We start from the raw sequence: 71,811 nt of genomic DNA on the forward strand, positions 1-71,811 counted from the left end.
AAGAACAAGCTAAAGTGTGCTACTGAGATAGAAGTTGTGTTGAGGGAGAAGATAGAGAAGAATGAAGTGAAACTGAAATCATTCATAAATGCATCTCAGTTATTTGTTCAGTACCATGAGAAGAACAAGCCATGTGCTAACATAGCTATTGGCTTGGATTATGATGCATTGAACAACAACATGAAAGTTGAAGGTGATAAGGGAAAAGAAAATGTAAGTGAAGATGTCCCAGCTATGCTGAGAAAGGTTGGTTCACCTATGTTCAAAGCATGTGAAGTTAATTTCAGTGAAGAAGAGTTGATCATAAATCAAAAAATTTGTGATGAGGACAATGAAAAGAAATATACAGAAACAACTCCAACTTCTAAAGATGAGAAGAAGCCCATGGTTGATAAAACCCCCAAGAAGCCAATCAAGGAGGTTAGAACTGAGAATGTAGGGAAAGAAGAAGAAAAACAGAAATGGGAAGATTGGGATAAACAAAAGTAATAACTTTGCATTTGTTGCAGATGCTCGTAGAAAACAATGTCAGAAATATGGCTCTACAAATCACCTAATTCACCTTTGTAAAAAGGCTGTTAGTGAGCCAAGATTAGGAGCATACAAATATAATGAAGCAAAGACTGAAGATCCCTATTCCTTCTGTGATAAGTTTGATTGTATTCCTTGCAACATGAAAGTAATGACAAGTTTTCACAAGCTGAGAGTAGATCTCAAAGAAATCTATATTGGATCTACAGCTAAAAGGAACATGCAAATCAAGCAATGAACACCATTCTTTCTGAATCAACTCATTCTAATTCTGCACATTCTATCAACAAGAAGAAAGTACCCAACACTGCTTAGGTAGCTAAAAACACTTAATCCTCATTGTGTGTAGGGCAAAATGAAGAAAGTCATATGGATCATAGACAGTGGATGCTCAAGACATATGACAGGTGATATGGCCCTGCTATCACAATTTGAGGAGATGACTGACCCATTAGTGACTTTTGGAGACAATAGTAAAGGTTTCACAAAGGGATATGGCAAATTGATTTATGAAAATATTGTCATTGAAGATGTAACATTGGTTGCTAGTTTGGAAGTAAATCTCCTAAGTGTTAGTCAATTCAATGATAGAGGATTCAATGTTAAATTTGACAAAGAAGAATGCTTAATCATCAACAAAAAGATTAATGAAGTTGCTCCGAAAGGAGTAAGAAAAGGAAACTTATTTGTTGCAGACTTGGACTCAGCAAATGAGGATGAAATCTGTTGCTTCTACACCAAGACATCTGAAGAACAAAGCAAGTTGTGGCATAAAAAGCTCTCTCACTTGAATTTTAAAGCAACCAATACTCTAGTAAAAAAGGAGTTAGTGAGAGATATACCAAACCTGGAGTTTGCTTAGAATGAGGTATGTGAGGCTTATCAAAAAGGAAAAATGAAGAAATCAAGTCACAAGAGTAAAACTGTGAATTCTATAAGTGCACATTTGGACCAGTTAATGCCTTATCAATTTCTAGAAAGAAATATGCACTTGTAATGGTGGATGACTACTCAAGATACACATGGGTAGAATATATGCATTCTAAAGATGAAACTCCACACATCATAATTGAATACATCAAGAAGACTGAGAAACAGGCTGAAGATCATAATTGTGTGAAAAGGTTGAGGAGTGACAATGGCACATAATTCAGAAATGCAACTTTAACTGAATTCTGCAAAGACAAGGGTATTGTTCAAGAATTCTCAGCAGTTAGGACACCTCAACAAAATGGTGTTGTTGAAAGGAAAAATAGAACATTAGTGGAGGCTGCTAGAACAATGTTGCAAGATGCCAAATTTTCAACTAGTTTTTGGGAAGAAGCTGTCAACACTGCATGTTATACTCAAAACAGATATCTCATTAACAAGAATCTTGGTAAATCACCCTACTCAATCTTATCTAAAAGAAAGCCTACTGTGAAGCATCTTCATGTATTTGGAAGCAAGTGCTATGTTCTGAAAGACAACTCTGAATATGTGGGAAAATTTGACTCTAAAGTTTTTGAAACAATTTTTATGGGATATTTATTGGAGAGAACTGCCTACAAAGTCTATGTGCTTGAACAAAAGAAAATTATGGAAAGCACATATGTAACTTTTGATGATGACAAGTGTCCTGGTTTGGAATGCCTTGATGAAAATGAAGTCGGGACCCTGAAATTGAAGATCTCAATATTGATAGTGATTCTGAGGATGAAACTGAAGTCAACACAAATCAAAGAATGGATGAAGAGACAACTGAAAAAGTGAGTCATGAGAATTGAAGCTCATTTCAAATACCTGAATTTGATAGCACAAACTCAAGGGGAGAAAGAGGAGAAAATTCTGCAAGTCATGCAAATGGTGAAGAAAATGCAGAAAATTCAAGTCAACAAACTCAAACTAGAAAGTGGGATAGAAGTCACACAAGAGAAACAATTATTGGTGATCCAACTGTTGGAGTGGGGATTAGAAGTGCAACTGCAAATGGATGTCTTCATGCATGTTTTCTTTCATAAGTTGAGCCTAAGAAAATTGAGGAAACCCTACTTGATCCTGATTGGATATTCACTATGCAAGAATAGCTAAATCAGTTTGAAAGAAATAAAATTTGGGAATTGGTTCCTGCACCAAAGAACAGAAGTGTAATTGGAACAAAGTGGGTGTTCAGGAATAAAATGGATGAAAATGGAATTGTAAGAAGGAACAAAACAAGGTTGGTTGCAAAAGGCTACTCACGGGAAGAAGAAATTGATTATGATGAAATTTTTGCTCCAGTTGCAAGAATTGAAGTAATAAGGATTTTTCTTGCATTTACAGCATACTCAAATTTCAAGGTGTATCAAATGGATGTAAAAAGTGCATTTCTTAATGGTGATTTGAAAGAAGAAGTTTATGTGCAACATCCACCTGGCTTTGAAGATCCAAAATTTCCAAAATTTGTATACAAATTACTCAAGGCTCTCTATGAACTAAAGCAAGCACCTAGAGCCTGGTATGACACAATGTAAGAATTTTTGATCAAACATGGATTCACTAGAGGCACAATTGACAAGACTCTCTTCTACAAGCAGCATGGAAATGATATGATCCTAGTTCAGATCTATGTGGATGACATCATTTTTGGTTCTACTAATGAAAAGTTATGTCAAAGATTCTCAAAGCTCATGCAGAGTGAATATGAAATGAGTATGATAGGAGAGTTAAGCTACTTCCTTGGACTTCAAGCCAGCCAAAGAAGTGATGGGATTTTCATCAACTAAACTAAGTATATTAAAGATTTATTGAAGAAGTTTGGTATGGTTGATTGTTCACCTGCATCTAAACCTATGTCTACAACTACTAAGTTGGATGAAGATAAGAAATGAAAAGGTGTAGATATTTCATGTTATAGAGGAATAATTAGATCTTTGCTGTACTTTTGGCAAAAAAAAAAAAAAAAAAAAAAAAAAAAAAAAAAAAAAAAAAAAAAAAAAAAAAAAAAAGATCTTTGCTGTACTTAACTGCTAGTAGACCAGACATCATGTTTGCAACATATCTGTGTACAATATTTCAAGCCAATCCAAAAGAATCATATTTAATGGATGTGAAGAGAATTTTTAGATATTTGAAGGGGACTCCAAACTTGGGATTATGGTATCCTAAGGGAACTAGTTTTTGAAGCTGTTAGATACACAAATGCAGATTTTGCTGGATGCAGGATTGACAAAAAGAGTACTAGTGGAAGCTGTCAGTTTCTTGGACAAAGACTTGTATCCTGGTATAGCAAGAAATCAATCTGTGTCAACTTCCACAACTGAGGCTGAATACATAGCTGCTAGAAGTTGATGTGCTCAAGTGCTTTGGATTAGAAATTAGCTAATGGATTATGGTCTAGTGTAACACAAAATTCCAATTATGTGTGACAAGACTAGTGCTATATCTATTATGGCTAATCCAGTTAATCATTCTAGAACAAAGTACATTGATGTAAGGTAACATTTTATTAGAGAAGATGCTGCAAATGGTAATATTGAGCTTTTTTTGTTCCAACAGAAAAAAAATTAGCGGACATTTTTACTAAACCTTTGGATGAAGCAACTTTTCCTAGAGTTGTAGATGAAATTGGAATGTTAAATGCTTCATCCTAAATGCAAGAACTCAGCTAATCTTTTACAATAGATTAATTTCTAGTAAATCAAAATTAATTTGATTTAATTGGAAATTAACTGAAATATCAATTATAAATATTTCAGATTTCTCTGCATATTTATTTTTCATTTTAATTATTGTCAACTTGGAATTTTTCAAATTCTGAGTAAACTGTCTCTTTGTTAATTCATATTGTTAATATATGAAGATAATAAAAAGATAGATCTCAAAAGTAGCAAAAGTATATAGAGAACTGAGTTCTCGATAAGTATAAATGACTTCTCGATAAGTCATTTTGAGACCTCTCGAAGTAGTTCTCGATAAGTCATTTTTGGACTTCTCGAGTAGACATCTCGATAAGTCATTTTGGATTCTCGATAGAGTTCTCGATAAGTCATTTTTATCTTTTACTATAAATACCCAGACATCTCGACATACACCTCTTTACGCTTTTGTGATCTCTAAATGGCCTAATTTTTCCAATTCTCAACCGCTCTCTCTCGTTTCAAACTCTTCCTCCCTAATTTTTCCTACCCACTCAAATTAAAACTATTCCAATGGCCTCAAACAAAGTTACACCTTTCATCCCAGAGGAGGGCACCAATTACCTCGCTTTTACTGATGCTAACCAGGCTCCTGATACTTATAAAGTTTTGTGAAGTTTCTCTCTGAAACTTATTTTGCAGGTGCTTTAACAGCAAATCCAGTCCTGTACTTGGATGTTCTAGGGGATTTCTGGAACACAGCTGTGATAAGGATAATGGTGCATGAGAACCAAACTGCTTCCATGGTGGTTAAGTGCTCCATTAAAGGTCAACTAGTGGAGTTTTCTAAAATTGATGAAAACATGGCCTTGGGGATTCCTACTGAAAATATGATGGAGCTTCCAACTCAAGATGAATTAATTGAGTTCATGGACTTCATCAACTTGGCTAGTCTCAACAAGAAGAATTTGAGGAAGGAATGGTCATTCATGTTTGACTCCATTGTGAGAGCATTCACATGTAGGAAGACGGGGTATGATAACATTTTTAGTGTTGTTCAAAAACTGGTATTTTCCACGGCTCACAATAGACACATCAATGTGGGGATGCTAATTCTGCAGGAACTCAGCACAAGGCTCACTATGCATTTGTCTTCAAGAGGTAAGGAAATATTCTTTCCTAGGTTTATAATATCTACTTTAATTCATAAAGTTGCAGACATTTATTTACTTGATGGCATAGATAGGACAAAAATAGGTCCAAAATTATATTTGGTTCACTTACCACAAAGAACAAGGTAAGTACGAGTCTCAAAATCACTCCATTTATGCTGGAGAGATTTAAGACTTACCCTTACCATATGCCTGACATGAGATCTAATGTTAAACCTAGTACAACAATGGCTCATGTCCCTGTAGAAGTACAAACACAGGACAACCAAAAGGGGTCTTCCCAAGCTGAAACAATTCCTTCTGTACCAATAGAAGCTAGGAAGCCAACCACTTCATCCTCTCAAAAGGGTGAAGTGAGTAAAAAGAAGAGAAAGCAGACACCTTTAACAATAATAAATGACAGTGGTGAGGACCAAACAGAACAAGAGTCACCCTTGGTCAAGAAGACAAAGAAGGTGAAACAAATTGAGATGACCACTCAAGCCACATCTGCATTCTCCCAAAAGGATGTAGTTATTAAACAAGGATTTAAAAAGACTCTAGAGGCATCCTCTCAACAGGGTGTCTCTATCGAACAAAGCATCCACCCGAATGCACCTTGTACATAGTCTGCACCATCACTTGAACAAATTCAAGTGTATGAAAAGGATAAATAAGGAAGGCACACACAAAGAGAGCACATCTCTTGAAGGTCCCTCATTCATTCAGGGGGGCTGCCAAAACTCAACTCTGAAATTCAAACTCTAATTTCTCAATTTTTTTCTTCATATAATAAAGCACTTGAATCTGATTCTCAAGTTTTGAAAACTTTAAGTGACATAGTTCATGAAACTATGCTCACCATTCAGGACCCAAATTTAGTTGGTGAGAGGCTACATGTTGGGATAGACCTTGATGACACAAACACAAACACAGGGTTTCATCAGTTTTCACTGAAGACTCTGTGGTGGCTACAGATGCACCTTCATGTGCAAATCAACCTTCACGGGTTGTAAGGTTTGAGGGTAGTACTCATGAGGGGGAGCTATCTAAATCCTCTTCAATTCAATTGAGGTTCCTCTTGTAGGGACAACTCCCCTCTAAACCCTAACTGAGATTGCACTCACAATTGAGGTTCCTTTTGCAGGGACAACTCCCCTCAAAATACTCTACCACCTCTAACCTCTAAGCCTAAATTTCTCTACAAACACACTACAAACACCATACCGAAAATACCAATCACTTCAAGAAAAACTTCTCTAAATAAAATTTCAAACCTATCTTCATTCAAGCCACCAACCAAAATTCATTTCAAATATGTTGGAAGGAAATTAAAGAAACTGCAAGTTACTGAGAGGGACATCTAGAACTGCTTTAATCAAAAATATTTTCTCCCCTTGAACTGGTGCATCATAGATGGAAACTACTTTCAACAATTAGTTGAAGAAATGGTCAAAGTTTGGGTCGTATCATTGAGGGAAGTAAGAATCTACTATCAAGATGGATCCTACATCTTACTTGGCAGGAATTTAATAGATATATTTTCAACCACAAAGATAAAGTGGGTAATAAGCTTACTGAAGGATAAGGATACTGGATCAATGGCATAGAGGTCTGAATTGGCTGTATGGTTGGTAGTAAGGGAAGAAAGAAGAGGAAAAGAAAAGGCTGAAAGAGAAGAGAGGGAAATGAATATGTTGAAAAGATAGATATCTTTGAGCAAAGATCTGAAGAACTCAAGGCAAAGGGGATGAGCAGAATTTCCAAGGATGGACATATTCTGAACATTAAAGTTGGCAGATTCCCAAGAGTTAGAGTTGGTTACTTGAATAGTTATTCATTAGATGATTGACTCAAACTTTTGGAAGCTCTAAGAGGGACTCAAATCATAGAAGAATTGCAAGTATTTATAGACTTAAAGGACCTCATTAGACAGGAAACGGGCTATGAGAAATTTGTGTGATGGATGTATCTTTCAAACTCATGTAATCACTTAATGTATAAAAGTTGTAATTCTGTCAATTTTGTGTGTAATATTTATTGTTCATTATAACTTGGGATTAGTCTTATTATCATGCATGAATTTGTGATAAGCAATCTTTTCACAAATTGGGGGAGATTGTTGTGCAAGACATGCCTCACTGTAACAACACTAAGTCAAATTGACAACCCTAAGAATTAGTTGTATGATAATTTAAATTTGTATTCAGTACTGTATTATTTGAGTCTATAAAAATGTCAAAAATTAGAGTGGAGTATTTTTATGTAAACATTCTCAAGCCTAAGAATAAACTCTGGAAGAAGATCATGCCTCAGAGAAATTGTGAAGAAGCTTGGAGTTAAATAAATCAGTTTTGGGAAAAACATTTTAAGTCAAGATATCTACAAGTCACAGATTAAGTCATATAGAGAAGTCATTTGAGAACTCCATAATGACTTATCGAGAAGTCCAAATTGGCCTATCGAGAAGTCCCAGAGATATCGACAAGTCAAATGAAGATATGAAGATATCGACAAGTCACTTTGTATATAGAGAACTTAGAGATATCGACAAGTTCAATTGAAGATATGAAGATTGAAGATATCGACAAGTCAAATACTTTATTAGAGATCTCAGAGATATCGATAAGTCAATATGCCTATAGAGATCTCAGAGATGTCGACAAGTCATTTCTACATATAGAGTTTTGGAGACCTCGACAAGTCAAAACACTTATAGAGAACTAAGAGATCTCGATAAGTCATTATACTTATCGAGATATCAGTTCTCTAGAGATCAAACTGGAGATCTCGATATGAAGCTCAGGTACAGAATGCAGATAAGTTAAATATTCAAGATTATCAATCAACAAACGATCTAGTCACTTAGATTGAAAAGTCTTCAAAAGCAACTTAAAGAGTACAAGATAAAAGGTCAAGATTAACTGACAAAGGAAAGTCACAGATTCACGGGATTTGAAAAGATACACTAAGCCAGAAATGGATAGCTTTAGAAATAACTTAAAGTGGGGTTTAGTTAATTATATTACATGTTGTGTAAACCTGTGTTTACTAATCTATAAAGTAAACACGGATTCTTTGCTTTTAATTGTATCAAACAGATCTAGAATTTCTTGTAACTCTCTCAAGAAAGAAGTTGAGTTCTTTACAAAGAACCCAGAATTTGTAGCAAAACATTAGCTTGATTTTAATACAAAATTAAGTGAGTTTGAAATATTGTGTACACTGTTTATTTTCAGTTAACATAATATTGTTACATTTCTAATTTGTTTTGTTCACCAACTAACAAACATTTGAAAAGCTTTAGAATTATACAAAACACATTCACCCCCCCTTCTGTGTTGTATTCATTACCTAATATGAATGAAGTGTTGAAACACAACAAAAGCAGTAAAAGATTAAATCTGAAGCTCTGATACCAATTTATCAGGAACTAGGGTTTCTGACTTTGAGTTGAGTAAATTTTATGTTATTTTTGGTATTTTATGATAGTATAGGACGGTAATCAATTGAAAAATAGAGAATTAACGGCTAAAAATGCGGGTAGAACAAGAGAACATATCAAATATTGGACATAAATATAGATCAGATCTCAGAAATATTGAAAGGAGAGTGAGAGATCAGATAGATGCTTGTAGAGCAAGTTTTAGGTTTTGGAGTGAGAAGAAACCTAGAGAGAGAAAAAGAGGGGTGGAATCATATTCCTTCTTTATATATTCATAATGCTTAATCTGAATTACAAGATCTCACAAGTATGAATTTATAAGCTGACTCTAACAGAAATATAACCCACATAAGAAAATGACTATCTTGCCCTTACTAACAATATTTATAGGCTGGCTCTAACATAAATGTAACCAACATAAGAAAATGACTATCCTGCCCTTACTACTACAAGTACTCTATACTAAGCTATCCTGCCACATGGATATAAAATTTAGGAAACATTGATTAATATTTTCATTAGGTCCTATTTCTTTTTAAAGTTATTATCGTGTGCGTCAATTTAAAATATTACTTCATTTTGTTAGCTCAAGCCAAACCAGAAAAATATATTACTTAATCAAAATTGTTAATTGATCTGGCATTATAGCATTGATTTTTTTTGTTTTTTTTTTGTGGATATGAAAAAGCTTATATTAATTTCTCAAATCAACCTGCACAATAAAAGTAAATGCAGGTGCTAAATCATGAACACCAAAACTACGTCCTGGGAGACAATAGGATGTCCTTGCAAATTGCAATGCAATGAACAACACAATTAGTAGAATTTTTAACATAACCCAAATACACAGTACATAATTCACTAAGCAAATTACAACAGTCTTCCACGATCAATCCAAACAATGATACCATATGATTTGTACCTTTGATGGCTTGAACTGCCACTTGCTAATCAGATTCAATCCGAAATTTACGCCAGTTCTTCTATCTGATACAGTTAAGAGCTTCCCATATTCCAATAATTTCCACAACCTCTGACTCAACCCGACCACCTCTGCAACCAGCAAACACCTCAACGACTCTTCCTTCGTAGTTTCTGGAAACATATACAAAGCGTTTTCCTCTCCTGAAGATAGTTGAATGAACAATTACCTTAGTCTTGTTAGCGTCTTTTTTAATCCACAACCGAGGTGCCTCTATAAGGTCATTAACACCCAATAGAGAATTATATTTGTAAACTTGAGCTTTCTTCCATTGACCAAGGACCAACCTAGCTAATTGAGCTACCTCCATCAAAGTTTTGCTTTTCTTATTGCATAACACATCACTATGTGGGCTCCGTTCCTTTTTTGGCACGCCTGAAAGAAAAATTCATTTTTATGGCATAGCCATTCAAAAATTGACAAATACGACACATAACGCCACTTTTTCTGGGGTTCTGCCACAGACACCCAGAAGAAGTGGCGTTCTGGGGTAAATAATATTTTTTCAGTTTTTCTTCTCTCCTCCCCTTTGTTTGCCTTGTGTTTGTGCAAATTTGTATGGTTAAAAATAATGCGAAAGCTTGTTTTATAAAGCTCATATTTAATTACCAAAAAATATTTCAGTTTAATTTTTTTTGTTGGTTAGTGATGTAAACCTATTTTCAGTATGTATTTTTTTTAAATTTTAAATTTTAAATTTGTATATATATGACTTTTGTAGCTCCAGAAAGGGTGTCATGAGAGTCGATTGCGCATTTTTTGACGAAGACACATTTTCACGGATTTTTCAAATGTGGTTGTAAATTTTATTTTTTTAAAAACTTGTATCCATGTAATAGCACTTTTGTAGTACTTTGCTTACTATTTATTTTAATAAATAAATAAATTGAAAATTTATGAGTTTTGACGGTAGTAGAATGGTACTAGAAATGTGTAAAATAGTACATAAAAATTAGAAAAAGTAAACATGGGAATGAAATTCATGAAGGTGGTCAAAGTAGGTTCATAGTAAAACATAAATGCCTAATTGAAAATAGCTTAATATTACATAAAGACACAACTAATACGGAGCTGGAATGAAAAATACGGAAATAGAAAGGAATGATACAGATTTGAAAAACATGGAAATGGAATGAAAAACAAGGAAATGAAAAACACGGAAATGAGCAACAACAAACTCACGTTGTTAAGTATGGGCGCCCTGCTCCAAGCATTTCTTTCTACGCTTGGTGTGACCTTCTTGGTTGCATACACTACATTTCTTTCCTGACCGCAGTCCATCAATCTCCGCTCGGATCCGCACCGATTGACCCTTATCTTTGCATTTCCTAAACTTTTTCAAGGACTCATCTGACACTAACTTTCCATAGCCCTGCCAAGGTATAGGTAATTCGTAATTCCAATATTCAGTTGGCTGTAATGGATAAATTATTGATCGGTACAAGTTCTTTATTGTTTAGTTCTTATTGTAATTTTCAATGAAGTGCCCCCAACTCAATCCATGTCTTATACAATTCCTGCCATTGCATGAGAGCACATCATGTGATGGGTCATCTATTTTCCACACATGCACGTACGGTCATTCAGGTTGACAACCTGGGTTTCACCTCCATTTACCCTTCCCTTAGCAGTTATGTACTGATGTGTAAATATTTTTAATATCTCGCGCAGATGGTGAAAAGTAATAATCGTATGTCATGTTGCATTTCTTTGAATTTTTGCTAACATGGTGGCTGAACGTGCACATAACTGTTGCCCCTGTTGCAGACCGTCATCCATTATATTTCTATGTGTGTCAACAATTGTGACCGCCTTGTAGAATAGGTACTCCATCATCACTGTTACTGGAAGGAAATGAGCCCTTCTTATGTTACCGTTGAAACCCTCAAGCATGTTTGTGGTTATTTGACCGTAGCGAACACCGGTGTCGTGGGAAAGTGTCCACCTCTCCACGGGTATTCTTGCAAGATAATCTAGGGCTGGAGGGGAAATTTCACCAATCATTGCCATAAATGCGTCGTGCTTTGAGACTTGCATGGTTGTTCCAACTTTCTACATCAATTTTTTAGTTCACCACCAGGGCGATGATGGCAAAAGTTGCTTCTGACATGGAGTAGACAGAACCTATGGATTCCTAATGGCTCAACAAATCCATTTTGTGGGTATCGTAGTGCTAAGATAATATTGGATGCACGGTCAGAAATGATGCACATGTCGGGCTTTTGTTGACAATCATGTCTCCGAAGATGCAGCAAAAATCAAGACCAGTTTTCGTATGTCTCCTCATCAACCAAGCCATAGCAAAGAGGAAAAGGGTGGTTGTTTAAATCTACACTCATAGCAATAAACAACTTGCCCCTATATCTTCCCTTCAAGAAAGTTCCATCTATTAAAATCACAGGACGTGCATGTTTCCACTCGTCCATCATTGTCTTCAAACATCAAAAAATTCGCTTGCATACAGACGTGCCCCGTTCCTCAGTACAACATCGATCTGAGCAATGGTTCCATGATTTGTCTTGATAATGGCTGCTAGAAATATGGGCATAACTTGGTATGTTGTATCCCAACTGCTATAGACTTCCTCAATGGCTATTTGTTTGCCTCTTCACGTTTTCTTGTACCCCACTATATGGTTGTGCTCATTGTTGATAAGAGGGATAATGGTTTTAATGGGAATTTCTGGTATATCTATTACCTGTTTCACATATCACAGTAAATGTTAAAATATTTTCGTATCGAATATGTAAAGAAGTTCAATATTTATGTATGTAAAATTACTTACAAGTGGTTTTACAATCCGCGAAATCATCCTTGCAGATAACTTTTTGTGATCTTGCAACGGCTAATCGACCATACATTTGTGTTGCTCTCTATTCACATTTATCCGCCAGTACCCGAAATTATGCATAAAAACGGCTCGCATCCTCTAGTTACATCCCTCCGCCCGACACTGTACAATGAGCTGTTCTTTGTTACTTTTTGTCATTTTATATATACGGTCAGTGGAAATATGTGCACGCCTCACTGGCACCAAAATGTTGGCTTTCTCACGGTAACACATTCCTTTACTCAGTTCCCCCTGATCGAGGTCTTCATCAGCATACATATCATTAGGATTATCTATTATTGGGGGAGTATATTTCTCTGTGCGAAACCATGAAACCCTTGGAACATGATGCTCTTCCTCAATTACAGGTATTATGCTAAAAATTTCTTAATTCCTCTCTGAATGCCCTTCTTCCTCATCGATGTCTGAAGATTCTTCTTCATCATCATCATGAAGGTGAAAATTCTCCTCGCTTGATGAATTGGCTACCGCTTCATCTGCCACGAGGGCTAAACGCTTACTTGAATCTCTTCCCACCATATTCTTTGGTTGTGAAAATGCCATATCTACATTACCTCCACCACATTCATCATTTTCATAACTAGTCCCCTCATACCATCCACCATATTGACTATTCTCCCCTCCATACATTTCACCATGTTAACTAGTCCGACCTTCATACCCTCCACCATATTGACTACTCTCCCCTCCATACCCTCTAGCATATTGACCGGTCCCCCCTTCATACCCTTCACCATGTTGACTAGTCCCCCTCCATACCCTCCACCATGTTGACTACTCTCTCATTCATACCCTCCACCTTGTTCACTAGTTCCTCCTATGTACTCTCCACCTTGAAAAATTAGATCTGATCACCCTGGGTTTACATTACCCCCGTATGTTGTTTGTGTCGGTTGTGACCCTAAATTAAGTTGGATTGAGGATGGGTCATCAACAACAATTTCCTCTGTTTCGATGAACAATGAAATATCTCCTTGAACGTTTAGCAATATGGCAGGGACATTTAACATGCGTGTAACATCATCATCACATAATATATCCATTTAATAAAAACCTTCAACTAGGTTGTATTGACCATGATATGGATACTTCAAACTTAATTTCAAATTCCAATTATACGAATTAATATTCATTAAATTGTACACAAGACGTTTAAGCTCATCATAACGGGTACCAAACCTGATAAACATCATTTTTTTGGGATCGATAGAATAATTAATATTAGTACATTCTCGAATAACCACTCCGCCCAAAAAAAAATGACATTCACGTGCCCTTCCATTTCCCTACTTTACAGAAAACATTAATAGTTAAGCAACACATATATAACAATGCATAAAGATTATATATATACACACACATACATATAAGGATAACATACCTTTTTCTATGTGGGAGGTTTCTACAAGTATAATCTATTTATTTCGCTAAAGTTTTAGGAAATTAGAACAGAGGTGTGTGTTAAAATTAGAATGTTGTTTGTAAGATAATCAGGACTAGCAGCAAAAGTGAAGCAACTAAATATCTGTAATCTTTTGAACAGAAGTTAAGTAGCAAAAGTGTATGAGGATATATATAAATAGTAACAGAGGTCAGAGGATATAGGAAAGAATACAGGTATTAGAGGATATAGGAAAGAATACAAGTATTATTGTGAATTATTGATGCTGTCAGATTTCCTACAAAGAGAAATATGATACTATCCATTTGAGATATGAATGAATTATTGATACAATCCATTTCAGATTTCCGATAAGATTACTTTGAAAGAGAAATCTACTTTTTCGTCAGATTTTCAAGATATGAAAGTGAAGATAAGGTTCTCAAAAATAATTAATTTTATTTATAAGATTTTATTTATGAAATAATGAAACATATTATTTAAAGAAAAGAGAAGATAATCCAATTCATAAATAATGCTACATATTATTTTAGAAATAATTAATTTTATTTGTGAAATTTTAAAGTTTTATGAGATATAAAAAGAAATTTATGAAATATGCAATTTAGATGATACATTTTCTGAAATTTATTGTAAGTTATGGTAATTTAAAATAGTAGATAAAATTTATATTTATTTTAAATTTTTGTAATATAATATATTATTTCCAAGTAATATGTTATTACTCGGGAAAATATTATTTTTAAGTAGTTTTTGTAATATAATATATTATTATATTTCAAATTTAGGTAATATAATATATTATTATTATTAAGCAATATATTATTATTATGTAAAATATTAAAAAAAGTAATATAATATATTATTGTTAAGGAAAACAAAAAAAAAAGAAAGAGAAAAAGAAAGAAAGAGAAAAAAAGAAAAGAGAAGGGAAGAGAAACAAGAAAGAAAATAAAAGAGAAGAAAGAAAGAGAAAAGAGAGAGAAGGAGAGAAGAAGAACTGAAAAAAAATGCCCGCTATCCGTGGCAGAATCCAAAAAAATGACATTTTTGTGTTATTTTTGTCAAATTTTGAATGATTATATCATAAAAATAAATTATTTGTTGAGATGTATAAAAAAGGGACGGAGCCCATCATTTGCTCTCCAGACAAACCAACAGACCATTAAAGCTTCTTACAAACGAACACTTGAAGAACAAGTGGCTTGTGGTTTCCTCCAACTTCCACAGGAACTTGCCTGCTCTCCAACTGCACAATATTTGGAAGGCACCCTTGAATAAAATCTCCAAGCAAAGTCCTTCACTTTAGCTGTCACTTCTAAGTTCCATAATGTCCTCCAAAAACCCCACCCAACATTCTCCACCCAATCCTCACTGATTGTTTGTTGCAATTTATGAGCTGTTTCATTTTCCTTAACAAAGAACAAACCTTTTGACCAACCAATTAGCTTGATTATTTGAAGCCACAAAAGCATTCATTGAATCCGCGAGCCAAGGATCTTGCAAGATACTAACAGAGAGTCCCGAACCCACATTCTTTACAGCCCCATTAAACTCTGTGGCCTCCATTAAACTTCTCCATATGAAGCCGAAATCGTTTCCTAACCTGGCATTGAGAGAAGTACCAGACCAGAAATACCTAGCCTTGTAGATTCTTCCCCACCAAGTTGTCAGGATTAGTCATCAGACGCCAGCATTAGTTGCCCAATATAGCGAGATTGAAATGATGCAATTCCCAAACCCCATCCTCCTTTGTTACTAATGCACGTATTCTGCCAGCTTTTCCGGTTAATATATTTTTTGTTACCAGATGAAGCCCGTCAGTTATATTCATCAACCCAAGTGGGAGCAAAAACACATACATAGCGTAGCTTGACAATGCTTGAGCTACAGTTTTCAACAAGATTACTTTGCCTGCATGAGTCAGTGTCTTGTTCTCCCAGTTCTGAATCCTCTGTGGAAGCCTTCCTTTGATAAAGCCCAAAATCTCATTCTTATTCCTAACCATTTCGTTTGGTAGACCTAAATACATACTATTTGGATCAGCCTCTTGAATCGCCATATGATCAGTTATATCTCCTTTCATGTCTGCTTTAGTATTTGTACTTGAAAACAATGAAGATTTACCAAAATTCACTTCTTGTCTCAGTGCCCTACCAAACTTTGTCAGTAATGCCATAAGTGCTAAGTTGAACCCTCACATCTTCCACCAAGCTCAAGTCCCCTTGTAGAGCAAAATAATAACCACTTTTTACCGTACAACATCCATCTTCAAATTAGCTCCATATTTGGATCCGATGACCCGATTGGAATTACAAGATTTTCTTTAACATCCATGGAACCAAAATTTGGATGACTTAATTGGGATCTGCTCCCTCTTTCCAACCTTAAAGTCGGCTACACAAACAATATTTGGAACAGAATCATTCGAAAAACACAAAGTCAAAAGATCCGAACAGCAAAGAGGCAGCACTCAAACTTCCCAAACAACCATAAATTCACGCCTAATTCTCCATATGCACCCTTTTTCTTTTACTCACGCTAAACTTCTCTATATGGAAGAAGGTTTAGATTCACTCAATGCTGGAAAAATAATCACCACCCTTTTTCTAATTAAAAAATCAGTACACTTCTCCCAAAGAAAATTACCACGAGGGAACCAAGGACTTCTCTAATCAACAGATATGGAGTGTACATAATCATTCATCCCTGTTAAGCAAGATTAGTTTTACTGTTTTAGTAAAGGATTATAAAAATTCTGAATCCCAAACATCCCATTTCCTAATGGAAAGCTTATTATTTTCGCCAGCATCTTATATAGCCATAACTCATAAGCACATCTAATGACTTTTTGAATCATGACATTCCAACACGATTAATATGAATGATAACAAGTTTTTTATACAAAAACGTTGTTGGAAACTTGTTTTTCATCCAATTCAACATAAATAAGTCTAATGATTCAAACAACCCCTAGTAATCTAGCATAGCCCATGACTTCAGTAAATGAAACTTTGAATCCCAAATATAAGAAAAATCTCAATGAACACGAATTCAAATTGTGAAATGCATCAGAATTTTTAAGGTACTACAAAAAAGATAAACCCATGATTAGAAGCATCGATAGCAGAATGATATGATCTATTATAATCAAGCCTTGAGTCGACCATAGAACTTTTGCTTCTCTTCGGAGGTCTGGAAACGACCATGTCCAAACTTTGAAGATGTGTCGATGAACTTCAGCTTAATCTCCTCGAGTGCCAGACGAGAAGTCTGAGTCAGTAGAGACTGGCGAAGAGTAACAACCCTTTTTTTAGGCCCAACACAGCACCCCTTGATCAGCAAATAGTCATCCTTCACCTCACCATAATGAGGGAATCCTCCCATTGGGGTAATATCTTTTTCAGTCCTGTTTATAGAAGGATACAGTCATACATATAATATTACCAGCATACCTATAATTTGTCCCCCAACCCTCAAAAATGGGGGACGGTGGAAAATTATTATCTAACCAATAACCATTGTACAAACTACAAAGCATGGAAAGTTTTATACCACTGCCACTCAATTCCATAGAAAGGATAAAATATGAAATTTAATCAAATATTTAGCGTACTAACCTGTCAAACTCAGTAATTGCAGTGTGGTTTTCCTGCCCTGTCTTTCCAAGCTTGTATATCTTCTTATTCATTTCTGTTCTGTGGTGATATCCATTCTGACCTGCCCTAGCAACAGTGTATGAAACACGTGCTGGATGCCACGCACCAATACAAGCAACCTTCCTCAGACCCCTGTGAGTTTTGCGTGGAAGACGTGTAACACCCCAACGGGTGACAACGCCTTCATAACCTTTACCCTTTGTCACACCAATGATGTCAATCATTTCATCCTTTTGGAAAACAGCATCAATAGGGACCTGCTTCTCAAAAAAACCATAACCAAAATCAACTTTCTGTGCGATTGTCCCGCCATTGACTTGGATCTCCATCAAGTGTGCTTTCTTCTGTTTCAAGCCCTTCATTTTCCTTATCTGAAAGACAGGTGATAAAACGAATAAATATATACTATTAAAGATAAAGACACTTATGGCTTATAAGTCTGTAACAGCTTATCTACGAGTGTTTGTCGACCCAACTTGTAAGTTGAATTTATAACTTATAAGCTAATAAGTTGAATGTTAGTAACAACGTACTTTTTCTCAACTTATTTTGATTTTTTGCTGATTTATTAACCTCAGTTTTAAAATATATATTTTTAAATGTTAATATAACTTCAAATTCAGAAATTAAGATAATTATATTTAATAATTATTTATTTTAGTTCATTTTAGAAAAAAAATTCTGACTTATAAGTAAAATTATCCAAACACTTATTTAACTTATAAGTATTCTTCTACTTATCACTTATAATTCACTTATTTATTTAAGGTCATAAGTTATTTATTATAAGATTTCTCAAACGGGCACCAAGTATGTCTGCGGATTTTTTGAGCAAATTTGTTGAAAAATGAGAACATGCAAGGCACTGAAGTATAGGACACATTTTCATTTTAAGAAATGCACAAAAAATTGCACTTCAAGGACTGACAAAATAATTGCAATTTTCAGTGACCATTGTTTGCAAAGATGATAGATGACAGATGAAATGGAAGTATCGTGCCATGTATAATGAGGCAAGAGGCAATTAACAAGGAATTCAAACTAAAAATTTTAGGTACCTGAGTGTGAGCCAAAACCCTAATAACTGTTGCATACTTCTTCATTTTCTCCAACTGAGACTGGATATCTTTCTTTCCTTCATCACTCTCATACTTTCGTGAGTACTTGGTAAAAGCCTTCTTCTTTGATTTGCACCAATTCTTGTAGAACCTCCTTTTGATGTCCTCACTCAAATGCTGAGCCCACACTGTGTTCAGTGAACGAAGGCCACGAGGGGTCTTTACATATGCCACCACACCAACAATTACCATTGGAGGAGTCTCAATGATGGTCACAGCCTCGCAAGTTTCCTTCTTGTGAAGCTCTAAATAAAAAGATACATTTATTTAAGCATCTACGTTTATACTTAAAACACATACATTATGTGGCATAGTAACCAAATTTACTACTCCCTTCTTAATTAAATTTCAATATACAAAAAATTCATGTAATCCCCTGTTAACAGACTTAATCAAATGATTCATGCATCAGAGGAAGTATCAAAGATTTAAATCTTAAATGATCAAATAGTGTCTACAAGACTTAACCCAATTACCTATTCTAGATTAAAAAAACCACTGTAATAGAAGATAGTCAGTATACGTCAACAGATGCTACAGAAGAATTGGCTCAGTTAGAGACTGAATTTTGCGACTACACAACTATGAAAGTAATAAGTTTGAGCAAAATTACAAATTAAAAAAACAATGCTTAATCTACTATACACTGTTTTTGCTTGTTTATTTCAATCAATTCAGAAATATCTTGCTAGATTAATTTTAAATGTAAGAAACATGGGTAATTTAACAAGTATCTACTCACTTGATCCTGGTTTCTCGACCTCTCTGACAATGTGGGTCATCCCAGCCTTGTAACCCAAAAATGCAGTAAGCTTGCATGGCTTGGTAGGGTCATCCTTTGGGAACGCCTTCACTGCACATTTTAATTTTAAACACCATAATTATAAACTCGAACACATACTATATGACATTCAATAACACAATAATATAACATAAAACCGCAGCAACCTATACAACAAAAACATTGTTTAACCTCACACACATAACAAGTTCCGGAAACCAAAAAACACTGATATAATCACAAAACACTACAGCAATTTGAAGAATTAGGCATAAAAAGCTAATTACACTCCTCATAAACGTTCGAGATTTATACCTTTGCCTCTGTGGCGAGCAGCACGCTTCCTCGGAAGAAATCCAAGGGAACCGTGCCTCGGGTGCTCAAACTTCCTATGAGACATTCTTCTTAACCTTCACCAATTACAAACAAATTCAATTTCAACACAAACAAAACCATTACACAGTACTAATCAAATTCCTTACATATACACACATTTTAATCAATTTCATTATACATAAACTACACACAAACAAAATGTTAAATGATATTACAAACATCTATCTTAGATAAGAACACCAATACATCATTAAGAAATTTAAGATCTAATAAAACAGGTTAAAGAAACTTAAAATTAAAAAGATTGTAGATTAATCAACCATAGATAAATGAATTATATATTGAAATGTTGATGATATAAAATTTAGATATGATATAGAAGATTAGAACCTGTTGAGTGAAGCTGTGCGTGCGGCGAGATAGCAGCAGAAGCTTAAACCCTTACCCTAGTTCACAATATGTACTTCAAAAGATTATTGTTTTGACACTTTAGCCCTTGGTGTTTTACTATTTTACAAATAAATTCCCCGGTTATGAATATTCATTTGGGCCTGTGGGTTATATTGGTTTGGGATATTTGGGCCTATGGGTTATATCGGTTCTGCAGCTTGTAGTTCTTGTGCGGGCCGTGGTGCCCATTTTTTTCATTTTTTACTGCTGTAGATGCTCCAAACCGCTAAAAACCATTAAAATCCGAACCGCAAAAATTCGATCAGAAAACGTAAAATTAAAAACCGAACCCGAAACCGATTATCCGGGTTCGGTTATAGGTGAAAACCGAACTGAGAAAATCCGATCCGAACAGATAATTAAAAATAAATAAATAAAATATATTTAATATATATATATATATATGTTTTAAAAATTAATAAATACAAATAATTTTTAATAGAAGTTAAAAATAGTTATAAATTAGGGGATTGGGCTGGTGTTAGAATGGGGATTGGGTTTTTCTGAACACGAGCTTCATCTCAATCGATCATTTTTTTTCTCTTATTAGTCTCTTTTAGTTTTACGACCTTCAGACTAGTTCTCAACCTAAATTTTTATCACCAATTTATTGAGATTCAGTTTCAAACTGTCAAGACCTAATTGCTAATTGCTAAGAGTTTCAGAGTAAGAAGATTCACTTTCAATTGAATTTGTTGAGCTCTGATAAAACCATCTGAGATAAATCTAACTCAGCCGCAAGAAGAAATAGCTCGGTCTGGGGCTGTTCAAGGGTCTGTTCAGGCTCAACACCAACACCAAACAAATGATGTGGTATGTATTCCAAACTACAATTCATAATATTCTTTGTACTTGCTAGTTCTCTAAATTTTAGATATATATTTCTTTGTTTGTAGATACACGAAAAACTTACTCTTTAGTAATTATTATTCTCTTTGCAGTTAGTTTGTCAAGACTATTTACTTTTACGATGAAAGCTGTTGGAGCAAGTAAAAAGAATTTTCATCTTTTGGATCGAATTTTATACATGCCGAAATCAGAAAATAAGTATCCGCTTGGGTTAATTTTTGTAGAGTGTTAGCTCTTGTTTTTGAACTAATATAAATACATTGTAGCAAATTTGAAATATATTAGAAATTGAAAATACTTTCGTGGACTTGTATTCTTATTTGCAAACAAACGTATTTTTTACTTTGTATTTTATTTGTTAGTTTGTAGTAGTTCGTATTTAATTTGTCAATTTTATTGGAGGCGGTTTTATAACCGAAACCGATCTGGTAAAATTCGAACCGACGTTTTTAAAACCGAAACCGAACCGGTGATTTTGGTTGCGGTTGCGGTTTTAAATTTTAAAAACCGAGGGTGTGCGATTTCGATTTCGATTTTGGTTTTATCTAAATTTCGCCCCGATCCGACTCGTGCTCCCCTAATTTGGGCGATTCTAAGAGTCCAAATTGTCTGTTTTCTTAAATGTCAATACGAAATGGAACAGTTAACCAAATCAAACCTTTTTGGTTCGGTTCAGTTTAGGTTTAAACTTTTTTTTTAATTAGTACAACAAATTTAACAACCAAATTATACACAACTATTAAGATATATTTTCAAGTCTATCTGCAAACATGAAAATATTTACAAGTTAAAGTTACGGTGACTTTGGTCGAAACAGTCATGTCTTCCTCCTGATTACAAGAGCTTGTGGTATGCTGTGTCAGTGTATTTCGCTCTCCAACAATTATATTATAAAAAGAAATATGGTGTCTTTTATAACTTTAACTTTGCAAGTCGATGTTTCTCCGATTAAACTTTCGTTATAACCGAACACCGATCATGATGGTGCTCTCATGACCTTGCAAGCATGATTGTACAAACAAGGGAATCTTCCTTTTATAGTTGCTTTTTCAACATAAACAAGAATGCTTAAATTGTAAATTTGATAGCACTGACTATGATAACTTGAAACTAAATCAGCAAGAGTTCCTAAACATCGAGGATTTCAGCGATTCCTACCTGTAAACGGTCTGAGGTATATTACTCTACCTTGTCAGACATCTGGCAGGAAAAAAAGAGAAGACCGACATGAAAATGCTAGAAATACATTATCACAAAGCCACAAGGATAATCATTCAAATACCAGAAACAAAAACATCCCAAGTTTAACTTGTACCACATCAGGATACTTGTCCAGAAAACACCAAGACAAAATAGAACTACAGAATAGCCAGGAGTCTGATAATTTGATAGAACCCTATAGTTCCATAGGTTGTCTTGCAACTTAATGAATAAAAACATGCTTCAAGTTCAAACACAAACGAAATCTGAATTATTATAGCAATCACCGAAGGCCTAGCGCCCTAGCCCTCTCCTGTGAACTGGCCGACTAGTGAACTAGATACTTCGATTAGGAGGGGGCAAACATCTTTGCTGGGCCACCTCTTCCATGGGGTAACAGTAGAGAGTGAAGTGTCGTTTTGCGTTCTCTATCACCAGCCTGAGCAAGTTTTCCAATTTGCTGACATTTTGATCCTAGAGGTCTTCCTCCATCCAGTCAATAATTCGCTGAAAAAAGCGAAAGACCGCTCGAGATATCCCCGCAAACAAGGAAAGCATGGATCTGGTCTCTCCCATCCAGATGATGCATCCACCTGGTTCATGAAAATTGCAAAATAAGTTTCCGTCTCATATCTAGCTTCTAAAGTACTATAACTAATGAAGGTACTAAAATAAATGTTAGTAGAAGAAAACATAAGTATCACCTTATTAACAACTTTGTACTTTTTGAGATATAATGGAGCAGCAGCAGGTCTTGAGCACGATAGCTCGCGCCCCACCGATGCAGTCATTTTGCTCCCTCCCCCTGCACCGGCATTACAATAGGTAATTGATTGCTATTCAGAATCTTCATTGGCTTCCTCATCAGAGTACTCATCAAAAGTTCGCATATCAAGCTGGTAGCGAAGGATTCCACCAATTCCACCAAAACCTCTGCAAAACTGGGATCCCTCTTGTGATTTGTTGGTGACAAACTCTAGAGTGCAACCAAATTTTTTGTACTCATTAGCAAACCACTCAAGAAGTGACATCTTCTCCTGAACCTCCAGTTCAGCATTGGTGGATGCATCTCTAAAGTTACTCTGAACACCATCTTGGTCTTTGTTCAAGTGCTTTATAATAATTTCACCAGTTGTATTATTTTTAAGGACATACCTACTCATGTCCAAATTTTCCCACACAATAAGTATCTCAACAGCACCCATTTCCAGAGCTTTCAAAGTATCGTCTACACCAAAGACATATTTTCCAGTATCCTGACTGAGCTCCTCAAAGTACTTTCCAATCAGACGCTTTTCCTGTATGAACTTGACATTGGAAAGGATTTCTGCAGACAGCTCAATTGCCTGATTGAATCCATTTTCTCCACCATACGAAACATCTACAACGTTCAGAATTTTTGCCTGCAGGCGAGGATCAAACATGTCTGACTGACTGAGCTCAGTCTTAAAATCAGCAGATCCAGCAAGTATAAGTCCGGAAACATTCGGCTGGCTGGTGGTAGGATTAATGTAGAATTGTGTGGCGAGCTCTGCTGTCTTTCTAACATAATTATGACGCTTCTCCATACGAAGACGAGCAAATCGCAGAGCTGACTGCCCTCCTCTCCCATGTTTCTTTGGGAGATCAACACTGAACTTGTGAAGTACCTCCCTGGTATTGCCACTCAATGTACCAAAAAGGGTCCCATTTCCATCCATGACAATAAAACCAAACTTGTCATCAGATTCTAAAAGTTCATTCAGAGCTTCTGTGTGGAACTTGTTATCACAGAGATAAAGAGAAGCGTTTATGGGTCTGAAGGGCTCAAAGTCGATAGTAACTTTCTTTTCCTTACCGTCCTCAGTTACAATTGTTCCAGTGTAAAGGACAAGCCCGTTTGGAGGAACTTTATTGTAAAGCTTAAGTCTCTGCTGAGCAGAAGTAATTGCACCAAGAACTGACTGGCGATTCACTCTGCTTTTGATGTTTGAAGCGGTACCATATTCATCGCCTAACATCTTTGTGACACGTGATACCTGATCACGAGGAGGCATAATAAGCGAGATCATGCTGGTCCCATTTCCTCGTGCAGCTTCCAGAGCCTTTATAAGTTTCTTAATCTTCCATATCTCAATGTTCTTGTCAGTTTCATGACCATCTGCCATTGTAAGCTTTTAAGGACTGAGAAATCGTTGATCAGGTTACCTGCAAATCCAGCATCAGTCAAATTAGCAAAACAATGATATACATACCTAGAGAATATTGCAAAACATTACTGGAAATAATTGCTATATATGTGAAATTGACATGGAGTATACAAGAAACATAATACTACTAATGCCATTAGGCAGAAACCAAATCAGACAACAACCGGAAGTTTGTAAAAGGTCTGTTCACTTTTACCTGATTGACAATAACAATAAGCAGCAGAACTGGAATATCGAAACAAGTTACAAATTTAATTATGACCTGCTATGTATCTCTTCCGTCTCCCGCCTAGCATAAAAATAAACCTCTAGATATCTAGATGACAAATAATCAGGTGTATCAACGATGAGAGGTGAGACTGTTCTCGTAAGTGGTTTTGAAGCAATGATATCATCTAAAGATTGTCAGCTTTGCATCAAAAATAGTATTAATAAATTGCGATAAGCGACAACTGCTGGCAGTTCCAAACGTCATCATAAAACCAAAATTCACTTAACTAAATGTTTAATATGCATATACATGACATGGACACCATCAACAATAAATTTTTATTAGAATCTCCTATATGGAAATCGGTGACATAACCAAATAAGAACATCATCATCCACTCCAAGCAAACTTGACCAGTTAACTCTAGTTTGTTTGGTCCCATAAAACGTGCAGACAACACAATGCACAAAGCGCGACTTTCACCACAAAAAAGAACAAAATTGAAAAATCTGAGACAACGAGAAACAAAACACACACGTCCACATCACATATCGACAAACAAAATAATTCACGTATAGGCATAAAATTAAACATACAACTCCAAATTTTAGTAATACGCAATAAGTAATACATATTAGCAGATTATCTTATCTTATCCGAATCTTCTATAAAAATTTATGACAAATACTTCGCGGAAAAAACAAATCCATGACAAGAAATCAGTGACAAAAACCCAAACTGATCTAGTGTATGACAAAACCCCAAACTGACCTAGTGTGTGTTAAATTCTCGCAACTAGCAAATAAAAAACAAGAGATTTCAATACACGAAAGCACTCGTCGAAACAACAATACAATTATAATCGTACACGAAAAACAGTAACAAAATTCTTCATGCCTGATTGCCTGTATTAGAACTCAGATAATTCAATGCAAAGACACACACAAACGAATTTAATTAATCACAAAAACCTTAAGATTTAATCACGCAAGATGCATAAAATGCAAAAAATGTAACAAAGGAGCAAGTAAAAGCATTCGATTCATTCATGTAACATATTTAATTACGACAGGAGATAAAAACATCAGATCAGCACATAAACAAATCGATAAAAATGAAAAATCAATATGTAAAGGAGCGATCGATTATGCATAATTAAAACAATATTAGAGAGAGATTGAATTAGAATTAGGGTAAGAAGGAGAGAGAGAAACCTGAGAATTGTGCAGAACGGTGCCGACTCTCTCAATCTCTATCTGGTGAGTAGTATGAGTATGGAATATGTGTATTTATACTCCTCATTTTTCCCTACGTGTCCCCTCCCTACAATTTTTTATTTGCACGTAACTTATTTTCCTAATATGATATTATTTCCGTTTTTTCGACCTTAAATCATTTAGTAACTTTTCAATTAATTTTTAAAAATTTCTGTCAATTTTAAAAGTAAATATAAAAATTCTGTTTTTTTTTAATTTCATTTTAAGACATACGATCTTATTGCAATCTGAAATGCAATTTGTTTTTCCAATTTCTTTATAAAAAGTGTAAATAATGCTGAAATTTCAACTATATTCTTATTACTCATCAGTTCATTGTATTTGTACTACAGAGTGTTTGGCTAGTAATTTATAGGAAAATACTAATTGAAACAACAAATAGGAGATTAACAAAAATTGGATTTACAATCATTCAAAAACATTTCAATTATCATTTAACGTCTCTGGGTTCGATTCTCGCTCATGCGGAGAATTTATGAGAACAGATGCTAATTTGTAAGATTACAAGCAATATTTATAAAAAAAACATTTCGATTATGAACGGTGTAGCCGTGGAGGATCATCAGTTCAAGACTTTCTGCCCGGTTTTATTATCAGTACACATCTATGTTCACATTTCATTCACATCAATCGTGTCAATATATTCTTTCAGTTTAACAGCTGCGTCAATATATTTCCTTACCAAAACTTGTTACAAGCTTTTCGGCTGCAAACAAAGCTAACTTGGTATACTTTTCACCTTGGTCACAACTCACAACCCAAACTTCTTATATATAATGCCACCTCTGTCCAGAAACGGGTTCACTCATACCCAGAGTAATGGAAAGTTGTAGCCAAAAGAACTCACCACAGAAGAATAATGGTGGGAACCCCGGATTGCTTCCCTGCCATTCCTGAGGATGGAGTACAGATGTACAATCACCCATATAGCTATGAACAGCCTGCCAAACATTTCCACCATCATTCATAACTATTTGTGATGGCACTGAAATCCTACCAGGACTACGATTATGTTGTACTGAAAAAAAGAGACCACCGTTGTCCACTTAAAAAGGCCCAACCTGGAGAGCTCCCAATGGTTTTCTCCTTCAGAAGTAACTGTGAAACTTGTGTTTACACCTGCAAAACCTTATGAAAGACCTCCAGATTATTGTGCGTACGTCAATATACTAATTTTGTGTCTGCTGTTTTACTCACATTGAGAATCCAGTCCCACATGCACATGGTGAAGCATACCAGACTTGAGCGTAATGGAGATTCTTTTTTTATAATGAACTCCTTATATTTGTTCAGACGGGTTCTGGACATTCAAATTTTGAGTGCAGCACACATTTAGAAATGCAACAGTACGTATAGTCGTTTACTCATCTTGCAGTGAACAGGTGTTTTGATCAAATACATTATGACAAATTAGCTAGTTGAGGATCTTTGCCACAGCAGACCTTCAATACTAGCTCTCCATAGAGTAAACAATGGGCACCAAGCTGAAAGATTTTGTTCCTTTGGTTGTCATACCACTTCTCCTGTTCACATCTTGATAAACTTCTCACAACATTATTGCTGCCCAAATTAGCTCCAGAATCGGAAACTTCGGAATCTTGTCTTCTCCCAAGCCATGAAAAATCAATGGGGCTTTTTATTCTATTCAGATAATGAGAACCCTGAATTAGAAACATCCAGACTTCAGGTACTACATCTGTGATGCAGTTAATAAAATCTCTAGAGAAATGCTCAGATTCTAAATTCTGAGTATGTCTTCTAAAAAAACTGGCTTCGCATTTATCCTTCAAAGCACAGTTATCACATCTAAGGTTTAAAGGTGGGAGATTTAGTATAGGGTAACATCGGTCCATAGATATATCATGTAATGCACCAGTAGCAAGACATAATAAGCTCTCCCCTGCAGCTGTCCAATAATTCGCAACAGATATGATGAGAGAAGATTCAGAGAGAAATAGATAATGTGTTGCACCAGCCAGTAGCAAGGAATATGCTGCACTGATTCTACTATTATTAAAAGCATTTAGCTGATGTTCTAATAAATTGGTACTTGAATCCAACAAATTACTTCCAAGAGTTTTATAGGCAGAGGACAATGCTGTGTAGGCGTTCAAAGAAAGATGGTGCAGAGGCTGCAGCATAATTTTTTCCTGCAGTTTTCCTTCTCTCGGTGACCGGTCATTAGTAAAGCCAAAAGAAAGCACATGCTCAAGCTTTTCACAGCAAGATTCAGCATTATCAAACTTTACATACTCACTTATAGCACCATTCATATATTCAGTCAATATTTCAACTACCTCATTTGTGTGCACGTTGCAAGCTGAATACAAATTCGTGGAAGTGAGACCGGTGACATGTATATCCTAGACGAGAAGCATAAATAAGGGGGTAAATGGATCATCTAGGTATTCAACCATAAAAAATTCTTATACAACAGAATATGGACAATTATTTAGTACTACTATAAAGTTTGATGATGAAAGAAATTAAAGGTCGGCAAAACTACCTCTATCTCCAGAAATAATCATTTTACACTTTCAATGCTCTCTTTAACAAGCGCATGCACGAATAAATGATCAAGGCACACATAAAATACAACACATTCTGAAATGCCCCTAAAATAAATTACCAGAACAAAAAAACCCTGTTACCATAGTGAAAGTGTTTGAAACTAAAATTTGGGAGCCCTGGGTTAAAACTGAGAAGGTAACACATACTTTTCATTTATGTGATGACGCGTCTCTTACTAACTAGTTTTTTAAGAAGGTTTCTTAATATATAGTGCCACATGAGCTGGTATCATTTTGTCAATCTCATAGGTCCACTGCGACTAAGTTATGTAGAGCACATGTCGCGACTAAAGCTACAAAAAAAGGTATTGAAAGCCAGAGGAATCAGGAGTGTAATTTCTAAGTTCAAACTACAAGTATAATATAAATCCTGGGGCAACACCCCAGCCCTTCCAAATTAGAAGATACAAATAAATGAACTGATCCATTTTATCTTACTTGTAGCGCGTGATCGACAAACGCAAGAGGAAATGTGCTACATCGCCTACAATGACAAAAAAACCGGTACTTGGACCAAAGTTCTGACTGCCTGGATTCCTGGAATAATAAGAGAGGGCGTCAAAAGCAGAGATGATAGACAATTTAATTGGACAGACAAGCATAAAAACCATCAGAAAATTTACTTTAAAGAATGAGGTTAAAATAATCCAAACAACTTAGTTCCCTGCAAACTTTCTCTTGTAACTTACATCTATAATAAGAAGTGGAGCATTACTTAAATTAACAGCTCTGGAGATTTTAATGAAACAAGAATTTAATTATTTAACAATGATAAAAGTCATGTTAATTCTTTGACTGACACCAGGTAATTTACTTCTCTTTACATTTTCCTAATCACTTGGTTGGCTCTGTGTTGGTAAAATACAAGGACAACGATACATCTTATTCAGATTGAGCATTAGATTGAATACAAATATCGTTGCACAAGCACATGAAACTAAAGACAATAAACCCTTTGTAGGAGAATACCAATCAAGTAATATTATAAGATTATGATGTAAAGGAACATGCACAACTGTGACCTGAGCAATGTCCAAGGGAGAATAAAGTTATCAACAACACACAAAAATAAACTTCAGTTAAGTCAATATAATATCCCTTATGTGAAGTTCAAGGGAGTGAAACCTCCGGTTGTGAATTTAAACAAAAGCAAGCATTCACAATCTACTACACAATGGTTTATACATCAATTAGCACTTAGAAAGCACACAAATACATGGTAAGGACTACAGATTCAGTTATGGGCATGTAGTAATCTCAGAAAATAATTAGTGTTACTAGCACTACAATTCTACTGGTGGTTAAAATATATATCACAAATCTAGACAATACAAGTTAAAAAACAGAAGTAGAGTAAAATTATGACGAAAATATACCCTGGTCTGTAACAAATCAGTGTAAGCAATGGTTATCTCCTCACCCTTGCTAATTGGCTTCATACTCCTAACACCTATTCTCGGACCATATCTTTCCCAGCCTGCATTGCATAAAACATAGACACAGTCATTACTCTTCAATAACAACAAAAAATTCCAAAGATTCAAAAATATTCAAATTCTAAATAAATCACCACCATCATTTTCAAGTACATTGTCACCAGAGCCTCCTCCATCCATAGGAGCAGCAGCAATCAGCATTCCAGATTCATCATCAAATCCCGAAAACCGATAACAAGCATTAGGACAACAGCTATGATTAATCCACGAAAAGGGAGTATCATAAACAGCAATTCCAACCGCAACTCCACTCACATCCTGCACCTCAACCGCATTCGTAATCACAACACACAACGCCGTCTCTTCCACCACACAATTATCATCATCATCACCATTGCCTCTTATCATTCTTCTAGCCTTCGCCATCGCCTTGGCGCCTTCTTTAATCTCAACAAAAACTTCATCACTCGGATCATCAATTAGACAACTACGATTACTCAATAGGCCTCCAATACGGTCTCCGACAAGGCGGTCATGGTAGCGGTGGAGGAGGCGGAGGGAAGCACGGAGGTCGGAGGAGTCGGAGAGAGAGTGGGAGAGAAGGAGAGAGTGCTCTCCGGAGAGAGAGTGGAGAGGTTGATCGGAGGAAGCGCAGAGAGAGGAACAGTAGAGAGGAGGAGAGAGAGAGGGAGGGATTGAGGAAGGTTTGGGAGAGAGATGGAGAGGAGAGAAACAAGCGGAGCAGTGAGAGAGGAGATAAGTGTTGTAGAGAGAGTGTGATATGGGGTAGAGAGGTGGTGTTATGTCTTGCCCTATGCTTTTTATGTCTGAAATGCTTCGAATCTCCATTTCTGCTTCAACTGAAAATGTTATACATGAAGTTAAGAACTCTGTGTTCTGTTAGGTTGATCAATTTCTTATATTTAAAGTATTTCTTCTAATTCAAAAAATATTCAAGCTTAAGAAATCAAAATTTCACTAATTGTTCATGTAATGTAAATGGATACATGTACGATTCAAAACCAGAATGGCAACTTTTTGTTCAATTATCTCGCACATTTGTAAAATTGAGTATATATTATAACAAATCTCCGCAATAACAAACATGTTTGACTTTGGTTGCCCGGTTAGATCCAACTAATAGCTAATAGTATCGGTAACTTCATGGGGGTGTTTGGTTGCCCGGTTAGCTGGAATCGTAACCTTAAACCCAGTTAATAATGTTTGAATTACCAATTTATTGATAGGGAATGGGAACTCCATTCCCTCTTGGTGGGTAAATTAAACCCACCATATCCTTTGAATTTTCATTTCATTCTCATTCTCATTAACCCCTATTCCCATACCCTCCATTCTCATTCTCATTCTCGATTCTCATTATCATCTCAAATAATTTATCGGGGGCGATAGTGTTTGCTCCCTATCAATTAACTGATCGCGCTGGCTGCTGCATTTTTGTATTAGTTGGTTCACTAAACAGGTATAATTTATGAATGTGTGTTTAGTTCTACTGTTTTTTTTGTCAGATTTCAAAGAATATTCCCATATTACATCAAAGTGTATCAACGTTTAAATTAAACTATCCAGTATCCAGGTATCCTTTAACATAACAAAAAGTATACATATGTGATTTGAGTCTGATGATCATCATGAAATTGATTACAGCAATGGAAAGTAGACAGGGAATTCACTCAACAATTACTGCTTTACTTTCAGTGTGGTCTCAATCCGCTGAATGAGCTGGCTTGCAGTCAATGCACCCTCCTGAACATGAACAAGTAATACTAGTTAATACTAACCAGCAAAATTTAGAACTAAACAACCAAGCAAAGAGAGTGATACTGCAGTGAACATTTGGAGGGGTGAATTATGCAGGTCCAGAAACACGGGAGGGCAACCACACTGACTAGCGACTAGCGAGTAGTGAAAGATGAAACCACACTAATGAATCAATTATCATTATGCGGTCGTAAGAGATTTTGCTGGTGATAACTGATAAGCTAATATGCCTAATAATTGACTCCAAAAGGCAGTTCGTAAATCTCTCAATTAAAATTTATTAACTTTTTCATCATTCCACGAACATCTCCATGTTTCTGGAAGATCCATGTTCAGTAAAGCAAAATTGGCAATAACTTGACAAATGAATGAGTCTTTCAGCTCACTTTACTAAATTATTGTAACAAGGTTCTGCTATGTCTTTTATCTCTAGGAAGACAACCAGACAGGTATTTGAAACACCTCTAAATGATAGGTTGTATAGCAGCCTATGTTTCTTGGTTTCATTAGGATCACTTTAACTTCATTATCTACATTTCCCTACCACGGAGAAACATTCAAAACTTTAGATTAAGAACCTCAGAAATTCATAGCCTTCATTGATCTCTAAATTTACTCATATGCATGGCCTTCATCTTAGGCAGGAACAAACATTATATTTTCCGGTACTCAAACCAATACAACAAAACCGCCAAATTAGAAGCCAAAACAATAGACAGGATGTGTTTCACTTACAACGCGATCACAGGGTTTCCCGTCCTTAAATATGATCATAGTTGGCAAGGCCTGGATGCTGTACTTATCTGCAATGCTCGGGTACTTCTCAGTGTCGATTTTTACAATCATAATTTTGTCTTCTAAAGAAGCACTAACTTCATTGAGGATGGGGACCATCATTTGACAAGGACCACACCTGCAAACCACAGTTGAAGACTTAAATTTATTTCATTCATTCTACATAACAGCAAGTTTACCTGTGATGATCCATCTCTTAAATTAGACCGGCTAACTAGTAAAACTTGAATAAATTATGTGTGTGTATGTGTCAAATATGTATCTAAGAAAGTCTCTTCATAAAAAACAAGAGGAAATAATTTTGTATAACACGTAAATATCAACCAAAACAAGAGGAAATGATTTTGTACAACACGAAGAGTTTAACCATTTTAGTTCCAAAACAAATAGAGAATTAGAAGGAAACTTACCAAGTTGCATAAAAGTCCACCAATACAGGTTTTTCAGAAGTTGCAAGCATGTCATCAAAATTTGAAAATGACTGCTTCTTTGCTTTAACCTATGTAATAAACAACATATATGGCCATTATTTCCCGGGAGAGGTTTAAAATTTGAAATTTTCCACAACTGATCAAAATGAGAGTTCTAAACACATTCTACATATATTTGTTAACAGGAATTCCCTTGGCTGGGTTAAAACTAACCAATCTAAGTTCATATCATTTTCAAAAAATCCCCATCATCTAAATTGGAATTATATATATTTCGTAGACCTGGGTATGGCATTCTCCATGTCATCAACGCTATAGAAAGAAGGTAGTGTGCTTATGAATCTACAGAATGAAGAAAAGATACATGCTATGGCTGTATGTCTAATTTCAAAATTTTGTTGTTAAAGAAAAACCATACTAGATACATATGGGGCATGTGGATTGTACATAGGAATGGGAATGGGATATGGTTTGGAGGAACTAGAAATCGCATTGGACTTGGATTCACATGGGGTATGTGGGGAATACATAACCCATTTAATTGGAATAAGTTTCCCATTCCAACCAATCGAACTCATCAACCAAACACTAACATGTTTTGCATGTATAAACAATTAGCTACAAATTATATTGCACATACATCAGAAAAACGGGAAAAATGGTCCAAGAATATATGAGGAATACACAAATCATTGGCATAGAAGTAAATGTATTTAGTTAGTCTTCCGCCAATTAAGTGCACGTGCAAACTGCAAAAAAAGAATTCATTACCAGATGATTATTAAAGCTCGATCTCCTAAACAATTTAAACGATTCGTTGTTATCCAAACTCTTCTGCTTCCCAGGCTCTATACTTTACCTCCGCAGTTTAACTAGACTAATGGACACAGGAATGGATACTTGAGACTTCACGTTAGGCCAAAAACGCGGAATTTTGCACTCAGATATGTATCCATCTCTGTCACTTTTAGCAAAGCCGACCCTGGGTAATGAAGCCAGACTCCCTTTCAAGTAAAACTAACAAAAAGAAATTATGTAATAGTATAACCTTCTCGCAACTTTCAACTCATCACTCCAGGAATAATTAGTTTACAGCTTCAATATAAGTGCTCTATTTGAGTGATACGTTAATTAGTAGGGCCTAACTACAATCATAAGTCAGGCATAATACGTGGTCTATTTGAGTAATATGTTTGTTGGAAGGGCTAACTACAATAATAATTCAGGCATAATACGTGTTCTCCTCCTTAAAAATAGAAAGGAGAGTTGAGGCCCGTAGTCAAATTGTCAATCATCTTGAACCAAAGTCAGAATCTATAATTCTTAAAGACATGGGGCACAAGGGAAAAAAACTAGTCCAACCAGATATTCAGCACAAACGTTACATTCACTAAATCGTCCCTCATTATCTAACAATATCAAATTTCTTAAATTATAATGTTTACAGGAAACACACTAAGACACTGTTAGACTAGCTCTACTGCCTCTACATAATGTAGCCATTTTCCTTCTCTGCTATCTCGTGTAACAGTTATATTCTATATTCGTGCAGCAATAGTGTCAAGTTCTTTCGCTTACAAATTTAACAAACAATCCAGGCATTAAACAAGTAATTCAATCGAATTGTATATCGAAAAATGATAAAAACACACATTCTATTCACATTCAGTTCAGACACATATAAGAATTATAAAAAAGAATACATCCTAACAAATTAATAATACTAAATAGAAATAAATAATAAAAAAGGAAAATAAAGTACCAGAGTAGAATAGGAAGGGCGTGAAGGGGAAGAAAGAGGTCGATTAAGGAAGCGAAGTTGAGGAGAGAATCGAAGAGATGAAAATGAGGAGGAGAAAGGTGCGAAGGCTTTTACGCCGCCGATATTAAAACACTGAACGCTTGTTGCTGTTCCTGGTGTGGTGCTTAGAATCGCCATTTTTCAAGTGTTTATTATCCTGTATCTATCTATTGTATATGGGCTGAGTGAGTTTGACAAGGAGGACGCCCCCAAATTGTTGGAAATGCCGCTCGACTGCCTAAAACTTATTCTCTTTTTTCTATTTTTTTTAAATAAGGGTGTGCATTCATTTCAGATTTTAAAGGATCGTTAATAATTTATGGATTTTAAAATATTTTCGTTGATTTTAATTCTTCGTGGATTGTGATGGAGTTGATCCAAAATCTTGTAGAGTCTTGCTGATTTTGTGGAGTTTATTAAAAATCTATCAAAATCTCATGTATTTTGAAGATATTTCAAGATATTAAAAATGTACTGGCAAATCCATCAAAATCCACAATTTTTTTAAATAAAAAAAAATCCATGGACTTTTGAATACCATCAGATTTTGATGGATTTTTTAAAATCCAAATTGAATACCACCAAATTTTGATTGATTTTTTTAAATCTAAATTGAATACACTCATATTTTAAAAGACTTTTTTCAATCCTTGTTGAATACCTTCAGATTTTAAAGGATAATTTCAAATCCAAATTGAATACCCCGTGATTTCTAAAATCCATAAAAATCCCTCAAAACCCCAATTGAATATACCCCCTAAAGTATAAATATAAAAATTTAGTTGATATATTTGCAATTGAATAGAGCAGTCTATTAAGAAGTCAAATGTAAGATTCAAAATAGGTATAGCTATTGCTATAATTTGGCACCAAAAAGTGTCTTTTGATTCTAAAATAAAACTTCAACTCCAATACTAGATGCATTATGAAACCAAATATTTCCTAATTTACCTAAATTTTGTCAACTTCCCCTAAGTTTCATTGAAAGCACAACAATATTCATCTTATTTATATTTATAGTAGTTTGATGATGTTGCTAGATGCATAAATGTATCCTTGGTTTCAAATTTAGAACCAAGGATGCATATTTGCATCCAAGTATAGAACTCCTCTGGAGTTGAAATTTTTGACATTTGGTTTCAAATTATAGAAATGACATCACTTATAGCATTGCATTGGACTTGCTCTTACAAATCTGTGGCGTTTAAGTGAATTCGGTTTGATAGGGTATAACCAACCTGGTTAGGGCCCAACCTGGATCTATGGGGCATCAGGCTCAATTGGTGAACCAAAACCCCCCTTACCCAACGCAATCGAGTGGAGAGACCAGGTTGTAATATACGTGAAATTTAATAATAATAATAATAATAAGATATGGGTTAAATTTAAATAAGTGATTTATTATATTTGCTAATTAGAAAAGAAATAGAATTTGTAATTGATTATTAAATTCTAATTCTAAAAATAATAAAATACTTAGAGCAAGCACATATCTAGCCAATCTGGGGACAAATAATAACGCAACCCTAGAGCAGGACTAGGAAGAGGAATTCGAAGAAAAAGGAGAAAACAGAGTCGTCAATTTGATAAGGTAATACACGAGTTAGGCTTCCAAGTGTTCGACCAGGTAATTGCATACATGTGTTATTAGTTAACTATTATAGTTGCTTGAATCTCAAATTTATTGTTTACTATTTAATTATTTGTTAGCAAGCCATCAAGTAATTATATGGTAATTTCATGTTAGTTAATTATGGTATGTCAAGATATTGAAATTACATAGGATCATATCATATTAGTACACGTCATATTATAATCTTATTAATCTAGTAAGTAGAATGTGTTTACGCAGAGATGTCAAAATAATTGTTTTCTAATGGTTGAGGCTAATATCTTAAGTTTAATTAGTTGTTAATCTGCTGTTAATAATATTAATAGTATATATATTTCTTAGTTTTATAATTAATTATTTTATTTGTAATGATTAAAGTGGTGAATTATATTAATTGATTGTTGCATGACTAGGTGCCAACATCATGTTAGTTTAATTGATTAATCAGTAGGCCCAATTGATAGTTTGGTGCATCTGTTGTGTTTTTATACGAGAGGATATGGTTCTGATGTGTGTGGTTGTAGTGTCTTGTAGTGCCAGAATCAGTAGTACAATCGATCATTAGAGTCGTATAATTTTAGATTAATATAAATATTGTTTTTGAATAAATTACTAACTAATTTAAGAATCAACAAAATATTAATTATAAATTATAATTTTGTATTTAGATCGCGGGCCGGGAATTTAGCGACTCAACTACATATTTCGTTATTATTTTAGTTACGACATTCGAGGTACGAATTATGTCCCCTTTTATTCTGCGTTACTTCTCTTAGATATTATATATATATGATTCGTTTTGTTCTACCTTCTATTTGTTCCGTTAAAAATTCTTTTAACCTCCTTGACTTCCGAAAATTGTTTTAAAATGGATTTGCAAAATTATAAATATTTGTTTACTTCTGTTTTGAAATATTATTTATGACACCCTCTATTTTGGAAATCTGAATTACTCGTATCAGGTGATGTTAAATTTGCGAGAATATTTTATTTTGAACACTTAGTGATTTAGGGTATACCGAGTTAACCAACTGTAGGGGTACTACAGCCATGTCATTGCGGCACCAGTGACATGACACTTCCGTGACAGTGTGATTGGTCACGGCATATCCTTCTGTTAGCTCTTGGGAGGAGCTTTTGCGCATTTGATATTTGTTCAGGATACGTGGGTGCACCCAGAGTTTGATTTGTGATTTGATTTATGGTGACGTTGTATATACCGAGAGTTTGATTTATGATTTGATTTATGGTGACGTTGTATATATCGTACACGTAATCCATTCTGTTGCACATATTAGATACCCTATGATGTTTGTATTTGTATTTGTTCTGATCTCGGTATGAAATATCCTAACCCCTCGTTGTTTCAGCCTTACTTATTTTTAAAATTGTCGTTTTATTATAAATTGCTGATTATTTATTTCTGATCTCTTGATTTATAAACTGTAATCCAAATCCGTACTGGGCATTTGGCTCATGCCGTATTCTTTTTCTGGCAGGTGTTTAGGGGGATCTGGGACTGTGTGATGGAGAGTTACCCCATTTATTGATTAGGATTTCGGACTTTATCAGTATCTAGACTTAATTATTTATTTATAGATTTCAACATTTATATTATTGGTTTAGACTGTTTGGAGATATAATATTATTTTAGAGATTTCGGACTGTTTAATTATTGTTTAGAAATATATTAGTGCTCTGTTTGCAGGTTTTTGGATTTTAAGTAATATCTCTCTTCTATTTAAAGAAGGGCGTGTTACAGAGATGACATCAGAGCTTAGGTTCTTTCTTGTAGTAAACCTACTTAGGTTGACCTGTGAGTTTGGGTAGACGATAGTAGGGGTGAGCAAATAAAACCGAAAAACTGAAACCGGACCGAAAAACTGAGAAACCAAACCGAAAAAAATCGAAACCGACAAAAACCGAAAAAAACCGTAACCGAACCGAACCGATGGAACGGTTTGGTAACGGTTACGGTTTTACCCCTATAACCGAACCGAAAAACAGAACCGCTTATATTATTTTTTAAATATTTAATATATATTTATATTTGCATTTTATAAATAAAAGAGTGTATCACACTTATACCATAACCATGTTATATTAGAATTTGATAAAAGTTCCGGACATGGCATGGTAGTCCCTAGTGTACAGAGCATCTTTGATTTCAAATGCTAATTCTGTAGAGGCACTTGCAGAGCAGTAGTACTAAAATCTCACAAACATCACGTACGTGGTTTATTAATTGAAAGTTTTATTTTAGTTACTTAAAATTTGTAAAATCATCACATTGGAGCAGATGAGCCTATCAATGTGAATCCTTGGGATGAACAATGCTAACTGTTTATATAATACAGTAGCACTTATAAACTTGCATGGTTAACTAGTTATACAATAATTAATAGTATTTATTTTTGTTTTGCAACTGCAAAGATAAAATGGCACCTATAAAATTTTCTTAGAATTATATTACATAATTAAAAAAATGAGTTAAAAACCGAAAAAACCCGAAACCGGCAAACGGTTAACCGAACCGAAAATAACCGTTCCAAGCGGTTTGGTTACGGTTAATAGCTAGAAACCGAACCGAACCGACATACACGGTTTGGTAACGATTTTCTGTAAAAACCGAGCTGAACCGAACCGTGCACACCCCTAGACGATAGGATGGGTGTTCCATTTAATTTCGTTTCATTCTGCTCCTTATCATTTAATTCTGCTTCATCATTTTGAAATCTGTTTATAACTGCTTCATCATATTTATTCTCGTAATCTTCATTCGCTCGCTATCTTATATTGTAGATGCCTCTTAGACGTGATCCTTTTTATATTGACCCCGCTCAGCTTACTGAGATGATAGGGCAAGCAGTGGCTCAGGTTGTACAACAGGCTTTGGCAAACCAAGGAAATCAGAATGGCGAGGAAAATCAGAATGGACAAGGAAATCAAAATGGCGATGGAAACCAGAATGGACAAGGAAATCAGAATGGCAATGGGAATCAGAATCAGAATGGTCAGGGCCATCAGCTGGAGCCGTTTGTATGGTTAGAGAGGTTTGTGAAGCAGAAACCAGACTCTTTTAGTGTAGCACCGACTCCTATTGATGCTAAAAATTAGATTGTTCATCTCGAAAGGATTTTTGATGCACTGGGTTGTGATGAGATTCAGAAGGTCAGGTTAGCTGTGTATAAGTTGGAGGGTGATGCTCAGAGATGGTGGAGAGGAGTGAAAGCTACTAGAGGGGAACAGTATGCAGAGGCTTTGGAATGGCAGGGATTTAAGGAGGTGTTCTATGAGCGGTACTTCTCTAATGCTGATAGGGAGGCTTATTTGAGGGAGTTTCATTATATTGCGCAGCACCATGATGAGAGCATTACTGATTATATGGAGAGGTTTATAAGGTTGGCTGGATTTGCTGGAACAGTTACAGGGACTGCTGCGCAGCAGGCTGATAAATTTAAATGGGGGTTGAAGTCTTATATGAGGGGTTCCATAATTTCTTTTAAATTTGATAATGTGGCAGAGGCGGCTGATGCAGCAAAGGATGTTGAGAAGGAGCGCATAGATTTCAGGACTTCCAGGTCTAACAGTGGTAGTAAGAGGACTAGGGATGATCAGGGTTTTGCACAGGGTAGACAGTGGTATGGAGGTCAGAGTGGTCAGCAGGGACAGTGGCGCGGACAAAATCAGGATAGGGTTGATCAGTCATTTCACGGCCGGAATCAGTATGTTGGTCAGAATCAGAATCAGCAGTTTCAGGGACAGAAGCAGCCTAGGCAGTGGCAGAATCGTCAACAGGGGCAGAGTCGTTACTTAGTGTATGGGGGAAGCCCCAATATGATTCCAGTGGCTCCTTGTGCTACATGTGGTGGACATCATCCGGGTAGAACTTGTTACAGACAGACTGGGGCTTGTTTCCTGTGTGGTAGCATATCTCATAGGGCAAAGGATTGCACAGTGTCACACAACCCTGGTGGAGGAGGAGCAGGTGGTGGTAGTGGCAGTGGAAGTTAGCAGAATCCTACAGCCAGAGTGTTTGCATTGACGGTAAATCAGGCAGCAGCTAATTCAGGTACCGTTTCAGGAACACTTCTTGTTGGTAGACGTGATGCTTATGTGTTATTTGATACTGGTTCGACCCATTCTGTTGTGTCTTTATCGTTTGTTCGTCATCTTGGTGTTGCACCTTCATTATTATATCCTCATATGTCTATTGTTACCCTGATGGGGACATCTGTTATTATATCTGATATATATTCAGAGTGTCCGATAGTTGTTGGAGATAGAAAATATAAGGTTAACTTGCTTCCGATGGAGATGCATGACTTTGATGTTATCTTGGGTATGGATTGGTTGAGTGAACATCGTGCCACAATTGATTGTCAAGGAAAAAGGGTGATCTTTGGGATGCAGATAAACCAGAATTTGTATACCAAGGGTCTTAGGCGAAGGGGGATGTTAAGTTAATTTCTGCTCTAAAGGCGAGTACATTGTTGTCTAAGGGCTGTGATGGCTACCTTGCTTTCGTGAAAGATACATCGAAGGATGAACCTCGCATCGAGGATTATCGTTCATCCAGTTGTGAGGGAGTATGAAGATGTGTTCCCCGATAAACTACCAGGTTTGCCACCACATAGAGAGGTGGAGTTTACTATTGAACTAGTTCTAGGTGTTGAGCCTATTTCTAAGGCGCCTTACCGGATGGCGCCACTTGAGTTGCTAGAATTGAAGGTGCAGTTGCAAGAGTTGTTGGATAGGGGATTTATCAGGCCAAATGTATCTCCGTGGGGCGCTCCTGTATTGTTTATGAAGAAGAAGGATGGTTCCACGAGATTGTGCATTGATTATAGGGAGTTGAATAAGGTGACTGTCAGAAACAGGTATCCTTTGCCACGCATTGATGACTTGTTTGATCAGTTACAAAGGGCGAAGTACTTTTCAAAGATAGATTTGAGATCTGATTACCATCAGTTACGAGTTAGGGAGGAACGCCTTCGGCATCCAGGGGTCGCGGATCGACCATAGAACTTTCACACTCGTTATAGTCATTATGAGTTTCTCGTGATGTCCTTTGGGTTGACGAATGCACCAGCGGTATTTATGGATTTGATGAATCGGGTCTTTCATGATTATCTGGATAAATTCGTGGTGGTCTTCATCGATGATATCTTGATATACTCAAGGAGCATAGAGGGGCATGAGGAGCATTTACGTATTGTACTTGAAATTTTGAGGGAGAAGAAGTTGTTTGCAAAATTTTCCAAGTGTGAATTCTGGTTGGAGGAAGTGGCATTCTTGGGGCATATTGTGTCTGGTAGGGGCATTGAGTTAGATCCTGTGAAAGTCGAGGCTATTACTAATTGGCCCAGACCTAGCAATATGACAGAGGTGAGGAGTTTCTTGGGTTTGGCAGGTTACTATAGGCATTTTGTGGAAGGTTTCTCTTCCATAGCTTTGCCATTGACTCAGCTAATGAGGAAGGGAATTAAGTTTGAGTGAAATGATGATCGTGAGAAGAGCTTTCAAGAGTTAAAGAAGAGGTTGGTGTCAGCTCCAATACTCGTGTTGCCATCAGGGAGTGGAGGTTGGTGTCCGCAGACCGATGGACAGTCAGAGAGGACGGTTCAGATATTGGAGGATATGTTGAGGGCTTGCGCGTTAGAGTGGACAGGTGATTGGGACAAGTACCTGTATCTGGTTGAGTTTGCGTACAATAATAGTTGGCACGCGAATATTGGTATGCCACCATTTGAAGCTTTGTATGGTAGGAGGTGTAGGGCACCATCTTGTTGGGATGAGGTTGGTGAGAGAGTTATTGAAGGGCCAGAGTTGGTTAGAATCACTAATGAGAAAGTGGAGAAAGTTAACGAAAGTTTGAAGGAAGCTCGATCTCGTCAAAAGAGTTATGCAGATCAACATCGGAAGTTTGGTGGATTTGAGCCAGGTGATCATGTGTTCTTGAAGATATCTCCTTGTAAGGGTGTTAAACGTTTTGGTATGAAGGGAAAGCTTAGTCCGAGATATGTTGGACCTTTTGATGTTATGGAGAAAGTGGGGGAAGTGTCTTATAGAGTTGCGTTGCCGCCACAACTATCTCATGTACATAATGTGTTTCATGTGTCAGTTTTGAGGGGCTACAAATATCATCCATTACACGTTGTTCAGTATCCGTTAAATAAGATTAGAGAGGATCTTTCTTGTGAGGAAGAAGCCAAAGCTATCTTAGCTCGAGAGGAGCAGGTTTTGAGGAAATATACCATTCCATTTGTGAAAGTTTTGTGGAAAAGTCATTTTGAGAGAGAGGTTACTTGGGAATTAGAAGAATCCATTCATGAGAAATATCCACATTTATTTGATTAAGGTATGAGTATTTAGTTCCGTTTGATTCCAGGGACGGAATCCTTTTTAAGGGGGTATATATGTAATATACGTGAAATTTAATAATAATAATAATAATAATAATAATAATAATAATAATAAGATATGGGTTAAATTTAAATAAGTGATTTATTATATTTGCTAATTAGAAAAGAAATAGAATTTGTAATTGATTATTAAATTCTAATTCTAAAAATAATAAAATACTTAGAGCATCTATATAAGCACATTTCTAGCCAATCTGGGGACAAATAATAACGAAACCCTAGAGCAGGACTAGGAAGAGGAATTTAAAGAAAAAGGAGAAAACAGAGTCGTCAATTTGATAAGGTAATACAAGAGTTAGGCTTCCAAGTGTTCGAACAGGTAATTGCATACATGTGTTATTAGCAAACTATTATAGTTGCTTGAATCTCAAATTTATTGTTTACTATTTAATTATTTGTTATCAAGCCATCAAGTAATTATGTGGTAAGTTCATGTTATTTAATTATGGTATGTCAAGATATTGAAATTACATAGGATCATATCATATTAGTGCAAGTCATATTATAATCTTATTAATCTAGCAAGTAGAATGTGTTTACGCAGAGATGTCAAAATAATTGTTTTCTAATGGTTGAGGCTAATATCTTAAGTTTAATTAGTTGTTAATCTGCTGCTAATAATATTAATAGTATATATATTTCTTAGTTTTATAATTAATTATTATATTTGTAATGATTAAAGTGGTGAATTATATTAATTGATTGTTGCATGACTAGGTGCCAACATCATGTTAGTTTAATTGATTAATCAGTAGGCCCACTTGATAGTTTGGTGCATCTGTTGTGTTTTTATACGAGAGGATATGGTTCTGATGTGTGTGGTTGTAGTGTCTTGTAGTGCCAGAATCAGTAGTACAGTCGATCCTTAGAGTCGTATAATTTTAGATTAATATAAATTTTGTTTTTGAATAAATTACTAACTAATTTAAGAATCAACAAAATATTAATTATAATTTATAATTTTTTACTTAGATCGCAAGCCGGGAATTTAGCAACTCAACTACAGATTTCGTTATTATTTTAGTTACGATATTCGAGGTACGAATTATGTCCCCTTTTATTCTGCGCTACTTCTCTTAGATATTATATATATTTGATTTATTTTGTTCTACCTTCTGTTTGTTCCGTTAAAAATTCTTTTAACCTCCTTGACTTTCGAATTTTTTTTTAAATGGATTTGCAAAATTATAAATATTTGTTTACTTCTATTTTGAAATATTATTTATGACACCCTCTATTTTGGAAATCTGAATTACTCGTATCAGGTGATGTTAAATTTGCGAGAATATTTTATTTTGAACACTTAGTGATTTAGGGTATACCGAGTTAACCAGCTGTAGGGGTACTACAGCCATGTCATTGCGGCACCAGTGACATGACACTTCCGTGATAGTGTGATTGGTCACGGCGTATCCTTCTGTTAGCTCTTGGGAGGAGCTTTTGCGCATTTGATATTTGTTCAGGATACGTGTGTGCACCCAGAGTTTGATTTGTGATTTGATTTATGGTGACATTGTATATGCCGTACACGTTATCCATTCTGTTGCACACATTAGGTACCCTATAATGTGTGTATTTGTATCTGTTCTGATCTCGGTATGAAATATCCTAACCCCTCGTTGTTTCAGCCTTACTTATTTTTAAAATTGTCGTTTTATTATAAATTGCTGATTATTTATTTCTGATCTCTTGATTTATAAACTGTAATCCAAATCCGTAGTGGGCATTTGGCTCATGCCGTATTCTTTTTCTGGCAGGTGCTTAGGGGGATCTGGGACTGTGTGATGGAGAGCTACCCCATTTATCGATTAGGATTTCGGACTTTATCAGTATCTAGACTTAATTATTTATTTATAGATTTCAACATTTATATTATTGGTTTAGACTGTTTGGAGATTTAATATTATTTTGGAGATTTCAGACTGTTTAATTATTGTTTAGAAATATATTAGTGCTTTGTTTGCAGGTTTTTTAATTTTAAGTAATATCTCCCTTCTATTTAAAAAAGGGGGTGTTACATAGGCTCAGGGCCAACCTAAGACCTGGATCATCTCCGAGCCAGGATCCGACCCAAGACCTGGATCATCTTTTAGCCAGGGTCCAACCCATGACCTGGATCATTTGCCTACCAGGGTCCAGCCCATGACCTGGATCACCTGTCTACCCGGATCCAGCCCAGAACCTGGATCACCTGCCTACCTGGATCCAGCCCATGACCTGGATCACCCTGAGGGGGGGGTCCCAGAAAGCACATGCACACTCCACAACCCGCCAAGAAAGGGTACATGGGCACGTGACGATGACAGCTATCAACAACCAACATATCAGACAAATACGGCGCGTGTCAGAAGGCCGTTAGGATGCCCTGAAGGTGGTCCTCCCCTGGACACGTGTGCGCAATCCACCCAAGACAGCCGTCCTCCGCCTCCAAGGACCAACGGCCCAGATCAAGAGGTACCAACCCCTAAACCCTACCTTTGGGCTATATATACCCCCAAAGATAAAGGGTTTAGAGGTTAGAAAAACACTTTCATTACACACACACTCTCATACACTCAGCCTATACACACACAACAACCTTAGCTTCTCTATCTTTATCTTCCCCAACCAGCTACTTATTCTTACACCGGAGGCGCCGCGGGGACAAAACCCCCCTCCGGTGTTATTTTGCAGGCTCCCAAACAGCAGCTACACCTCATTAACACCCAGAAGGTCCAGGAACGGCATCGTAAGGACCCGCCCCGCTCACCGGAGTTATCATTGGCGCTCGAAGGAGGGGCTCTCCATCCTTGGGTCTCGGTGCCCCTGGATTCACCTTCATCAGTAAACTCTCAAAGAGTCCAAATCTTAAACTTGTAAGAACAAAAGCAACCATACCCTCTCTTGAATATGAATGTTCATTTTAGCCACGTTTGTGTGAGCTCATTACTTTAGGCCACGTTTGTGTGAGCCCGCTCTCGTTTGTTAATTTTGGTTGTTTAGGGTTTGATAATCTTGATAGTCTTGAAGTTTGGGGTTTGATAGTCTTGATAGGTTTAAAACCCAGATCTGCTTTAGTTTGCATATTGTCTTTGTGTTCTAGAGCCTGCTGTTCTTGTTTAGTGTTATTGTTAGCAAAACCCAGAAAGTCTTTTTTTGGTGTTATTCTGAATTTTTTTTGTAATCTTCGAAAAAGAAACCTTAGACCCATATTTTCAGCCTCAAATCTTGGTCAGTTATTTGTACAATTGTGGCAATGGCAAGAGCAGGAAAAAGTACGGTTGGTAGGCCCTCCGCCAGTACCCAGGTCCAGGATCAGGACCACTCTCAGGCTCATGAACCTGGGGGAGACCGAGAGACCCTCCAGGAGCAACCATTGACGCAACATACCCCGGTCTTGGAAAGGCTGGTAATACCCCGGGATGCCAGAAATGTCATAGATCTCAATCAGTATAAGTATACGAATGTTCTATTGGTAGAGGAGCATATGACCAACTTAACAAGCCATGAACTAGCTGAAGCAATCAGGCTCTACAGAGATGAACAAACCCGGGCTCAGATAGAATATAAGCAAGATGATGAGCAAGAAAAGTCCGGAGATTCTCAGCAATCCAGGAGATCTGTCTTCGACCGAATCAGAACTAAGGCAAAAAAGAATCAAAAAGAGCCTAGTAAGAAGGAGACAGAAGCAACCAGGAAGAAAAAGTTAGAAGAAATGAGAGAGCAAATAAGAAGGGAAGAAGAAGCAAAACTTGAGCTAAAGATCCAGAAAAGGATGCAGCTAGAAGAGGAGAGGCTCCTAGCTAAGACAAAAGGCAAGAGGACCCGGAGGGACCCTACCCCGAGGTCATTTATGATGATGAAGAGGAGGGGCAGAAAGACCTGAAAGACATGATCTATGAGCTCCAAAGGAAGATGGAAAAGGACTCCGGAATGGAAGTTGGGGAAACTCTAACACCCTTCAGCCATTCTCTGGAAGCAATCCCTCGACAGAAAAATCTCAAGCACTACAACTTCGATCTTTTAATGGATGGGGGATCCAGAAGAACACCTGAATTATTTTGAACAGATTGCCCAGATATACTATTACAATGACTTGACAAAGTCTAGATTCTTCGCTTTGACCCTTAAAGGGGGGGCTCAAAGGTGGTTCAGCAGGATCCCATCACGAAGCATCCACTCCTGGAAAGAGTTTAGAGGAGCCTTTCTCAGAAGATTCAGAGCCAATAAGACACACGAAATGCACATGTGTCACCTGGAAACCATCCGCCAATACGACAATGAATCACTCTCAGCCTACATGCGGAGTTTCCAGGAAGCAATCAACAAAATCTCGAATCTTGATGAGCGGGAGGCACTGAGTATATTCCGAAGGAACCTAGATCTGGAACACAATGAAAGGTATATTATAGAGCTGATCGACAAGGAACCTCATAGCCTCGCTGCTGCTTACTCTATGGCAGCCAGATTCATCAAGGAGACAGATGTGCTCCAGGCCATGAGGATGACCCGAAACGGGGGATCCAGGAGCAAGAACTCTGATGACCGACCGAAAGGGGGTTACCATCAGGAGAAAAAGTTCAAGCAAAGCCAACAAGCCAAGCAGACAAACTTAGTGCAAAATATTCCAATATTTCAGAGGCTTGGTCCTAAGACAGAACCTAAAAGCAACCCTGGTCCCACTAGGCAAGCCAGAGAGCCTAGACAAGAACCGGATTGGATACCGCTAAACCGGACTTGGGAAGAGATACTAAAGGAAATCAAGGGAAAACCATTCTATTACCCACCAAAGCCTATGCAGACTCCCCAGAGAGCAGGCCTTACAATCGGCAATGTGACTATCATGAGATCCATGGGCACAAAACTGAAAATTGTCTCTCTCTCAAATATTTCATAGAAGACCAAGTCAAAAAGGACAACCTGAATCAGTACATCTCCCGGGATACAAACTAGAAAGATGAAAGACAAAGAAAAGGAAAGAATGTAGTGAATGTGGTCCTAGGAGGGTCACACTCCCCCCATAGGAGCCCGGGCTCAGGAGATGAAGTATTCTCCATCCAATCCTACCCGGAGATGGTGATCTCATTCAGTAGCAAGGATTATGAAGGGGTCAACCCGAACCACAATAAAGCTTTGGTAGTAACACTTGATATCTTTGATAATGAGGTCAGGAGAATACTGATAGACAATGACTCCCCAGTAAACATACTCTTCAAGCACACTGTGGACCGGATGAAACTAGGGAGCGTCCGCTCAAATGAATATCGAGAGGACCCTCTCTACGGGTTTGGGAATAACTTGGTCCCGATCCAGGGAACCTTATACTTGCCAGTGATATTTGGACCAGTCCCGAACCAGGTCACCCATGTGATAAAGTTCTACGTGATCAACACTCCCTCATCCTACAACGGCATAATCGGGCGCTCAGCCCTAACCAGGATCCAAGCAATCACCTCCATATCACATTTGAAAATCAAATTCCCAACACCAACCGGGGTAGGAGAAGTTAAGGGAGATTATGAAGTCGCTGAAAGATGCTATAGCCAAGCTCTGGTCATGGCTGAAACTCATCAAGACAACAAGAGGAAGACCGTAGTACTTCGAAAATAACAAAGTATTAAGAAACATCGCCCCCACTCAAGGGATGATGCGAGAAAAGAAGTCCAAATCAGAGAATCCCTCCCAGATCCAAAAACAACCAAGACAAGCTCGAAAGAGTAAAAAAACAACCAAGTCACAGCAGAGATTGAATTGAGCCCAGGCCTCTACCAAGGGAATCCTACTACAAGCAACGAACCCGGAAACAAGTCAAGTAAAAAAAGCAACCAAGATGAAATGACAGCCCAGGGTCAGGTCTATATGAAGAAGAATGCAGATGCCCGGATCCAGCAGTTAGCGTCAAGCATGGATCATTCCAAAATTGAGGCTATTGTAGAAACGGAAACAATTCCGATCAATAAAAGTGATCCTTCCAAGAAGGTAAAGATAGGATCTGGACTCGAGGCTACCTTCAGAGAAGAACTGGTATCATTACTCCGAGGGTACTCTAATATATTTTGGGTGTTACAGAGCAATGCATAGTTTGGACGTCAACCCCGAGAGGAAGCCAGTTAAGCAGAAGAGAAGGAATTTTGCTCCAGAAAGGCAGAAAGCAATAGATGAAGAAATTGAGAAACTACTCAAAGCTGGGATCATATGCGAAGTCAAGTACCCGGAATGGTTGACAAATGTTGTTATGGTAAAAAAGGCAAATGGGAAGTGGAGAATGTGTATTGACTACACCGATTTAAACAGTGCATGCCCCAAAGATCCTTACCCCTTGCCAAATATTGACCAATTGATTGACGCAACATCCGGGCACGTCATGCTGAGTTTCATGGACGCCTACTCGGGGTACAACCAGATCAAGATGGATCCTAAGGATATCCTAAAGATAGCCTTTATTACCCACAGGGTGGTATATGCCTATGTAATGCTTCCTTTCGGATTGACTAATGCGGGAACAACCTACCAGAGAATAATAAATAAAATCTTCAAAGACCAGATTGGAAGGAACCTGGAATCCTATGTTGACGATATGATTGCAAAGTCCACAAGCATCCCCGGTCACATAGGAGACCTAAGATAATGTTTTGACAACTTGAGAAAATACTCACGCAGGCTCAATCCAAAAAAGTGCACATTCGGAGTAGGGGCGGGAAAATTTCTTGGATTCATGATAAGCTATCGGGGAATTGAAGCCAACCCAGAAAAGATAAAGGCAATCCAGGAGATGAAGCCTCCCAGAACACAAAAGGATATGCAGAAGCTAGCAGGGTCACCGGCAGCACTTAGAAGATTCATCTCAAAGCTAACCGAGAGATGTCTACCATTCTTTGAACTGTTAAAAGGAGCAACCAACAAGAAAGAAGTTAATTGGAGCCCAAAATTCCAAAGCGCATTTGAAGAAATCAAAAAGTACCTTTCTCAACCCCCGTGTTAACAAAAGCCCAACCCGGGGAGCCCCTATCCCTTTACCTATCAGCAAGGGCCCTGGTAGTTGGAGCAGCCTTGATCAGGGAAGAAAATGACAAACATCAACCAGTTTATTATGTGAGCCAAGTGCTAAAAGATGCGGAGACCCGATACCCAAGGCTAGAAAAGTTTGCTTTTGTCTTGGTTACAGCACCCAGGAAGGTCAGGCACTACTTCCAGGGAAGGGAGATACGGGTGGTAACTAACCAACCCTTAAGGAAGATAATACACAAGTCAGATATCTCAGGAAGGTTGGTAAATTGGGCAGTTGAGCTCAGTCAATTCAATTTGAGTTTCATTCCAAGAACAACAATCAAAGCCCGGGTTCTAGCCGATTTCATCATAGAATGCAATTTCCCGGAAGGAGAGCCTGTGCCCATGAGCATTGACCCTGAGAGAAATATTGATCAAGACATAGGAGCCCGAGCTCTCAAAGTTGATCGTTCTTCAACAAATGAAAGATCAGGAGTCGGGCTCATCCTAAAGAGCCCCGAAGGATTCACAATTCAAACAACAATCTCATTTGGCTTCTCAGCAACAAACAACCAGGCAGAGTACGAGGCCCTAATAGCAGGATTGAAGCTAGCCAAGGCACTCAGGATCCAGAACCTCAAAATCTACAATGACTCTCAGATCGTAGTAAAGCAAACAAACATCGAGTACATAGCCAAGGATCCATTTCTAGCCAAGTACCAGGCTCTAGTCCAAAGCTATCTGGCCTCAATACCAAGAACATAAATACTTCAAATCTGTAGAGAGGAGAATTCAGAAGCTGACACACTATCTAAACTAGTCCAAAATTCATCAGACCTGGATTGTTCCGTCTACTTCGAAGAGTTACAGAGACCAAGCATAAAATCTGAGGAGGTCATGGAAATAGATAACAGCCCGAATTGGATGACTCCATTTATCAACTACTTGGAGAAGGGAGAGCTCTCGGAAGACAAAGGGAAGGCTCAAAGATTAAAATCCAAGGCAACAAATTTCTTCATTGAAGAGGGGATACTCTATCGCCAGACCTTCTCATCTCCAATCTTAAAGTGCATTGGCCCAGGGGAGGCACAGTACTGTCTGATGGAAGTTCACGAAGGGATATGCGGGGATCATATGTCCGCAAAGGCCCTAGCCCACAAGATCATAATACAAGGGTACTATTGGCCAACAATTCACCAAGATGCAATAGATTTTGTGAAAAAATGCAAGGAATTCCAGATCTTCAGCAATGTGACCCGGATGAGCCCAGTCCTACCCTCCTCAGTCTTGTCGCCAATTTCTTTTGTTGTATGGGGCAGTGATATCATGGGACCCTTCCCCAGGGCCAAAGGAGACCTCAGGTACTTGCTAGTCTCAATTAATTATATGACAAAATGGGTAGAAGCAAAGGCCATGAGAATAATAAACCAGCAAGATTGCATCAAATTCATGGATAACATCTTGATGAGGTTCGGGATCCCGAGGGTATTGGTCTCGGATATTGGGCCACAGTTCGTTGGATCAGAATTTGAATCATACCTTCAAGATCGGGGTATCCAGCACAAGAAATCTTCTGTAGCCTACCCTCAAGGGGTTGGCCAAGTAGAAGTAAACAACAGGATCCTTCTTCGGGGGATCGAAAAGAGGCTCAGGGAAAGTAAAACCAAATGGCCAGAAGAGTTGCCTAATGTACTATGGGCATACAGAACAAGCCCCTGAACAAGCATAGGAGAAACACCCTTCAAGTTGGCTTATGGAACTGAAGCTATGTTACCAATCAAAGTAGGATCCCCCTCCTATCGAGCAATCAATTTTTATGAAATAGCAAATGAGTAGGGGCTCAGAACAAATATTGAGCTAATTGAAAAAGTTCCAAGTTGGAGACCTGGTACTTCGAGACACGGAAGCTTCAGATCCTACCAACACTGGGAAGCTAATGCCAAGGTGGGAAGGCCCTTATAAAATCAAGGAAGTGTTAAGGCTAGGAACATACAAGCTCATGAACATGGATGAATCTAAGATCCCGAATACTTGGAATGGACTCAGGCTCAGAAAATTCTACCAGTAGAAAAAGCAACCAAAAACTTGTAGCCTATGGTAAGCAACCAATCCATGATCCTATATTTTGTATGAAGAAAGTTTCAAGTCAATAAAAAGAATTTTCCTTTCCCAGAAAGTTATTATTTCTTTTATTACTAGTAAAGAAAGCACAAAACAATCGGATATAATCTCACAGCCGAAGTGAAAGCAGAAAATAAAAGCAACCACTATTTACTTAGAAAATTTCTAAGTAATTAGAGGCTGGATTGGTAGCATACCCGGATCAAAAGCAATATTACACTGAGATTGTTTTCTAAGTACATAAAGCAAAATAAGCAAACATCAATCCGGATTGGTAGCATACCCGGATTGAAAGCAATATTAAAAGCAAAACATAACCCGGATAGGCATCCAGATCCGGGTTGAAAACAACCATTATGTACTCAGATTATTTTCTAAGTACATAGAGCAAAATAAGCAAACATCAATTCGGATTGGTAGCATAACCGGATTGAAAGCAATATTACAAGAAAAAAAACAACTCGGACATGAATCCATATCCGGGTTGAAAACAACCATTATGTACTCAGATTATTTTCAAAATACATAAAGCAAAATAAGCAATCATCAATTCGGATTGGTAGAATACCCGGATTGATCATAAGCAAAAACAACCCGAATAAGCTTCCAGATCCGGGTTGGACACAACCATTACGTACTCAGATTGTTTTCTAAGTATATAAAGAAAAATAACCAATCATCAATCCGGAACGGTAGCATACCCGGATTGAAACTAAGTACAAAAAGAAGAAAAAACAACTATCAATCCAGTTTTGGTATCATACCCGGATTGATATGAAATACGAAAAGCAAAATCAACCCTGATAAGGCTTCATACCCGGAACAACCCGGCTATAAACCCAATCCGGGTTGGGGGACATGTCCACAACCAGGATTAAAAGTCAGGATCCGGATTGCTCATGAAAGCAAAAACTACCGGATGGAGTATCCTACCTGGACCAGAAGAAAAGCAAACATTTTTCTAAAATGGAAGTACAAGGCAATGTAAGTGAAATTTAAAGCAGAATCCGGATTACCATCAATCCGGAACAAATCCAAATATTACAAATGGTTCAAATTCGAATACGGAAACCAGAAATCCTAAGAAACGAGAATTACATGGGCAAGGCCCGAAAAGCTCGACAAAGCTGAAACAGATCTAAAGGAAACTGGGGTTGGGACCGTCATAGGGTTCCAGTTCACCCTGACCCTGCTCGACAGCCGATTTCGCTGTAAGGAACTCCCGGATGAAGCTGTCCCAGTTCGCCAATGGATCAGTCTTGATGTGCCGTTCTGCAACGATCCAGGATCTGCGGACCTCGGGCACCCCGACTTGGGCAACCTCAGAGTCATACACATCATTGGCCTTGAACTCAGCAATTATGGCTTCATTATTCAAATCTTCCTTGGCAGCAAGTTCGGCCTTCAGCTTCTCCAACTCCTTAGCAAGACCATCAGCCCAATCCTGCTCTTTCTTCAACTTCTCCTTCAATCCGGATTCAATAATCTGGAAGCTCTCCCGGGCCTTCTCCAGCTCACCCTTCAAACAATCAGCCTGTAACTTCTAAGAAGTAGTCCGGTTGTTGGCCTCCCGGATCTCTGTAAAAGCAACGTCCGAACAGATGGATATGGCACTCCCAAGCTGAGAAAAAAAAAGAAAAAAAAGAGGAAAAGAAACTAAGTACATATTAAATTGGGATGCACAACCCGGAACAAAATCCATAGAAATTTAATTACCTGCCCCCACTGCCCGGTTACCCTCTTCAGAGAAGAAGCCATATTGTATCCCTCAACTTCCTCCCAGCCTTTCTCAGAGGGGATGCTAGACATGAACCCGGCTAGGTCAACCAAAGTCTTGGTCCCTATCTTCACAGCACCCCCGTCCGGACCTTTTCCCTCCGAGTCGCAGATGACCCGGTCGGCGACAACAGCTTTGCCCCGGGGAGGCCTACCCGGGACCGACTTCCTCTTCTTAGAACGAGGGACCTCTTCTTCAGAAATCTCTTGAATATCCGGATCCTCTGGTAATGGCGCGTTGACCGGACCAAACACATTCTGGGGGGTAGAAGATTCGGCTCCCCCCTCAGCATCTGCAGACCCGGATCTAGATCCGGGGGCTCCCTTAGAAGTCTTATAAACCAAGCCCAAGGAGTTGAAAGCAGTAATATAAGCGGAAGAAGACATTATTGCCCTAAAGGAAGGGTTATAATGTGGCAGACCTGCACAAGAGGGAAAAATAACAGTCAAAACAAGAATACTAAATGACCCGGATTAAGCAAGCAAAACAAAAGGGCAAGCAGAACAGTAAACCTGGAACAAGGGCCAGCAAATAAGGCCATGATCCGGATCAACAGGAAAAGCAAGGGACTCGGATCAGAGGTAATCACTCTATCTAAACAAATCACAAGGCATATAAGGCCAAGATCCGGATCAACAAGCAAAACAGTAAACCCGAATCAAGGGCCAGCAAATAAGGCCATGATCCGGATCAACAAGCAATGCGGCAGACCTGGGTCTGAGGCCAGCAAATAAAACCAAGATCCGGATCAACATGCAATGCGGTAGACCCGGACCAAAAGCAAATATTTTATCTAAACCAAATCCGGATCGACATGAAAGGAAAAAACCTGGATCAGTGTGCAACTTACATCAGAGTTGGAACAACAACTTATGATTCATAAACGTATCCAGGGTCGGCTGAAACCCAAGGCAGTCGTAAAATCTCTTAATCTGGGTGACGGCCTCCCCTCCCAGGATCGCGGGATTGAACTTGGTATGGACGCGCCCCAGGGTGAAGTAAGGCAGGAATGCTAAGTCAAAACCCTTCAGCATTATTAATTCGCCATTCCAGTGCTTCAGGGAACTCTGATGCATAACAGGCTTGGCTATACCCGGGCCGTAACCGCACTCCGCAGCCCGAAAACTGAGTTCATAAAAGGGTTTTTGGCTGGATTTCGAGAGGTACAAGATTTGGTGGAAAAGTTTAAAGGTGGGCAGGAGTCCAGATTTATTGCAGCATGCTATAAACTAAGTCATCGATTTTATACCATTCGGGGTGATTTGCATTGGAGAAATTTTATATATGTGTTTGCATAAGTGTTTGATGAACATATGGCAATGGGGGCTCCACCCGAATCTCAGATGCTCCAGCCAAACCGGGACGAAGCCATCGGACGAGCGGTGGTAAATCCTCTCATGAGGAGTGTTAGGAATATGTGTATTAGTTTGATGATAAGTTAAACAAAACACTTAAGTAAAAATCTAGTGTTTGTAGCCTCAACGGATAAGACCACTTTGGCTATCCGTTGATGGAGTAGCTTTACTTAGAAATAAGTTTAGTATTGTAGCACATTTCAGTTTCTGTATTTAAGCTATAATTCTTAGATGTTGTAAGAAATTATAAATCATGTTGACTACTAGTGGATATGCAAATAGGAGGGCTAATTGTAAATATTTCATGCCTTGTAATTTTGTATAAATGAAGTAGTATCAACTGATAGATTAAAGGCCTTCAACGGATGAGAAACAAAGCTTCAACGGATGTCTCTAAAGCTTCAACTGATAACATCCTTCAACGGATGAGTGCATCAACGGATAAAGCTTCAACTGCTAATGCATCAACGAATAAAGCCATCAACGGATGAAAGCTTCAATGGATGCTAAGTTCAATAGCAGTTGACAGTGATAATTCATAAGCTGACAGAGGCATATGGGTTGACATAGATAATTAGAATGTGGTAGCCTCTTGGAGGAATCAAGAAAATGCATCATTTCCATTCTGGTGTAAACAAGGAAGTTTTCAAAGATTCACAGTTTATCCTAGATTGCATTGGATAGAGAAACGAAGAAGAAACATGTGAAGAACCTTTTTAATTATATTTGTACTTTTATCTTCACTTGTAAAATTTGGTGATATATAAACCAAGTTGTAGCTAGTAACTAGAGTGTGAATTTTCCAGAGCTGTTTAGAAAAACATAGAGAGAAAATCATCTAGTTTGTACTAGGACGCAGCTGTGATCAATTCTTTTGAATCACAGATTTTCTGAAATACACATCTCTGGTGGAACAATAAATCCACCAGAAAAGTTTTTTAAAGCCTTTGTGTTCTTTACATTTGTGTCTTTAATATATATCTGGCTGTACCTGCTCAAAGCAATTCACACACAACTGTTCATCAAAACACCTACCTTTGAAACTGCACAAAACTTGAAAAAGTTTTGAGATTTACATTCAACCCCCCTTCTGTAAATCTCATTGTTAGTTCCTTGGGAATAACAATTGGTATCTGAGCAAGCTCTTAACTTACAAAGAGTTTAAAGATCTATTCTACGAATATCATGAGTAAGAAGGATATTGGTGTAAAGATTCCAATCTTGGAAAGAGATAATTATCATCACTGGAAAGTGAAGATGCATCTATATCTTCTCTCTCAAGATGAAAGCTACATCAACTGCATTGAAAATGGTCCTCACATCCCTCACAAGGTGGCCACAGCTGTAACTGCCACAGTTGCTGTTGGACAGTCTATTCCCAAGCCAAAAGCAGAATGGACTGATGAAGATATTGAAGAGGTTCACAAGGACAAGAAGGCCATGAACATTCTGTTTAATGGCCTAGATCAAGATATGTTTGATAATGTCATTAACAGCCAAACTACTAAGGAAATTTGGGATACTGTGCAACTTATCTGTGAAGGAAGGTACTGAACAAGTTAGAGAAAACAAAATGCAGCTTCTCATTCAACAGTATGAATATTTTCATTTTGAAGAAGGAGAATCACTGAATGATACCTTCAATAGATTTCAGAAACTGTTGAATGGATTGAAGCTGTATGGCAGAGTGTACCAAGTCAAGGATTCCAACTTAAAATTCATGAGGTCTCTACCAAAGGAATGGAAGCCTATGACTGTTTCACTAAGGAATTCTCAAGATTATAAGGACTTCACACTTGAAAGATTATGTGGAATTTTGAAGACCTATGAACTTAAGATGAAGCAAGATGAGATGTTGGAAAAGGGAAAGAGAAAAGGTGGATCAGTTGCAATTGTAGTTGACAATGAGAAGACTGAAGCCAGGAATGAAGAAAAGACAATGCCAAGTCTCAAAATTGGCACAAGCAAATTAGAATCAAGCAAGGGAAATGAGCAAGTAGCTGAGGTTGAAGATAGTTCCAGTCAAGATGACTCTGATGATGTTGATGAACATCTGGCTTTTCTGTCCAGGAGGGTTGCAAAGATGAAATTCAAGAAAAATGCCAGATTCACTAAGTCAAACAAGAACATGGTGGACAAATCTAAGTTCAAATGTTATAACTGTGGCATAAGTGGACACTTTGCAAATGAGTGTAGAAAGCCAACCTCTGATAAGAAGAAATTTGAGCAAGTGGATTACAAAAAGAAATATTTCAATTTGCTCAAACAAAAGGAAAGAGCTTTTCTGACTCAGGATGACTGGGCAGCGGATGGAGCCAATGAAGATGATGATATGGAATATGTCAACCTAGCCCTGATGGCTAATTCTGATGAAAATGAAACTAGTTCATCAAGCAACCAGGTAATTACTACTGACCTCTCTCAGCTTTCTAAAATTGAATGCAATGAAGCTATAAATGATATGTCCAATGAATTATATCATTTGCGTGTTTCCCTTAAATCGCTAGCTAAAGAAAACACAAGAATTAAAGAGAATAATTTGTTTTTAAGTGATAAGAATGTTGTGTTAGAGGGTAAGGTAATTGAGCTTGAAAAGATTAAAATCAAATGCTAATCTGTTGAGAGTGAACTAGAAGAATCGGTCACGAAAGTAAAAATTCTTTCTAAACAATTAGAACGTGAACAAGATGTAACCAAGGCCTGGAAAACATCTAGGGATGTTAGTGCTCAGATTGTCAAGGTTCAGGAAATTGAATCACTCTGTGAGAATGCCTGAAAGAAAAACAAAAAGGAAGTAGAATTAATTGATGGATTATCAACGGATGTGGAATCAACGGATGATAAAAGTTATCCGTTGAAGGGAGAAAAGGAGCATCGGTTGAAGGCTCATCAATTAAAACAGGCAAGTGATTCTAAAAAGAACAATTTGAAAAATATCAATAAGAAGTTTGGTTCAACTTCCAAGAACTTTGTCAAAGAAGAAGCTAGCACATCCAAAGATGCCAGTAAGGTGAATATAGGACACATGACTTTAGATCAGTTGAAAAATAGGCTTAAGATGGTTGAGGATAAAAAGGAAACTAAAAGGAAATCTAATAGAAATGGGAAGGTAGGGATTAACAAACACAACAATTACACACCTGATAAGTATGCTCCTAGAAAAAGTTGTGTGCATTGTAAAAGTGTTAATCATCTATCTGCTAACTGCAAGTCTGTTAAGAATGCTCCCATGCCTTTAACTCATTCCATGCCTAACATGTCCATGTCACCTCTGCATGTTATGCCTGTTATGTCTCAACAGAATCCTTATGCACATTTTGCAAACATGCCATATGTTAATAATCCTTATTTTGCAGCATTCAGTATGCCTCAAATGCCATACAACATGCCTATGTGGAATAATATATTTGCACAATCTATGCCTTATCAAATTCAACCAAATGTGCTAAATGATTCTGTGACTAATCCTACACTTCAACCAACTACATCTGAGACCAAGGTTGACCCAAAGTTACCTAAGTCAAAAGATGCAGGAGGTATGAAGTCTAGGAAAAAGACTAACAAGGCTGGACCCGAGGAAACTTGGGTACCAAAATCAACTTGATTCGATTTTGTTGTGTGCAGGGAAAAAGAAGGAATCTATGGTAATTGGACAGTGGTTGTTCAAGGCACATGACAGGAGATTTCACCCTGCTCACAGAGTTCAAGGAGAGAGCTGGCCCTATCATAACCTTTGGAGATGACAGCAAAGGGTTCACTATGGGATATGGCTTGATTTCAAAAGAAAATGTCATCATTGATGAAGTTGCATTGGTTGATGGTCTCAAACACAATCTATTGAGCATCAGTCAACTATGTGACAGAGGGAATACTGTTTCCTTCAATTCTGAAGCATGTGTTGTCACAAGTAAGAAGGACAACAAAGTGGTTCTAACTGGAGTTACAAAAGGGAATGTGTACTTGGCTGACTTCAACTCTACAGATGCAGAATCAATTACTTGTCTTTTCAGCAAAGCAAGTCCAGATGAAAGTTGGCTATGGCACAAGAAGCTGTCCCATTTGAATTTCAAGACAATGAATGATCTAGTCAAAAAGGACTTAGTTAGAGGAATGCCTATAGTGGAATTCTCAAGGGATGGACTGTGTGATGCTTGTCATAAAGGAAAGGAAAAGAGAGCATCATTCAGTAAGAAGCTTGAATCAGCAATTGATGAACCATTACAACTGCTACACATGGATCCTTTTGGACCAGTCAATGTATTATCAATTTCAAGGAAAAGATATTGCCTAGTGATTGTAGATGATTTCTCAAAGTTTTCATGGACCTACTTTCTTGGATCAAAGGATGAAGCTAGTGAAATCATTATCAATCATATCAAGCAAGTCAACAATCATCCAGATTTTAAAGTAAGGAATATCAGGAGTGACAATGAAACTGAGTTCAGGAATTCTACCATGAGGTTGTTCTGTGAAGAAAATGGGATCATGCATGAGTTCTCAGCTCCAAGGACTCCACAACAGAATGGTGAGGTAGAAAGGAAGAACAGATCACTAATTGAAGCTGCAAGAACAATGCTTGAAGAGTCAAAACTCCCAACATACTTTTGGCCTGAGGCTGTTAACTGTGCATGTTACACTCAGAATATTTCTCTAATCAATCAGGCAAAAGGCATGACTCCCTATCAATTATTCAAGAGAAGAAAACCAACCTTAAACTTTCTTCATGTCTTTGGTTGCAAATGCTACATTCTAAGGAATCAACCTGATCACAAAGGGAAGTTTGATGCAAAGGCTGATGAAGGGATATTTGTTGGTTATTGTGCTGGAAAATCATATAGGGTCTACAATCTAAGAACCAACATTGTTATGGAATCTGTGCATGTTGTGTTTGATGATAAAAAGATTGATGGACTAACAGATGAGGGACATCATGAAGGACTCAAATTTGACAACATTGAGATATATTATGATGATAGTGAAGATGAGAATGATGGAGAAGGCACCTCGAAAAGGATTCAAAATCTGCCTTTGGATAATGCACAAAATGATGCATCAGTTGAAAGTCATAATTCAGAATCCGTTGATAGAAGTAATGCAACATCCGTGGAAAGACAAAGTGCATCATCCGTTGAAGTACATAATGAAGCATCCGTTGATCATAGTCAATCAACGGATAATCAATTTACTTCATCGGTTGATAGAACTCCCAGTTCCTTTCAAAGGATTAGTAACTCAGGGGGAGTTTCAACCAATCAACACTCTATCTCACATCATGACAATACTGAGGCAACCTCATCTAGAGCTAATCTACCACCTCAAAGGAAATGGACCAAGAATCATACTTTTGAATTGATCATTGGTGATGCAAAATCTAAGGTGCAGACTAGAAGGGCTACTCAAGATGAATGTCTATACAGTAGTTTTCTATCACATGAGGAACCTAAGAGAGTGGAAGAAGCTCTACTGGATCCAGATTGGATTTTAGCAATGCAAGAGGAGCTAAACCAATTTGAGAGGAACAAGGTATGGAAGCTGGTACCCAAGCCAAAGAACAAGAGCTCTATTGACACAAAATGGGTATTCAGAAACAAGATGGATGAAAATGGCATTGTCATAAGGAATAAAGCTAGATTGGTTGCCAAGGGCTATTCTCAACAAGAGGGAATAGATTTTGATGAGACATTTGCTCCAGTTGTAAGACTTGAAGCCATCAGGATCTTTCTAGCCTATGCAGCCCATGCCAATTTCAAAGTCTATCAAATGGATGTCAAGAGTGCATTTCTGAATGGAAAATTGGAGAAAGAAGTTTATGTAAGCCAACCTCCAGGATTTGAAGATCCAAACTTTCCAGACTATATGTATTATCTGTTGAAAGCACTCTATGGACTAAAGCAAACACCTAGAGCCTGGTATGTGACTTTGTCAAAATTTCTTCTAGATAATTACTTCACAAGAGGTACCATTGACAAAACTCTTTTCTTTAGAAATGTTAATGGCTCTACAATACTTGTTCAAATCTATGTAGATGATATTATATTTGGTTCTACAGATGATAAGCTTTGCAAAAAGCTTGCTAAGTTAATGCAAAGTAAATATGAAATGAACATGATGGAAGAGTTAACTTATTTTCTTGGTTTACAAGTTTAACAAGTTAGTGGTGGAATTTTCATTAGTCAAACAAAATATATTTATGATCTTTTAAAGAAGTTTGACTTAATGGATTGTTCATCTGCAAAAACTCCCATGGCCACTGCCACCAAGTTTGAATTAAACAAGGCTGAAAAGTCTGTGGACATTACAAGTTATAGAGGCATGGTTGGCTCACTTCTATATTTAACTGTTAGTAGACCTGATTTAATGTTTTCCACATGTCTCTGTGCTAGATTTCAAGCTGACCCTAAAGAATCTCACTTAGTGGCTATTAAAAGAATTTTCAGATATCTCAAAGGAACTCCAAATCTAGGAATTTGGTACCCTAGAGAGTCTGGTTTTGATCTATTTGGCTACTCAGATGCAGATTATGCAGGTTGCAAAATAGATAGGAAAAGTACAACTGCCACCTGTCAATTTCTAGGGAATAAGCTTGTGTCATGGTTCAGGAAGAAGCAAAATTTTGTTTCTACATCAACAGCTGAAGTTGAGTACATTGCTGCTGGTAGTTGTTGTGCACAGATACTGTGGATGAGGAATCAACTATTTGACTATGGGATAAATGTTGACAAAATTCCAATATTCTGTGACAACACAAGTGCCATTGCCATTACTGAAAATCCAGTACATCACTCAAGAACCAAGCACATTGACATCAAGTACCACTTCATAAGGGAACATGTGATGAATGGTACAGTGGAACTTCATTTTGTTCCAAGTGAAAAGCAGATTGCAGACATATTTACCAAGTCACTTGATGAATCAACATTCACAAGATTGGTAAGTGAGCTAGGTATGCTTAATTATTCATAAATTCATGTCCTTGTTGTAATTTGTTTTGTAGCCTGAAATGAATTTGTTGCAAGAACAAAGTTGGCTTTAAGTAAAGATTATTCTATCAATGGATATTCCCTATCCGTTGAAAGCCAAAATTGTTCTATCAACGGGTGTTCATTATTCGTTGAAAGACAAATACATTTCTGGTAATTTTATCCTTCAACGGATAAAACTGTATTAATATTCAACGGATAACTATTTACCTCATCCGTTGAAGTGTCACATCAGTTATTTTAAGTAAGTCACAGCCGTTGATTCTTTTACTTAACCGTTGATACATATATATATACACAGTTGTATGTATTTGTATTAAAGGCAGTTTTTAGAATTCATACAGTTTTCTTTATTCTCAAACGGCTGTAATTTACTTAAAAATATTGTTTAATCATTATCCTTACGTTTTAATTTGAGAAAGTATAAAATCCCTTTGAATTCTTATTTTCACTTTACGCTTTCTTGCAATTTTTCAAAAGCTTTTACTCTCTTTCTCTCCCAAAACTCTCAACTTTTCTCTGCAACCTCTACCCACTATAATGGCACCAGTAGTAAAGATAACGTCCCAATCTGGATTTGTCTATGAGAAAAACAATTTTGTAGCTTTGGTGGAAAAGAATGAAGCCCACTCAGATTATCACAAGATGATGGACTTCATCAAAAACTGCAAACTAAGCTATGCAATGCTGGAAGCCCCAACTATTTACTGTGAGGTAATTGAGGAGATTTGGACAACTGCAGAGTTCAACCCCACTGATATGACCATCACTTTCTCTCTCAAAGCTAAAGATTATTGTATTAACTGTGATGATATACAGTCCTGTTTTAAACTACCTGAGAACAATGCCATGACACCACACACTGATAATGATGTATCTAACATGTTAAATTTCATAGGCTATTCTTTTGATTCTGCTAGTTTAGGGAGTATTAGAAGAAAAGGCCTTAGGAAAGAATGGAGTTTTCTTGGTGATGCCTTTATCAAGGTTTTCTCTGGGAAAATTAGTAATTTTGATGCAATAACTTCATCTCTTGTTAACATGCTCTATATGCTAGTTTCTGATAGATATTTTAATTTTAGCAACTATGTTATGCTAGAATTGTGTACCAGGTTAGGTAACAAAACTAATAGACCTCATAACATCTACTATGTTAGATTCTTTATGTTATTGGCTAACCATGTTGCTGAAGGTTTGGTCATAATCAATGAGAGTAATAAACTCAAATGCTGGGCACAAGAGAAAAGGGTCCTTGCAGACCTTTTGAGAATTAACCTCAACAATCAGGTGCCATTGGTATATTTACCAATAATGAATGCACCTCAGGTAAGTGAGGTAAATACTTCTTCAACTCCCACTACTTCCAACCCCATTATTTCTTTGCCTTCAAGTGTGGCCATGAAATATGTGTCCTTGTCCCAACAGATTCCTACCAAGGCCACCAAACCTAAAGTTTCAAAACTAAAGTCAAAGAAAGCCACCTCTGTTGTTTCTCAAAAGACAACAGTTGTAACAACTACCATAAATCCTGAGGGGAATGAACAGGGTGTGAGTGGTGAGGGGAGGGGTGAACATCAAGAAACCCCCTGGATAAGGTAGGAGAGGTGAGTGGTACCCCAGCTAGCCAAGCCACAGTTTCTCAAAAGACTGTGGTGGTTGAAAAGGATTCAAACTCATCCCTAGTTGCATCCTCCCAAAAGGGTGCATATATTGAAAATAGTCCCCAACCAGGGACACAGAACAAAAGAGGGAGGGACACTGAAGCCACACACTCACCTGTAAAAGCCTTTACAAGAAGAAAGAGGGTCAAAATCTTAGTTTCCATACAGGGTGCACACACTGCACAGATACACCCACCTGTATCTATGCCTTCTCAAATTCAGCTTGATGTGACTCCAACAAATGTGGAGTCACACCCCCATTCTCTCAAAATTGACACACATCAATCACCAAATTCTTCATCACCATCTCTGGATGTGGACATGATATTCACATCAATTCCTGATTCTCCCTCTTTACAACTCAGGGAGGAGCCCCACTCAAATACTGGTGATCATCATCTTTTAGATGATTTGTTGGATCATCAGCCAATTCTTTCAGACTTGGTTGAAGAATTTGTGTCACCTAAATTAAAATCAATCCACACAGATTCAACAATTATGTCACTTTCAATTTCTACTTTTTTTCCTTCTTCAACGGATATTTCTCATCCGTTGACAAGTGGTTGTTCTTCGATGGATAAGCTTAACAGCAGTTATCCGTTGATACCATCAGTTCCTACTTCAACGGATACTCCCTATCCGTTGATAGTCTCTACACAAATAACCGAATAAATTCCAAGTGTAGAAGACATGGTTACTGTACAATCACTTCTAGGATTGAGGGAATGGAGTGAAAATTTGAGTGAGAGGCTGGGTTGCTCCCAGGCAAAAGGAGAGCTTGAGAGTCTAAATATGCATGCTATTTCTTCCAGCATGGAAAAAGAAAGTGAGAGGAGTGTCACCTTAGTAGGTGAAGGTGAGGGTGTGAGGAGTGTGAGTCAGGGGGAGCCCCTGATGCAAGAAAAGAGAGAAATTGAGAGAAAAGCAGGTATAGAAGGTATAAGGGTGGATCCAACCATTGCTAATGAGTCAATGATTGTGGATGATGCTGAAAAGGAAAGATAATTTCAACAACATTACAAAGCTGTAATTGATAACATTTCCTTGGATGCTGACACTTTTACGCATCCTGTGTCAGCCTATCAATTGTTGGCTACTCAGGGCAATGAGGAGGCAGAAAAGACTTTAAATCTAGTATATACTTCAGAATCTCTACAAAGGGATAAAGCTGCTGTTAACTTGATGCCTTCTACAACTGGTGATCCATCTGAAGAATTTGGAGTAAATTCTAATGATGATGACTCTGTTTCATTTGATGGAAGCATGAACTCAGGGGGAGATGAAGGCCCAAGTTCTATTCCAGATTTACCTGAATGGGCATTGACAAAGGAGTCAACACCAGGACAATTCAATGTATCATTAGTCAAATAAATCATGTCTATCCAAAAAGTCATTCAGAACACCTCCAATGCTGGTACCAAGGCTCTTCTTCAAGCCCACCTAGATTCTCTACATCTCATGAAGCTACAGCAATTAAGACAGAATCTGAGTATGGATGAACTCAAGAAGGATATAGGTGACTTGAAGTCCTACAACTCTGAGAAGCTGGATTCAGTCATGCCCTATGGTACCATGCAGGACTTATTACTGAGACTGAGAAGAGAATCAGATGCTGAAAAGAGGCTGGCCAAGTTGGAGGACAGAGTTCAAGTCATTGAAAACTTTGTGGTCACCATTCTTCAAAATCAACAGTCTCAAATAAGTCTTCTAATGCAACTGGCTAAAGCACAAGGCTTGACTCCTCTCCTTGATGATAACAAAAAGGGGGAGAATAAAGTGGAAGGGGGAGGGGAGCCATCTACAAATATTCAAATATCCAAAGTGCTAGTTCCTGCCATCACTACTTCTCCAACACTTCAAATCAAAGGAAAGCTTGATGGAATTGATCTAATCCAGCTAGCAGCAACTGAGATGAAGGTGAAGGAGCAAAGGAGAAAAATTGATGAAAGGATGCAACAGATGTTTGGCTCTACAACTTCAAAATCATTATCTGTGAAACATAGCACAAAGATTGAGCCAATCATTATAGAGCACAAGCCAGTAAGGAGGAATAAGGTTGGAGAAACTTCCTTCAGGAATTTGAAACCCGTGGTACTCAAGCCATCCACTAGATTCAACAGGGACTCTACAAAGAACCCTCTAAACTTTAGTCAATCAAAAGAAGTAGATTTTCCTCTTCCAAAACCTGATGAAGACAAAGTTTTGGGTGGTAGCATCATAAAGCACAAAGAGACCAATGATGTAGTGGAAAGAATGAATATGGCTATCATTTTTAGAGAGGGAAAGAATATCTGTGTGATGCAAGGACATCCCAAATTCTCAAAAGCCAAGAGGGAGAAACCATGAGGTTAAAGGAAGAAGCTAAAAAGCTGAAGGCTGACAAAAGAGCATAAGCAAAGCGTGAAAAACAGCTAAAGTCAAGTCAGACTGAAGAAAAGAAGAAGATTGAAGACAAGAGTGAAGAAGACAAGATTAAAAGCAGAAATGTGGATTTGGGGAATGTGGTTGGTGAGAGTGTGGAGGAAAGAAAGGAATGGCAGAAAGGGAACAGAAAGAAGGCCAATGCAAAAAGGAAGAGTGAAGATGACACTGTGGAGGCCCAGTCAAAATCTAAACCACTACCTTCCATTCCTGAGCCTTTTGTTGTTGATCCTAGTATAAATGTCCATGGTGAACCAATCATCCCTAAAGAGGAACCTATTGATTGGGACACCATCAACTGGCCTACCTTCCTAACTACCTCTCCTCCACCAAAGAAACTGAATAGAAAATCCAAATCTACACCTCCCCTAACCTCAAGTAAATTCACTCAGAAATATAAACCTAAGTCCAAGCCACAAGCCTCAAAGGATGATTATGTTCACATTTGTGACATAAAAGAGTTTACAGATATTGAACTCTATATGGATGAGCTGGAGGAAGTAAGGGGAATAAGTGCATACAAACAGCTCCCAAAAAGGCTAGTGTTCAAATATAAAGAAAGTGAGGAAAGGACTTGGCCTCTTCAAAGAATTATGAATGAAGGCTATTCTACCTTGGTTAGAGTCTACTCGGCTATCAAAAGGGATTCTGGCTTTACCAGGACTGCCAAAACTAAGATTCTCAACAAGATTGCCAGCATAAGGAAAACTTGGCGGGAGTCTAATTCCTAGCCTAGAACATTACTCATCCCTGAGCATGGAATTGCAGTTCATAAATCACCTCATTGGCTGATGGAGTTCAGAGACAATAAAGGAGTCAGAAGATTTTTCAGACTTGAAGACCAACTTAAAATTGCCAGTAATGGAACTCTCGAGGACATGCAATCTAAGTTAGATATCAGTGAAGAAGATGAAGCTGAATTCTACAGACAACTCTAACTCCAAGTAGAGGAAAATGACAGGAGGCTAGGGAAGAAAACAAGGGATCAAAGAAAAAGAAAATAATTTGCTCAGCCTAAAGGAGCATCCTTGAAAACAATGTAATTCTTCAATTCTATCTCAGTACATACACTTTTGCAGCACTTTTGAATTTCTACTTGATTTCAGTTCATATATTTGTTAAGTGTTTTGTTATCATCAAGTTAAACCCAAATTTATGCCTACAATTCTAGTAGACATAAATAGGGGGAGATTGTTAGGAATATGTGTATTAGTTTGATGATAAGTTAAACAAAACACTTAAGTAAAAATCTAGTGTTTGTAGCCTAAACGGATAAGACCACTCTGGCTATCTGTTGATGGAGTAGCTTTACTTAGAAATAAGTTTAGTATTATAGCACATTTCAGTTTCTGTATTTAAGCTATAATTCTTAGATGTTGTGGGAAATTATAAGTCATGTTGACTACTAGTGGATATGCAAATAGGAGGGCTAATTGTAAATATTTCATGCCTTGTAATTTTGTATAAATGAAGTAGTATCAACTGATAGATTAAAGGCCTTCAACGGATGAGAAACAAAGCTTCAACGGATGTCTCTAAAGCTTCAACGGATAATATCCTTCAACGGATGATTGCATCAACGGATAAAGCTTCAACTGCTAATGCATCAATGGATAAAGCCATCAACGGATGAAAGCTTCAACGGATGCTAAGTTCAATAGCAGTTGACAGTGACAATTCATATACTGACAGAGGCACATGGGTTGATAGAGATAATTGGAATGTGGTAGCCTCTTGGAGGAATCAAGAAAATGCAGCATTCCCATTCTGGTGCAAACAAGGAAGTATTCAAAGATTCACAGTTTATCCTAGATTGCATTGGATAGAGAAATGGTACACTCTACCATACAGTTTATCCTTGACTTGGTACACTCTACCATACAACTTCAATCCATTTAACAGTTTCTGAAATCTGTTGAAGGTATCATTTAATGATTCTCCTTCTTCAAAGTGAAAATATTCATATTGTTGAATAAGAAGCTGCGTCTTGTTCTCTCTAACCTGCTCAGTATCTTCACAGATGATTTGTACAGTATCCCAAACTTCCTTTGCAGTTTGACTATTGATGACATTGTTAAATATATCTTGATCTAAGCCATTAAACAAAATGTTCATGGCTTTCTTGTCCTTGTAGATTTCTTCTATGTCTTCAATAGTCCATTCTGCTTTTGGCTTGGGAATGGACTGTCCAACATCAACTGTTGCAGTAGCAGCTGTGGCCACTTTGTGAGGGATGTGAGGACCATTTTCAATACAGTTGATGTAGCTTTCATCTTGAGAAAGAAGATGTAAATGCATCTTCACTTTCCAGTGATGATAGTTATCTTTTTCCATGACTGAAATCTTTATTCCAATATCCTTCCTAGCAGGAGGATTCTTCTGTGCACTCATGATGTTAGCAGAATAGATCTTTAAACTCTTTGTATGTTAAGAGCTTGCTCTGATACCAATTGTTATTCCCAGTGGACTAACAATGAGATTTACAGAAGGGGGGTTGAATGTAAATCTCAAAACTTTTTCAAGTTTTGAGCAGTTTCTAAGGCTAAGTATTTTAGTGAGCAAATGTGTGTGAATTGCTTGAGGCTAATACAGACATATATATATTCAAACATAAATGTAAAGAACACAAAGAACTTAAAAACTTTTCTGGTGGATTTGTTGTTCCACCAGAGATGTGTTATTTCAGAAAATCTGTGATTCAAAGAATTAAATCACAGCTGCTTCCTAGTATAAACTAGATGATTTTCTCTCTGGATTTTTCTAAACAGCTCTTGAAAATTCACACCTAATTACTAGCTGCTACTTGGTTTATATATCACCAAGTTTACAAGTGAAGACAAAACTGTAAAATACAATTAAAAAGGCTCTTCACATGTTTCTTCTTCATTTCTCTATCCAATGCAATTTGGGTTTAGCTGTTAATATTTGAATACTCCCTTGTTTGCACCAAAATGGAAATGCTGCATTTTCTTGATTCCTCCTAGAGGCTGCCACATTCCAGTTTGTCTCTGTCAACCCATGTGCCTCTGTCAGCTTATGAATCGTCACTATCAACTGCTATTGAACTAAGCATCCGTTGAAGCTTTCATCCGTTGATGCCTTATCCGTTGAGGCTTTATCCGTTGAAGCTTTATCCGTTGATGCATTAGCAGTTGAAGTCTTATCCGTTGAAGCACTTATCCGTTGATGGATATTATCCGTTGAAGCTTTAGAGACATCCGTTGAAGCTTTGTTTCTTATCCGTTGAAGGTCTTCAATATCAGTTGATACTTCTTCACTTATACAAAATTACAAGGCCTAAAATATTTACAATTTGCCCTCCTATTTGCATATCCACTAGTAGTCAACATGACTGATAATTTCCTACAACATCTAATAATTACAACTTGAATCCAGAGAATGAAATGTGCTACAATACTAAACTTATTGCTAAGTAAAGCTACTCCTTCAACGGATAGCCAATATGGTCTTATCCGTTGAGGCTACAAACACTAGATTTCTACTTAAGTGTTTTGTTTAACTTATCATCAAACTAATACACATATTCCTAACAATCTCCCCCTATTTATGTCTACTAGAATTGTAGGCATAAATTTGGGTTTAGCTTGATGATAACAAAACACTTGATAAACATATTAACTGTAATAAAGCAGAAATTCAAAAGTGCTGCAAAAATGTGTATGCTGAGATGGAATTGAAGAATTACATTGTTTCCAAGGGTGCTCCTTTAGCCTGAGCAGATTAATTTATTTTCCTTTGATCCCTTGTTTTCTTTCCTAGCCTCCTGTCATTCTCCTCTATTTGAAGTTGAAGTTGTCTGTAGAACTAAGCTTCATCTTCTTCATTGATGTCCAACTTAGATTGCATATCCTTGAGAGTTTCATTACTGGCAATCTTGAGCTGATCTTCAAGTCTGAAAAATCTTCTGACTCATTTGTTGTCTCTGAACTCCATCAACCAATAAGGTGATTTGTGAACTGTAATTCTTCTTTCTTGAATGAGTAATATTCTAGGTAAGGCATTGGGCTCCCACCAAGTCTTCCTTATGTTGGAAATCTTGTTGAGAATCTCAGTCTTGGCAATCCTGGTAAAGCCAGAATCCTTTTTTATGGCTGAGTAGACTCTAACCAAGGTAGAGTAGCCTTCATTCAGAATCCTGTAGAGAGGCCAAGTTCTTTCCCCACTTCCTTTATATTTGAACACTAGTCTTTCTGGTAGCTGTCTGTAGGCATCTATTCCCCTTACTTCCTACAGCTCATCCAGATAGAGTTCAATGTCTGAAAATTCCTTTATGTCACAAATGTGAACATAATCGTCCTTAGAGGCTTGTGGCTTAGGATTAGGCTTCTGAGTGAATTTGACTGAGGTTGGAGGAGGTGTTGATTTGATTTTTCTTTTCTGCTTCTTTGATGGTGGAGAAGAGGTTAAGAAGGTGGGCAATTTGATGGTGTCCCAATCAATTGGTTCCTCCTTAGGAGTGATTGTTTCACCATGGATATTTATGAAGGGGTCAGGCACAATGGGTTCAGGAATAGAAGGTAGTGGTTTGGATTTTGATTGGGTTTCTTCAGTCTCATCTACCATCTTTCTTTTTGCATTGGCCTTCTTTCTATTCCCTTTCTGCCATTCCTCTCTTTCCTTACTTCTTTCTTCCACATCATCACTAAACATGCCCTCCATACCTACATCTTCACTCTTGTCTTTAATTTCTTTCTTTTCTTCAGCTTGACTTGACTTTAGCTGTTTTTCAAGCTTTGTTTGTGCTCTTTTGTCAACCTTTAGCTTTTTGGCTTCTTCCTTCAACATTCTGGCTTCTTCCCTCTTGGCTATTGAGAATTTGGGATGTCCTTGCATCACATAAATGCTCTTTCCCTCTCTAAAGAGAATAGCCATGTTCATCCTTTCAACTACATCCATGCTCTCTTTGTGCTTTATGATACTTCCACCCAAAACCTTGTCTTCATCAGGCTTTGGAAGAGGAAAATCCACTTCTTTCATCTGAGCAAGGCTTAGAGGATTCTTTGTAGAGTCCTTATTGGATCTGTTGTTGGGCTTGAGAACCATAGGTTTCATATTCTTGGCAGAAGTCTCTCCAACCTTATTCCTCCTTTCTGGCTTGAGCTTCATAATAATTGATTCCACCTTTATGCTATGCTTCACAGATTGTGATTTAGAAGCTGTAGAACCAAAAATTTGTTGCACCTTTTCATCAATTTTCCTCCTTTGCTCTTTGAATTGCAATTCAGCTGCTGATATCTGGATTAGATCAATTACATCAAGCTTTCCTTTGATTTGAATAGTTGGAGAAGTGGTGATGGCAGGAATTAGCACTTTAGATATTTGAACTGTTGTTGATGGCTCTCCTTCCCCTTCCCTTTTATTCTCCCCCTTTTTGTTATCATCAAGGGTAGGGGTCAAGCCTTGTGCTTTTGCCAGCTGCATTAGTAGATTTGTCTGAGTTTGTTGATTCTGAAGAATGGTGACCATAGAGTCTTCAATGATCTGAACTCTGTTTTCCAACCTGGCCAGCCTCTTGTCAGCATCAGATTCTCTCCTCAATCTCACTAACAAATCTTGCATAGTACCATAAGGCATGACTGAATCCAACTTCTCAGCATTGTAGGATTTCAGATCAGCAATATCCTGTTTGAGT

At 37.3% G+C, this 71,811-nt stretch overlaps 6 protein-coding genes and 1 long non-coding RNA gene across 8 annotated transcripts; 2 read left to right on the plus strand and 5 right to left on the minus strand.

Moving 5' to 3' along the window:
- Positions 1-15,654: 15,654 nt before the first annotated feature.
- On the minus strand, positions 15,655-16,137 carry LOC141719909 (uncharacterized). The gene has a single exon (XM_074522271.1). It carries the CDS (start codon positions 16,135-16,137, stop codon positions 15,655-15,657), a length of 483 nt encoding a protein of 160 aa, XP_074378372.1.
- Positions 16,138-16,956: 819 nt separating this feature from the next.
- LOC141721360 (large ribosomal subunit protein uL3) lies at positions 16,957-20,346 on the minus strand. The gene is made up of 6 exons (XM_074524278.1): positions 20,243-20,346; positions 19,832-19,926; positions 19,478-19,588; positions 18,676-18,980; positions 17,579-17,988; positions 16,957-17,367 (listed from the first exon to the last, which is right to left on the minus strand). The coding sequence occupies exons 2-6, from the start codon at positions 19,914-19,916 to the stop codon at positions 17,109-17,111; spliced, it is 1,170 nt and encodes a 389-aa protein (XP_074380379.1). The 5' UTR covers positions 19,917-19,926; positions 20,243-20,346; the 3' UTR covers positions 16,957-17,108.
- Positions 20,347-20,758: 412 nt separating this feature from the next.
- Positions 20,759-21,458, plus strand: LOC141717249 (uncharacterized). Its single transcript, XR_012573565.1, has 2 exons — positions 20,759-21,115; positions 21,244-21,458. It is a non-coding gene; the product is annotated as an uncharacterized LOC141717249 (long non-coding RNA).
- A 921-nt stretch (positions 21,459-22,379) lies between these two features.
- Positions 22,380-26,099, minus strand: LOC141721361 (eukaryotic peptide chain release factor subunit 1-3-like). The gene is made up of 3 exons (XM_074524279.1): positions 25,966-26,099; positions 23,056-24,538; positions 22,380-22,944 (listed from the first exon to the last, which is right to left on the minus strand). The coding sequence occupies exon 2, from the start codon at positions 24,496-24,498 to the stop codon at positions 23,188-23,190; it is 1,311 nt and encodes a 436-aa protein (XP_074380380.1). The 5' UTR covers positions 24,499-24,538; positions 25,966-26,099; the 3' UTR covers positions 22,380-22,944; positions 23,056-23,187.
- Positions 26,100-27,303: 1,204 nt separating this feature from the next.
- Positions 27,304-31,062, minus strand: LOC141721363 (protein SET DOMAIN GROUP 41). Of its 2 annotated transcripts, none has more exons than XM_074524280.1 (4): positions 30,169-31,062; positions 29,975-30,075; positions 29,037-29,135; positions 27,304-28,391 (listed from the first exon to the last, which is right to left on the minus strand). In XM_074524280.1, the coding sequence occupies exons 1-4, from the start codon at positions 30,881-30,883 to the stop codon at positions 27,429-27,431; spliced, it is 1,878 nt and encodes a 625-aa protein (XP_074380381.1). In that variant the 5' UTR covers positions 30,884-31,062; the 3' UTR covers positions 27,304-27,428. The 2 variants fall into 2 exon arrangements, with proteins under 2 accessions (XP_074380381.1, XP_074380382.1); XM_074524281.1 differs by having other exon boundaries at positions 30,172-31,061.
- A 519-nt stretch (positions 31,063-31,581) lies between these two features.
- On the minus strand, positions 31,582-35,073 carry LOC141721364 (uncharacterized). The gene is made up of 4 exons (XM_074524282.1): positions 34,802-35,073; positions 33,019-33,107; positions 32,549-32,726; positions 31,582-31,798 (listed from the first exon to the last, which is right to left on the minus strand). The coding sequence occupies exons 1-4, from the start codon at positions 34,976-34,978 to the stop codon at positions 31,733-31,735; spliced, it is 510 nt and encodes a 169-aa protein (XP_074380383.1). The 5' UTR covers positions 34,979-35,073; the 3' UTR covers positions 31,582-31,732.
- Positions 35,074-40,997: 5,924 nt separating this feature from the next.
- Positions 40,998-42,812, plus strand: LOC141719910 (uncharacterized). The gene is made up of 4 exons (XM_074522272.1): positions 40,998-41,274; positions 42,028-42,189; positions 42,274-42,447; positions 42,577-42,812. Exons 1-4 carry the CDS (start codon positions 40,998-41,000, stop codon positions 42,810-42,812), a joined length of 849 nt encoding a protein of 282 aa, XP_074378373.1.
- Positions 42,813-71,811: the final 28,999 nt, after the last annotated feature.

Source organism: Apium graveolens, chromosome 4 (assembly GCF_009905375.1).
Source record: "Apium graveolens cultivar Ventura chromosome 4, ASM990537v1, whole genome shotgun sequence".
Classification (NCBI taxonomy): Eukaryota; Viridiplantae; Streptophyta; class Magnoliopsida; order Apiales; family Apiaceae; genus Apium; species Apium graveolens.

Bases quoted from the DNA above. Each gene is read 5' to 3' on its own strand.
- LOC141719909 (XM_074522271.1), bottom strand. From the start codon at position 16,137: ATGGCATTACTGACAAAGTTTGGTAGGGCACTGAGACAAGAAGTGAAT.
- LOC141721360 (XM_074524278.1), bottom strand. From the start codon at position 19,916: ATGTCTCATAGGAAGTTTGAGCACCCGAGGCACGGTTCCCTTGGATTT. The intron at 18,981-19,477 runs GTGAGTAGATAC...CTTTTTATTTAG, and splicing joins GGTCGAGAAACCAGGATCAA to AGCTTCACAAGAAGGAAACT. The intron at 17,989-18,675 runs GTACCTAAAATT...CCTGTCTTTCAG, and splicing joins GGGTTTTGGCTCACACTCAG to ATAAGGAAAATGAAGGGCTT.
- LOC141721361 (XM_074524279.1), bottom strand. From the start codon at position 24,498: ATGGCAGATGGTCATGAAACTGACAAGAACATTGAGATATGGAAGATT.
- LOC141719910 (XM_074522272.1), top strand. From the start codon at position 40,998: ATGAACCTCGCATCGAGGATTATCGTTCATCCAGTTGTGAGGGAGTAT. The intron at 41,275-42,027 runs GTTCCACGAGAT...TGTTGCCATCAG, and splicing joins GTTTATGAAGAAGAAGGATG to GGAGTGGAGGTTGGTGTCCG. The intron at 42,190-42,273 runs GTATGCCACCAT...GAGTTATTGAAG, and splicing joins TAGTTGGCACGCGAATATTG to GGCCAGAGTTGGTTAGAATC.
- LOC141721364 (XM_074524282.1), bottom strand. From the start codon at position 34,978: ATGGCGATTCTAAGCACCACACCAGGAACAGCAACAAGCGTTCAGTGT. The intron at 33,108-34,801 runs GTACTTTATTTT...TTTATTACATAG, and splicing joins GCCCTTCCTATTCTACTCTG to GTTAAAGCAAAGAAGCAGTC. The intron at 32,727-33,018 runs GTAAGTTTCCTT...TGTGGTTTGCAG, and splicing joins GTGGACTTTTATGCAACTTG to GTGTGGTCCTTGTCAAATGA.
- LOC141721363 (XM_074524280.1), bottom strand. From the start codon at position 30,883: ATGGAGATTCGAAGCATTTCAGACATAAAAAGCATAGGGCAAGACATA. The intron at 29,136-29,974 runs GTATATTTTCGT...TTATTATTCCAG, and splicing joins CTGATTTGTTACAGACCAGG to GAATCCAGGCAGTCAGAACT. The intron at 28,392-29,036 runs GTAAGATAAAAT...CTTCTCGTCTAG, and splicing joins TTGTCGATCACGCGCTACAA to GATATACATGTCACCGGTCT.